Here is a 71614-nt window from a genome sequence, read left to right as displayed (position 1 = left end):
ATACAAGTAAAGGTTTTTGAAAAGTCAATGTGACACTTCGGACTCGGATCCGGGTCGGATACGAGTTGGGGGTGTTATATTTAATGGTGTCAGAGCTACGGTTTAGCCGATTCTCGGTATAAACTAAAGTCCAAAGTGTCATAAAATGTGTACATGCCAACTCAGAGTGAAAATTTCTGATATGATAGGGTAAGGAGTATGTTGTCTTGCCAATAGAACAAGATTTGTATAATATAGTAAAAATTGATTATAGAAATTATCGAAGTGAATCGATAAGTGACAAATCTGATGGTGATAGCAATTTACTTGCCCTGGCCAGGCATGATTAAGAGCAGAAACCTCAGAAAGTGTCTTATAAGATTAAAGGTTGATTTCAGAAATTGAAATCATATTTGAATAGTGATAAAAGGTTTTCACTGTTTCGAATCGAAAAAGTGATATGGAGAAATTTTGTTATAAAGTGAATAAGATAGAATATGGTGAGCAAATGTCACCATAAGGATGTTAGAAGATCTAAAGATGTGATTAGAATTTGTGGAGAATTCGAGAATAAGTGCATTAGTGACAAGCGTATAAGATATATATAGCTAGAGTTGATTGGTTTGAAATAAAGGAATAGTACCGTGTATAAGCAAGAATGTGGATAGAATAAGGGTTTGTATTTTGGATGGATAGAGTTAGCGTTGGCTAACCAGATTATGTGATGAAAAAAGTATAGAATTTAATATTTTGAGATGTTGTCAGGATAAGTCAATCAAATATAAAATGGATCTGGATACAGTTGTATATTTGAACCATAGTAAGGTGATATAGTAAAGGAAATAAGGATTTGTATATTTGAGTAAAACTGGGGATTAATAAGAAGAGTTTGAGAATGTATATATCAATGATCAGTTTATAAGACAAAGGAAGTTATGATGTTGAGTTTAAATAACGGAAATTTCAGGATGTATGAGAATGGAGGTGAAATTGACAAGTTATGTAAACGAATTTTGAGATAATTTCGATTGGAAGGGATGTATGTGATTGGTTGACTACGGTTTGTGCCCTTGATTGGATAGATGTTATTGATTAATTATCAGAGTAAAGGTTATAAGACTAGAAGAAAAGGTAAAGTTGAGTTAATCAATTATGATATGAAATGAATGTAGTTGTGTATTCTGCTCAGATAGCTATTATGCAGTAAAGAAGATAAGTATTTGCATGGAACCTTAAGGAAGGAAAATACAAGTATAAGAATGATAAAGAATGAAGTTTTGTATAAGTAAATCAGTTATCAAAGTTATGAGGATGTCATAAAGATTGGTACATAGAGATGAGTATAACTGATAAGACAAGAGTATGTGAACATGAAAGGAAATATATGATTTGGGGTATAAGGAATAAATAAAGGAGTAATGGAGTAAAGAAATGAAAGGAATTTAGTTAAAGGATCAGATACGATAAGGGTTATATGGAAGTGTAGATGACAATTTTGATATAAAAGTAAGAAAAGTGTGCAAGGTGATGTAAAAAGATTCTTTAAAGTGTATGTTGAATCATATTTAAAGAAGATTTAAGGTCGCGCTTTTGGTTAAATGATGATGGAAAACGAATTTGGTTATTATTGTAAGGCAGTTAGAGATGAATTTATGATGTTGGGTAGTGAAAATGGATGTTATTGTCTACATGATTAGTGATATTATATGAAGTCGCAGAAATGGTCAAAGGAAAATGCATAATGGAATGAGAGAAAAGACAGAAAGGGATTAAAGTTACTTGTTAATGTTTATATGATCAGTGACAGCAGATAAATGTATAAAGGAAAAAGGTAGTTGAAGAAAAAAAGGAAGAAAAGATTAAGAAATGAGGTAATATAAGAACAATAGAAGATGTGTTCTTATTGATTTGCTCAGTGAAAATTCGAGGACACATTTTCTGTAAAGGAGGGGAGATTTGTAACATCTTCAATACCGGGTTAGTGACCAAATTGTAAAATTTCAGGAATTGGTGATTAAAGTGGGATAATTGAATAGTTCAATGATTTATTGAAAATATGATGAAGGTTATTTAGTAATTATTGAATGAAGTAAAGGGTAAAATAGTCATTTGACATAAAAGATTTTTATTTTCCTTTATTAGATAAGGAAGCCAGGTGGAAGAGAAAAGAAGGCAAAATAAACTTCCAGAGTTCTCTTCTTCTTCTTCAGCCGTGAGTCACCATGTCAAAGGTGAGTTTTATGGTTAGTTGATTATTTGTTAAAATAAAAGTTGGTTTATGATTATTATATGATAACTAAGCTTAAGGAAAGCTTAAGTTATCTTAAAATCAAAGTATGATGGAGTTAGGAGGGATTAAAGATTTGAGGTTTTTGGGTGAAATCTTGAAATAGAGTTCATAACTAGAGTTGGAAGTTAAATTTGACTTGTCAATGGTCTAATTAAGAAGTTAGAAGCCATAGAATTGGAATTAAAACATATTGCAAAGTTGGTTTAATTCTTGAGTTACATATGAGGAAAAGAATTTTGAAGCTAAAGATAGTTTATATGGATATAAATTGGTTTAAGCATGTGTATATGAGTTGAGAACATGAAAGGGGTTGAAAGATGTAGCATTTGAGTTGTTTTGAGTAGATTTTCGGGCTTAAAAATGAATTATGGGCTATGTGCATCGATGCACATTCGAGGTGCACCGATGCATCAAGGGTAAATTTCCAGAAATTGTTCAGAGTGTATCGATGCACAGGAAGTGCATCGATGCACCCATTAAAAATGGAAACATCGAATGCAATTAATGCATCGATTTATAAGGAGTGCATCGATGCACATGTTATGGGATACATCGATACACTGTAGAATGCATCGATACACTTCAAGGGAAATAGAATTATACCTTTCTTTTGGTTTAAGAAATGATAGATTAGTGTATATCAATTGGATACTAATATGTATCAATGTATGATTATATAGATATCGAGCATGAATAAGTCCCGGAGAGATTATCAAGTTATTATTCGATCGCAAGAGAGGAAATTATAAAAATGGATTGGAACTTAGTGAGGCCAAGGTGAGTGCGTATTATTTTATATATGATTTTTAATAGGAAATAAGACTTGTGACAAGTCTAATTTCTATAGTATTGTGCATGAAGCATGAACATGTGTTTGTTATAAGTGTCTGAGTTATATGTTATGGTATGTGTTGACATGTTATTGTATATGTATTTCATGGTTGATGTGAATATATGCTATGTTATGATGATATGATAAGAAATTATATGAATATAAAAGAGAAGTTATGTGATAAGATCTTTGAGATATATAGAAATGGAATATAAGATTACGCGAATACATGATATGTGATAAATTAGGTAATAATATGGGAATATGGTAAAAAGCGAGTTTAGAAGAAATGATGGGAATGAAGTACTCAAGTGTAAAGGTTATATAAACAATAAGAATGTGAGTTGAGTAAGTGAATAGTGGTATGAATATTTATGTGAAATAGTAAAATAGAATTATATCATTGAATGAGAATTGAAACAAGATAGATAATATTGGCCTATATGATGATATGAGACTTGAACATAAGTGATAATAGGAACATATAAGATGAGTTAGATGGGAAAGATACATATGCTTTAATAAAATTATGATATATGGGTTGTATGATGGAAATCTACGTAATCATATTAGAAAGTTATAGGTACTATATGAATTGAATTAGGTAAATGATTAGATTAGTATATAAATGAAATAATAGAAGTGACATATGTTTATGAGTGTGACAGATGTGATATGATCTAGGTGAATATCATAGAATGAGCTATAAGCTATATGATATGAGATAAGTTATTTTATACATATATGATATAAGCTATTAATAAGGACATATGAGATTATGAGAAGGAGAATATAAATGATGTGAATACAAGTATAGGAAAAATGATATATATATATATATATATGAAGATGAATTATATGAATACACATTTAGATGATGAAATGATGGATTTTATGAACATGTGAATATCTATATATATATAGGATAAGACATAAAAATAAGATATAAAAATGTGACAAGAAATGTGAAATAGTATGAAAAATGAATATGAGCTACGTGATATGTAAAAGTGATTTACATGTTTATATGTATATGTGATTCAACTTATGTGACATAATCTACGTGCTATTTGAAAGTGAACTACGTGTTTATGTGAAAGGACATAAATGATGATGCCCATGTTATGTGTCATGAGAGCTAGGTATAGTTGGCATGCCAAGAGTCGAGGATCTACGCGGTCCTTCGGGACATATATGTATTCTTTGGAACATGTGTGAGGTCTTTTGAGACACATACTTGATCCTTGGCATATGTATATGATTCTTAAGGAATGATATGTGGTCCTTAGGGACAACCTTATATGGCACTTCAGTGCATTTCTACGCGGCACTACGGTGCAATTCTACGTGACACTTCGGTGCAATTCTACGTGGTACTTCGGTGCAATTCTATATGGCACTTCGGTGCATTTATATGAGCTGTGGTGACAACATTAGTGCATAACCTCTATAGACTCATATATATATAGTTCTCACATGTGTACATGGGCTAATAAGAAAAACAACAAATATATTACATGTGATTTGTATGCTTTTGTGATATGAATGGTATTATATGATTTATATGATGATATGTGGATTGTATGATTAAATGAGGCAAATGTTGGTTAAAATGCTAGGTATAAGAGGATATGTATTAAGTGATATAAATGATAATAATATTGATAATGAAATAAGGCTAATGATGGAAATGATGAGTGATGAATATATGTGTGTATATGTTTTTATATTTAATGATATATATTGCATATGTGTTATAGGGAGTTGTTACATGAATAAGGGTATGAGTGATAGTAGTAATTGTTCATGCATGATTACAAGCTATAGTATATTTTATGTTTATTGCCTCACTAAGTCATCGACTTAGCGTGTGATTATTTCATATGTAGGTTACTGAAGTGAGAAGAGTAAAGAGCAATGTGGAGCAAGACAAGTCAGTTCTTCTTACCAAATGTCAGATCAGAAGAAAGGTGAATAATATGTATTTTAATACATAAAGTTCTAGTTGACATGTATTTAAAATAATATATTGTATAAGTTCTAAATAGTTCGATAAAAGTTTTGAATAAGTTATATGTAATAATAAATTTTAATTACTCACTATTTTATACAAGTAAAGGTTTTTGAAAAGTCAATGTGACACTTCGGACTCAGATCCAGATCGAATACAGATTGAGGGCGTTACACTAGTGGTTGGTGAAACTGGCTATTGACTAACATCTGATCATTATTACTATAACGAGACAATAATGTAGTGATATAATAATTTATTAAATTTGTCGATGTGATTTTCCCATAATGGACAACGTTGGATTTAATTTATTATAATACCTTATGAGATTTAATTGCATAAAAGTCCAGATTTTAAATTGATTTCTGGATATTCCTGTAAAGATTTGTATCTTATCGATTAAAGCGTCTTGTCTTTTAACAGTTAGTTTTCACATTTAATGTACACTTTCACATGACTTAAAAAAACTAACATGTTTAAAATATGATCAGAAATTTTAAATATACTTCAAGGGTTAATTTGATTAGTGATGATAATAGGTTGTGTTAGATTTTGACCTATTCTTTAGTATAAACACTTTTTTAACTTTCATCCGATTTAATTTAAGTTTAGGAAAATCCTGATTTAAAACTCAGATCGAATTTCAGGTAAAATCTACACTAGACGCACACATATATATTATACCATTTTTATTAGATAAAATAGGGACCTAAATAAAATATATATATAAAGAGATTGATATTAAATCAATTATCCTTAAATATATAAATGCCATTTATACTATTATTAATTTCATGGTTGGGTCGATTATTTTTACTCTAAACTTGACCTAATGTGACCTTACTTCAAAAACACGACTTGAATTGACTCATACTAGAATTTTCAAAACAAAAAAAAGTATTCAATAGGATCGGGTCAAAATTCGTAAATAATAAATTGATGGACACTCGTAATCATCAGTTAAGGTAAAACAATTGAATTGTGATATAATCAATTTGTCAATGTTTCATCATCATTATATATATTTTATATTAGTATTAGTATTATTTATCATTCATCGTCGATAATGATATTTATTTGCGTCTATTATTCATCGTCGATAGTGATATTTACGTGCATATATATCATTATTTAAAGAAATATGAGGGTTGTTTCTATGGCAAAGCCAAAAAACAATATTTTTGACTAGAAGTAAATAATAAATTGTAAAGGGCTAAAATGTAATGTTACCGTTGCATTAACTTATCAATTTTAAAAAGATTGAATTAAAAATTCATCATTTATAAGAGGATCAAAATGCAATTTAACTTTTATATCAGTTTAAAATTTAAAATTTTAAAAGAATAAAATAAATTTTTATTATTTTAAAAAGTATTAATATATCTTTATCGTTATTTTGTAAAGCGGTCACGCTCCTCTCTCCCTAGCAACGAGCTTGTTTCAGTTTCATCTTTGGAGGCTAAAAACTCCTCTATCATTTGCACATTATGAATCTCTTAGGTTGAAACTATCGTGGGCTTGAGAATTCTCTACACAGTTTGCTTGTTGCACGTATAGGACCTGATATCCTATTTCTATGTGAAGTACATCTTCAACGACCTCACATTTCAGAGTTGAAGAATGGCCTCCGCATGGATGACTGTTTGTTTATGGATATAACTCCTCACTCTTCTGATCTACTTATTCAATGGAAATTACTGGCTTTGGTGACTTTATTGTCGTATTCCAACATGCATTTGCCACTATTGTTCAATCTGATTTCCCTTGGTTAATTGGTGATGACTTTAATGAGATTTTCATGGAGCCGGAGAAGGTAGGAGGTCGACGCCGCTGGTAGGTCGATATGGCTGATTTTCGAATGACTTTTGATCGTAATGATCTTTGGGATATTCAGCCATCTTCCGGTTGGTTCACCTAGCATAAGGGTTCTGCAATATCGGCTAGTATTTGCGAGAGATTAGACACGTTTGTGCCTCATCCGCATAGTTGTCTCAGAATTCTCGATGCCGTCTTAGTGCCTACGCTTCTCACTGGGATCACTGCTACATATTTATGGAAAACTCTTCAACTCCTGTTGCTCCTTCACCCGGCTAGTATCCGTTATGCAACTATTGAGTACAGGCATTTAAGTGATTGTGTGCTTTGTCAGTTTGGTTCCACGTAATCTTTATCAGGATCAAGCATTAATTAAAAAAGTTCACACAACGTTTATAGATAAATGAAATAAATGTTTATTAGGAGAGGAAGCACATATGAGTGATTTGTGATTTGAGAGACACAATTCTCTATCACTAATTTTTTGAGTCATGATATGATAGTTTTGAGTAATTACATGAGATGATTCATGTCACACAAGAAATCATATCTATTGTCTGATGAGGAACGCACGAGTCTATTTATCATTGTAGGAACAAATGTCCACTGACTTAACATCATCGTCTCTCGACTAATTAGAGAAGAGAAAACTCTTCAAACTCATCCTCTATAGCATATTCGGAATAATATAAAATACGTTGTCAATGACACCTATGCAACATTCACCATATTATGTTTTATCAGTGTCGAGTCCACCACAAGATTATTATACACTCGTAATATCATATCTAATATTTATTCCATATGAATTGTATTTTAAGGATGCTACTCCTCCATCACAGTCTATCCCGACAGTGTGACTAATGACATCATTTTTTTCTTTGATTTTTTGCAATTCTCATTGAGTGATAAGATTGTTGATCACACACCTTGAAGTTCATTATTCTACATAGACCATTCATCATCATTGGGGAAGTTCTGCTGTGCGGCGCCTAAAAAGGGCTAAAAAATAGCGTGACCGGTTAAACAAGTAATCGGTTAAAATTTAGACCGGTTATATTATATCATTTAACCGGAAATATTATCAAGCACAATAACATATTAGGTATCGCTTATATAATGTAATAGGTAGCGCTTATATAATAAAATAGGCATTTAACCGGAAATATTATCAAGTACAATAACAAATTAGGTAGCGCTTATACAATGTAATAGATAGCGCTTATATTGACCTATTTTCTCATAAAACCGGTAAATTTAAACCGGTTACATTATAAATTGACCTATTACATTATGTATATCGGTTTCGATGTTTTCGGGATCGATACAATTTTAAATGTATCGACACTTTATGCGTGCAACTCGTTTGTGCTTTATTTTGGAAAAAAGTATCGACACATATTTAAAGAGTGTCGATACATAATGTAGACCTATTTGCTAATTAACCGGTATATTTTAACCGGTTACATTGTAAATTTACCTGTTACATAATAATTATCGATTTCGATGTTTCGAGGATTGATACTTTTTACAAATGTATCGACACTTTATGCGTACACCTCGTTTACCATTCATTTTGGAAAAATGTATCGACACAAATTAAAAAAGTGTCGATACTTTATGTTGACCTATTCTCTCATGAACCCGGTATATTTCTATCGGTTATATTAGAAATTTACCTATTACATTATAATTATCAGTCTCTTTGATTTTGGGATCGTTACTTATTATAAATGTATAGACACAAAATCTAATAGTGTCGATACTTTATGTTAACCTGTTTTATAATTAAACGATGTATGTATACTGGTTACATTGTCAATTTACCTATTACATTATAATTATTTGTCATTAAAATAGTCTAATTTTACCACCTACATTGTAATTTTACCTATTACTTTAAAGTTATTGAATTCTGTAGTTATTGTACATACCTGAATATGTCCTGCAAATTTAATGTTGTACACACCCTTCAACTACCACCACTACCAATACCACATCCTATTGAAAGCACCACTGAAACATGTTGTTCAATGAACCTTTACTTACATACGTCTCCATCAACTCTTGTTGGGACCACTGAAATTGCACAACAAAATTTTTGCCATGGATCATACTGATGCAGACAATGTTAAGCCAACCGAGGAATGCCATAAAGTACATAATGTTGATGAATCTGACATATTGGTTGGTAAGCTCTTCTCTTCACGTGATCAAGCTTGATACTTTTACAAGGAATTCGCACGGGAACATGGGTTTAGTGCACGTCGGGGAACAACACGGCTTGACATGGAAGGGAATATGAAGACACAAGAATTTTGTTGTTCCAAAGAAGGGTTTCGAGTATCAAAAGTCAATACCGTTGATCGTTAACGTGCTCATACGCCAATCACAAGAACATGATGCAAGGCTAGAATCGTAGTTACAGCAACAAATACAAACGATCAGTGGGTTATAAGTAAGTCTTATCAGAAACATAATCATGCATTGTGCACACCTGCTATGACACCATTTATGCGTTCTAATAAAGCTGTAAGTAAGGCTGGTATCGATGAGGCAACAACATTGAAAGAGGTCGATGCTGGTACTTCACAAGTAATGAACTATTTAACGCAGCAGGTAGGGGGCTATCATAATGTTGGATTTACACATAAAGACCTCTACAATGCACTTCAAAGAGGCAAAGCAAAGGAAATCGTCGATGGAGATGTGAATGCGCTTATTGCTTACTTTGATTATAAGAAACATGATGATCCCGAGTTTTTTGTGACATACTCGGTAGACGAATCAGGGGCGTTGCATAATCTTATTTGGTCGGATTCTACATCGAGATCAGATTACATATGCTTCGGTGATGTAATTGCGTTCGACACAACGTACAAAGATAATTTGTATGGTCGATCAATTATGCCTATTGTCGGTGCCAATCATCACCATAACACAATTGTGTTTGCTACTGCCATAATCGCTGACGAGACGTCCCAATCTTTCGAGTGGGTGCTACATAATTTTTTAGAAGCCATGATGAACAAATCGCCTATTTCAGTTGTCACCGATGGGGATAGGGCAATGCAGAGGGCTATTAAATCTGTTATCCCTAATGCTAAGCACATATTATGTTCTTGGCATATTTCTCGCAATGCACAAGCTAACATTGGTGACCCAAAATTTACAGCAGCATTCTCAAAATGCATGGTTTCCTGGTGGACAACCGACGAACTTGATATTCAATGGCGTTCAGTTGTTTCAGAGTTCAGCGTCGGAAAGCATTCATGGGTGATTGAGAAGGGAAATACTCGGCACTTATGGGCACAAGCATATTTAACCGGTCATTTCTTTGCTAATATTCGCTCAACACAAAGGTGCGAGTCTATGAATGTTTCACTCACAATTGCACTGAAACACAAGAAGACATATTTAGATGTTGTTCGTGCAATTGAAGATGGAATTAATAGAATTCGTCTGAACGAGTTGAAAGCGGATTACTTAAGTTCCCAGACGAAACCCTTCCTGATCACAAAACTGATTGAATTTGAAAGTCATCCTTCTGAGATTTATACGCGCGAATCTTTTCGTGCGTTCCAAGAAGAACTTCAACGGGAGACATTGTACCAGATTCAGGAAGAGATTCAGTCATTATCAGATGAATTGTTTTATAATAAAATATCGACACTTTTTAGGCGCTATAACTTCTTCTCTTTTAAATATAAAAAGTGTCGATAATTATATTAATTTATCGACACTTTCAATATATCTGGTAGCTTTTACCGGTTTTATCATTTTGAGACATGTTTTGTCATATTATTACCTGTTATATTGCTATGGATCGATACATTTGTATAAAATATCGACACTTTTTAGGCGCTATAACTTCTTCTCTTTTAAATTACAAAAGTGTTGATACTTATATTAATTTATCGACACTTTTAATATATCCGGTATCTTTTTACCGATTTTATCATTTTGAGACCTGTTTTGTCATATTATTACCTGTTATATTGATATGGATCGATACATTTGTATAAAGTATAGACACTTTTTAGGCGCTGTAACTTCTTCTCTTTTAAATATCAAAAGTGTCGATACTTATATTAAGGGTCTGTTTGTTTGACTGTAATTGGTTTTCCGGAAAATGAATTACTGGAATTGGAAAATGAATTACTGGAATTTAAATTCTGGAAAATGAATTACATTTCTTAAAAACGTTTTACGAAAAATATTTTCCGTAAAATGAATTACATTTTTCTGAAAAACATCTGAAAAACGTTTTATGATGTTTGGAAGATGTTATTTAAACATTTTTTCCACTAGTTGAAGAGTTTTTTTTTTAAAATTATTTATTACAAATATTAAATATAATAAATAATATTATTTATCATAAAACTTAATATTATTATTTTAAAATATTAAAATAATTTATTTATTAGTAAATATTATTTTTATAATTTTATTAATAATTTTTTTGTATATTTTAGTGAAATAAAATATTATAAATTATATTAATTATTTATTAAAGTAATAGTGTTATATTATATTTTAAAAATATTAATTAGTATATTTTAAATATCTTTATTAAAATATTATTTAAATATATAAATAATATTATTCATTATTAAATATATAAAGATTTTTATTATATATTATTAAAATAAAAATATAATATCTTATATTATTATAATATAATTGATTATTTTATAGAATATTAAAAATATAATATTATATTATTATAAATATTAATAAATAAATAAATAATATTTTGATGAAAATGATATTAAAATATTTTATTAATATTAAATTCATAAAATAAAATTATTTTGAGTATTTATTCTTTGAAGTGAAAAGTTCGGAAAATGACTTACGGAAAATGAATCCGTAAGTCATTTTACAGAAAACACAAAGGAAATTATGTTACTAGGAAAATAAATTACATTCCGGAAAACCAATAACGAGAAACAAACACTGGAAAACATTTTCTGGAAAATGAATTACATGAAACAAACAAGGAAAAACATTTTCCGGAAAATGAATTACGTGAAACAAACAATGGAATTCGGGGAAAATCAATTCTGTAATTCCAATTACGGCAAACAAACACACCCTAATTTATCGACACTTTCAATATATCCGGTAGCTTTTTACCGGTTTTATCATTTCGAGACATGTTTTGTCATATTATTACCTCTTATATTGCTATGGATCGATACATTTGTATAAAATATCGACACTTTTTAGGCGCTATAACTTATTCTCTTTTAAATTACAAAAGTGTCGATACTTATATTAATTTATCGACACTTTCAATATATCCGGTAGCGGTTTACCGGTTTTATTATAATGACACCGATTTTGTCATATTATTACCTGTTATATTGCTATGGATCGATACATTTGTATAAAGTATCGACACTTTATATACGCTATAACTTATTCTCTTTTAAATTACAAAAGTGTCGATACTTATATTAATTTATCGACATTTTCAATATATCCGGTAGCGATTTACCGGTTTTATCATAATGACACCGGTTTTATCATATTTTTACCTGTTATATTGCTATGGATCGATACATTTTTCATTTGTATCGACACAAACCGACAAGCTAAGTTTGCCGGTTACCAAATTTTTTAATATTTTCTTCATGATTTCCACCTATAACATTGTTATTACTCGATATTTCAGGTAACACTAAACCGAATTTATTTAATATATTATAATGTATCCGGTAACGCCGTATATTAGCCCGCATTTCCTGAGACAATCCCTCATCATTGACCTGATAACATACATTGATACCGTCAACATTAGACATAATCAAAATAATAAAAATAGTGACTATGATAATCCTGTTGATAAGTAATTAACACAAAAAAAATATGGCACAATATATACGATCACCCTCTATGAAATTCATTCACGAAGAACTCATAATTAGAAAAATATTTATTTTTATTTTTATTATTTGTTAAAATTGTTTTTTACTTATTATAACACCATAGTTTTTAGTTATTGTAAATATTTTATTAATATTATAAATATTTTGATTTTATTTTTTAATGATTTTTAATATATATTAAAAATACTTTTTTAAACTCATTCACGAAGAACGTTTTTTTGTATATGTGATAAAATGGTGCTAATTTGAAAATTAATTAAAAGAAAGGTGAGTCTAAATATATCAAAGTTTTTACTAAAAATACCAATTTTTTTGTTTTTTAATAAAGGTATAGGGTGTATGAGCGGCAAAGAAATAAAAAATGGGTAAATAAATTATACTAACTTGCGCCGAGTTGGGGGAGCTTTTTTAATGTGTGCAGTATGGCAGAAATGGGATTTTTTTTCATGAAACACCTTCCGGTTGAAAAGTACGATTATTAAATCAAAAGTCTCATATTTGCTATAAATTTGTTCGATTAAAAATATTTGTGATAACTGAAAATTCAAAGGAAAAAAATTAATATGTAGCAAAAAATTAAATTAAATTAAAATTGAAATAATTTAAACAAATCGAAAAATAAAATGGGTTGCCTTCCATAAAACACTTTGTTTAACGTCAATTTTATTTTCCGATTTTTTTAAATTATTTCAATTTAATTTAATTTTTTTACATATTAATTTAATTTTTCTTTGAATTTTCAGTTATCACAAATATTTTTAATCAAATAAATTTATAACAGTTTTAAGACTTTTGATCGAATAACTGTAATTTCTAATAATTGAAATGGTGATTCATGAAAAAAAAATCAATCCCATAATTCATTTGTTCATTTTTATTTCTTTACCACTCATATACCTCACACTTTTATTAAAAAAAAAAAATTTGAAATGTTTAGTAAAAGTTAGTATCTTTAGTAGTGCCCTTAAAAGAAAGGGTTAGAATAAGTTATAATTGGTTGAGGTTGATCTTCGAGTAAAAAGGGCAATTCTAGGATGGTAGCCATAAAAAAATAGTCTCTTACTGATTAGCTATTGAACGTAAGTCCTCTTAGTTGATCATAACTTGTAAACACTTCACTTCGTTATCATAGCCCTTGGCTTTCCGCCATTATCAACAATGCAAGCTCTTCAATCCCCAACCCTTAAAGCTTCCCCTCTAAACCATCTCCGAAAACCCAACTCAAAACCCCATTTTCCCAATGTATCAAGCATACCACATCGGCCGACCAAGAGTTTCTCTTCCATAACTGCTTCATCCCCTACCGTTTCCGCTCCCAAGCGCGAAAAGGATCCAAAGAAACGGGTCGTTATTACGGGTATGGGACTGTTATCCGTTTTCGGGAACGATGTCGATGTTTACTATGATAAATTGTTGTCTGGGGAAAGCGGGATTGGACTCATCGACCGGTTCGATGCTTCAAAGTTCCCCACACGGTTCGCCGGTCAGATTCGGGGTTTCACTTCTGAAGGGTACATTGATGGAAAGAACGATAGGCGACTCGATGATTGCTTGAGGTACTGCATTGTTGCGGGCAAGAAGGCGCTTGAAAATGCTGATCTTGGAGCTGATAAATTATCTAAGGTAATTTCTCCTCTGATGGCTTTTGGTTGGTGGGTTTTGTTTAGTGTATTGTTTTCTTGTGATATTCATGTTTTGTTGCTGAATTATCGATCATAGGTGATTCTTTTCAGTATCTGCGATATTTATATGAAAGAGATGTTCTTTTATATGCTCCAAATCTTACCTACAGGTGCACCTTAATCCTACAAATGACGACATTTGCTTTGATTGCTGCATAAGTCCCAACTGCAATTAAATTTTGTTATGAAAATTTTTGTTGGAATGAAAAATTGTAGCTCTTATATATTGAGTCATTATGCAACTGAAAAAAGTAGTTTTTTTAATCTTCAGTGGGATGATTTCAACAATATATATGTGAACTGCTATCAGGGGAAAAATGTTAATATTGAAATTAATTAATTTATCAGATTTTGTTTTGGTTTACAACTGAATTTTAGCCTGATTCGAATTTTGGACCATTTAGATGCTTCCTCTTAAGAATGGCTGTATGAACCATTCCATTTGAGCTAAGCTCTGGTTTCATTGGATTACTAATTTTATGTTCAATTTCTAATGCATCTACCAGAAATATGCCCTTACAATGGTAGTTAGAAAGATAAAATTATACGAATTAAATTTATGATTCGAATTCCGGACTGGCTGGATGGCACCTTTTAAGAATTGCTAAATGAACCAATTGAGCTAAGCTCTAGGTTCATTAGATTACTAGTTATACATTCAAAGTGTGATGCGTTCACCAGAAATATGCCTTCAAAAAGATGTTTATGGGATGGATGATTTCTCTTACCCTAGAGAATCGACAGATTCAAGAAAAAAGCAATATGTTTAAAGTGATATCAGTTCTTAGAATTGTTTGAGTTCCTACGAGGTTGGATTGATTGTTCTCATTCTTTCTCTCATCAAGTGATATAGCTTATCTACTCCATCTTTAATTTACTTTAGTTCTTTTGCTTTGCTTTAAAATTTCAGCTCTTGTATTTGTTGTAGATCAATAAGGAGCGAACTGGAGTGCTTGTTGGAACTGGTATGGGTGGTCTTACAGTGTTATGGATGATTTCTCTTACCCTAGAGAATCGACAGATTCAAGAAAAAAGCAATATGTTTAAAGTGATATCAGTTCTTAGAATTGTTTGAGTTCCTACGAGGTTGGATTGATTGTTCTCATTCTTTCTCTCATCAAGTGATATAGCTTATCTACTCCATCTTTAATTTACTTTAGTTCTTTTGCTTTGCTTTAAAATTTCAGCTCTTGTATTTGTTGTAGATCAATAAGGAGCGAACTGGAGTGCTTGTTGGAACTGGTATGGGTGGTCTTACAGTGTTCTCTGATGGCGTTCAAAATCTAATAGAGAAGGGTTATAGAAAAATAACACCATTCTTCATTCCTTATGCTATAACAAACATGGGTTCAGCCTTGCTTGCGATTGAGCTTGGTTTCATGGGTCCCAATTATTAAATTTCAACCGCTTGTGCAACGTCCAATTATTGCTTCTATGCTGCTGCCAACCACATCCGTCAAGGTGAGGCTGATTTGATGATTGCAGGCGGAACTGAAGCAGCAGTTATTCCTATTGGGCTGGGGGGTTTTGTCGCTTGTAGGGCATTGTCTCAAATAAATGATGATCCCCAAACTGCTACAAGGCCATGGGACAAAGATCGAGATGGCTTTGTAATGGGAGAAGGTGCTGGAGTATTGGTAAGGTTCCATTTGAAACAATATACTCCTATATATATACATCCTTTAACTTCTTGTTTGTTGTTATGTTTTCTATTTCGGGTTAGTGTCTTGTTCTGCTTCCATGGGCGACTTGCTCCTTTCTAATTTTGAAATCTCTGCACTCGAAGTATGTTGTTTGATGCATATGGAGCCTAACTATTAATCTGATGTAGAGTGGGAATGTAAGTATAGATAATCATCCATTTGGAAACTGAGAAAAAAAATTCCACTTGCACTTGTATACTTGGCTCTCTTTTATCACATTGAACTACTTGGTTAATGCGACTTAAGCTTTGAGTTAATAGATTGGTTCTTTTGCATAAAGGTTCTTGTTTCGATTGATACTTAGCTATTTATGGTTATATTCAACTGACTGATCTTATTAAGGGGGAAAAGTTCAATAGCCGTTTTAATGGATTATTTCTTTTGCTCTCCAGGTAATGGAAAGCTTGGAACATGCAACGGAAAGAGGTGCGCCGATTATAGCTGAGTACTTAGGTGGAGCTGTTAATTGCTCATCATATGACTGATCCAAGAGCCGATGGTCTTGGGGTGTCTTCATGCATTGAGAGAAGCCTTGAAGACGCAGGTGTATCCCCTGAGGAGGTGATTCTTCTTCTTTCACTCAGTTCTCTTTGTGCATATAGTAGGAGTAATTCAGTTTTGTCTGGTTTCTATTTATTTCTCATTTCCCGTGCTATGTTGTCTCTTCAATTCTTTATATCCGTATTTGCTGAAAACTGTGGAAACTTTATTTTTCGAAAAATAAATTCAATAGCACTAATGTATTCTCTGTTTTACGGGGGAACTTAATATTAGTGTTTGAGTTGAATCTCTTCGAAATTTGCATACCTCAAAACTTTTATTATCTAAGTAAATTTATGTCCTTAGGTGTTGGGTTGTTTTTTCTTTTGTTGGAGGTGTAACTTAGGAATAGGGTGATTGTCTCTGGGGCTTTGTGGTTGAGGAGGTGAGAGTTTTCAGTGATTCTGGTTTTTTGTAATGGTGTCTATCCCCGTATGAGGGTATTCCGTGTTTTCATATGTACTGGGTGTTTTATTTAATGAAATATGAGGTACTATTTTCTTTCTTCCAATGTTCGTTAACATACTTGTTAGTATGTGGACGAAAACGAAGGGAGTTTTTAATGAGACCTCCAACTTTTATAAAAAAAAAGTAAATTTATGTAGATCTTCAGAGGTTACAAATGAGCAAACTAAGAAAGTCCTATTTCTTTTCAGGTTAATTACATCAATGCACATGCAACTTCTACTCTAGCTGGTGACCTAGCTGAGATAAATGCTATTAAGAAGGTATTCAAGAATACATCAGACATCAAAATCAATTCAACAAAAGTAACATATCTTTTTCTCTCCTACATTTCGTGAAATTCGAGATGACTATATGTAATGTTTCTCGTCTGCTATAGGCTAATTGCGTTGCTTCTTCTTTCAGTCTATGATCGGTCATTGTCTAGGTGCAGCTGGTGGTTTGGAAACCATTGCCACTGTGAAAGCCATTACCACAGGATGGGTGCATCCCACCATTAACCAATTTGTATGTTCTAGTTGCCTGTTTAATATAAGATGGTGTATGATCTTTCTTCATGGACCAAATTGGCAGTGTGCATGGCCATGCCATGGCTAGTGAATTTTCGATACTCCTTTCTGAATCTCGGTTCAGACTTTGCTCAGGGCCAACCCTTAACCCATATCACTATTCAAAATATTTAACAATATATATATATAAAATTTTAATGGCCACCTAAGTCTCAAATATGTGATTTAGTGCCCACCATAACTCCTTTTTTTTCTTTCGAAATATTTTAGTTTTATTTATACACTCATTTTGGTTAACAAAAACCTTTTCATGATTCCTCCTTTTGAGATTTCCCATCCAAAATAGAACATCTTAGGTATTTGGGAATTTAGTTTGTGCTTTCATCTTTCATCTTCAGAAACCTCACAATCCCCAATGATGATTGTTTGGATAACATCTCATTTACTCGACTGGATTAAACAATGTTGTTATATGGACTCTATAAAAGCTTAAGGTGTCTCATTTTCAATGCAGAATCCAGAGCCTTCAGTCGAATTCGACACCGTTGCCAATGAAAAAATGCAGCATGAAGTTAATGTTGGTAAGTCTCTCAATCTATGTTAATTGGATTTAGGTGTATGTTGTTCAACATGGATATATCTATTTTTATTATAAGATTTATTGTATTGGGAGGATCATACTATGTGGGTATGTGTAAGATGACAAGTTCCTATTGTCGTCGTTTGCTTAAATATCAGTTGATTTTGACCCGAACCCATAGCTCTAACCAATCTGTTTATGATTCAGCAATATCGAATTCTTTTGGATTTGGAGGACACAACTCCGTGGTGGCATTTTCTGCATTCAAGCCATGAGTCTCATCAATTCTTGTGCATTTGTTTTGGGAAAAGATAGAATCCTTTTTTGATTTTTTTCATTAGCGTTGTATGAAGTTTCTGTTTAAACTATTTGATTGATGAGACTAATCAGAGCAAGTTTCAAGTACCCTTGGGCCGGGAGTTTTTTTAATAGTTTAAGGTGATTACGAAGTAGTATATGTTCGAAAAACTCTCAATCATTTAATATTAAACGTTCAAATATCTCTGTAGGTGTCGTGCTCAATAAAATTTGTAAATGGATGATGGGTTTAATTTGGTATTTAAGACTTGTGTTATGGATGGGGGTAGAAGATTAGAGATGGTTGTCTTGAAATATTGACCCTCATAATTGCTCATACTCATGTTGCCTATCCAGCTCAGTTGGTAGAACACAAGGTTCTTAATTTTGAGGTCGTGGGATCGAGTCCTACGGTGGGCAAATTCATAATTTGGAGGTCTCTCACGGAAGCTGCTCTCAACCTGACGTTGGGAACAGTCTACTATCCTACCTCTCCCTTACCCTATTACATATGAGAATAAGGCCATCTAATTTATAATTGTTCATACCCATGGAGACCTCTCATGCGACTATGGAACAAATTTCCAAACTGTCTGTGTTGGAAAACCCGTGGAAGATGCATAGCGGAATCTAATAATTTTTTTTGGCTGTAGGAGAATATTGGCCTTCGAATTTGTATTAAATAATTAAGGGTAAATTACACATTACCATTTAACTATAGGTAAGTTTTAATTTAATCATCGATATTTTTAGTTTTTTCAATCACATCACTTAATTATTTAAGTGATAATCCCCACGATTAATACGAAAACAATAAGAAACTGAAGTGATACAAATCAGAAAGAAGCAAAATTGGTAGTCCCCTGCGCATAATAAAGGAAGAGATGCGGAGATAAAGGCCCCTTTAACACAATCCTCTCTACGGTTTAAAGAATTCTGGAAGTTTCCGATTAATACAGAAACAATAAGAAATCCAAGTGATACAATTCAAAATAAGGTGAACAGAGTTATCTGCAGACCCTATTTTCCCCATCACACTTTTATAAAGAATTTCCATTCCATATCAAGTTTAAGAGCCATCATTTTGTTCGAACCATTTTTGAACTTTTGATATTCGTCTACCTGGTACAAATGCACATTGATTTTCAATATGCAGAAGGGCATAATATGTTTGACACGATTAACAATAGTTTCAGACACAATCTTGTAAATAATCGTACAAAGACTAATCGATCTAAAAATATTTATTTAGCTCGAGCATTCAATTTTAGGTATTAACAAAATGAGTGTTTGGTTCACATAATAAAAAAAAAACAAGCATCATAAGAAGGATCAAACAAAAAGAAATAACATCATTACCAACCAAATTCTAAAAGGTCTGAAATAAACACTTACTTTGAACGAAAAATACTTTGGATACCTAAAATTAATTAAGAATGTAGTTTAAACACTTATTTTTTTTCTTTATTAAACTAAAAAATATTTAATTCAAATATTAATTTGAGAATAAAAATTCTTTGTATACAATCTTAAAAAATACCTAATTAAATATTAAATATATATTCAAATCATAAATTTTAATACAAATTTAATTCTAAAAAAATTAAGGTTAGAAACGCTTCACTCTACTTTTTTATAATCATTTATACTGATTTATTAACTGGATAATTTAGATCAAATACTACATAAATAAAAACGATCCTCCTAATTTAAATTACTCTACTCGTACATGTCAAGATTAAAACCAACTTATTAGTGGTTGCTCCACTTTATTACATTTAGTTGTATTTTACGCGAAATATAAAGGGCAAAGTAGTGAAATTCTAACAAAGATAAAGCCCTAGCAAACCCTAAATCGTTATTCTAAATTCATATTTGTAACGCGGCTGCTATTTCTGCAACTCCAACACTGTTGCTCTCAACCTCATTCAATTTGCAATGGTAGCTCTCTCTCTCTCTCTCAATCTAATATCTTAATCCGAACTTAATTTCTCATACTTCAATTCATTTTTGTAAATATGAAAGGCATCAGAGAAGAAGCTTTCAAACCCAATGAGGGAGATTAAAGTTCAGAAACTTGTCCTCAACATCTCCGTCGGTGAGAGTGGCGATCGTCTTACGCGCGCCGCCAAGGTTATTTGCAGACAAAAAGAAGAATACCCAATGATTTTCTCCTCTCAAATCCTTAACTTGACTAATTTTTAATCCTTTTTTGCACTTCATTTAGGTCTTGGAACAACTCAGTGGTCAAACCCCAGTATTCTCCAAGGGTGAAATCTTGTAACCGATGCTGGTTTTATTCTTTCTGTGGGATTTGTTCGTAATGAAAATGATAATTTTGGGGGGTTTGATTTGAACAGCTAGATACACTGTGAGATCTTTTGGAATAAGGCGTAATGAAAAGATTGCTTGCTATGTGACTGTGAGGGGGGAGAAAGCTATGCAGCTTCTTGAGAGCGGTTTAAAGGTTAAGGAATATGAGCTTTTGAGGAGGAACTTCAGTGATACTGGCTGCTTTGGATTCGGTATCCAAGAACACATTGATCTTGGTATCAAGTAAGTAGCTTTTTCTTTTTGATGTAATTGATTTTTTCATGGTGATATTAATGAAGATAATAGATCAAGTTTGGTTCTTTGATGGATTTAGGTAATTGGTTTCATTAAAACTTAATGATTAAACACTGTAATTACTTGAATGGTAATGCACCTATTTACACTATGCAATGGATTTAATTCAGCCATAATGATAAAAAAGAATGTTGTTCACCTGGGTTACAGCAGTTGCGTCTAGAGGGAGTGTGTGTGTTGAACAGATACTACCTTGTAATAACTCTAGGGATGGGTTCTGTATTAGGATTTAAGAATGGAGATGTTTCCCCAATTAATCTTCTTTTAGGATGAAATTATGAGATAGTAAGGCAATGTTTAATTGGGCCAAGTTATTAAAGGTTTTCCTTTTGTGCTTAGTGATCGGCTTGGAAACGATACCACTGGTTGTGTTCTATGTTTACGATTCAGGAAGAAATATTGAATGTGTCTTTTTCATGCATTTAGTGGGACTTTGGAGATTCATGTCTTTATAACCATAGGACTAAATTGGGGTCAAGCATGGATGCTTTAAATCGAATGAAGAACCCAAATGTCGGTTGAGGGAACCAGTATGCGAACTAGTGTTGTCGGTATCTGTTTTAAGCAGAATGAAGAGCCCGAGCAACATCAGTTGAGGGAACCAATACTTGTACTATTGTGGATATCTGTTTTTTGGCATCTTCATTCAACTAGTCATGCATAGAGGCATAAATAACAACTCATGTTTGCATTTTAGGTATGATCCTTCAACTGGTATCTATGGTATGGACTTCTATGTTGTTCTCGAACGAGCTGGATACCGTGTGGGTCGTCGTCGTAGGTGCAAGTCGCGTGTCGGTATTCAGCACAGAGTTACCAAGGAGGATGCTATGAAGTGGTTCCAGGTCAAATACGAAGGTGTGATCCTTAACAAGTCTCAAAATATCAGTTAAAGGAGCTTAGTTGTTTCGAGTTTTTGGTGCTTGATTTTGGTTTAAGTTTGTGTGTCGGATATAGTTCGCCTGAAGAGATTTATAATATTTCTGTTGTTTTAAATACTGAAACATTAGATGATACTTTGTTGAATCGTTTTTCAATTTAAATGGTGAATTTTTAATCTATGAGATTAATTGTTGTTGAACCCATTGGCTTGTAGACAATAGTTTTATCAATTGATTCAAATTTCAGGTCTAAAAACCGAGCCTTACACTCATTTAATCTAATTACTGTTGGACTCTAGTTTGATTCATTCCAAACTCAACTTAGAAAACCCTCATCATCTTTCTTCCCTCGTTGCCGGCAACTTCCGTCTGCCACTCTAACTTCACTTGGATCAAAGGGACTGCTCTTGGTTTCAAAACCGGCAACAGATATAATTTTCAAATTAGGTCAAATTGCTCGGATGGAGTTTTTTTTTTTTGGATAATGAACAAAGACGAGAAGGTGAAATTGAACGTCGTTAAGGAAAGGAGGAAGGGACTGCTCGTCATTGATGCCCAGATATTTGAGGTTACACCATCTTTTAACATGGTGGAGATGAAGAAAACGCCTGGAGATGCGTTGGAATATAAGAAATTTTGTTAACAATAACTCAAGCCTTCGTTGAAGGACATAGTTTGGACTTGACAAGGATCTAAGCAGAACAAAACATATAAACTACTCGAACTCGAGATCTCTAAAGAAAACAATATTCTTTTTTACCACTAAAACTACTCGATAAATTCCAGCTACAATAATAATCGCTAGGATTATGCTTTATATTTATAAGGCATAATGATTGATTTATTAAACTTAAATTTTTAAAACCAATAATTTTACTAAATTATCAGTCAAAACCAAACAAATTTGGTTAAATCAATTAAATTTCATCGTAAATTCGATTTGATCGATTATTTGCTCACCCTAATTTCAAAAAAGAAAAAGAAGAAAAAAGCCTTTAAGACCTAGCCATAGTAAAGAATTAACAGTAAAGAATAATGTAATGATATAATAAGCCTGTCTTTTACAAAGTGCTAATCAAGTTCAACAATTTTTTAAAAAATTCAGAAGAACACAGTTCTCTGTTCCGCATTTTCAACTCATTATTTATTCAACACTAGAGGGGATGCTAACCAAAAGGGTTATTTCTGAGAATGTCGGATCTCGTTCGTGTTCGTGTTTGTGAACGAACATCATAAAATTTGGCTTTTCTTCTCTGGTCTGTTAAGTGAAGAAGACCAGAATGAATAGAATGATGAACAAAACTAGCAAAAATATTATTATCATTATTTGGCCCTTAGCGCCAGCCTTCTTCATAACCATAGCCATTTTTTTCTGCATTCGGAAGAACCAAAGAATAGATGAGCATCGCATTCAGGTCAAGTTTCGGAAAAATAAAAACAAGAGACAGAATATTTTATATTTCTGATTGCAGATTGTGGATAAGAATTACCTGAATAAAATCCAGTCGGTTTTTCGTACTGTCCATTTCGGTACCCAACTCATCTAATATCTTCTCCTGAAGCACCAAGGCATTCAAATTAGCATGTCAAATGGACAACAACGAAGCTATGCGAACGTCTGAAGGTATATATTGACTACAATTGCATTTCATTCACAAATATGTTAACAGGAGAGATTACTGGTAAGTACTCACCTGTGCAAGAAGTTCTTCATGTATCGTAAGTCCGACACCTCCAATTCTCTGGACACTTGCGCTAAGCTCATCCAACTCCTCATCCTGCTGCCTACAACCATGAGTTGATGACAATAGGAAAACTAGCAAAATCGGAGAAGAGAGCACATCAAGTACTAATAATTAGAAACAAATAAGAGGATACCAAGAAAACCCTACTTTATAAGAAGTATTTGTCTATCTGATTCCGATGCTATAAAGTCATCGTTATCTTTTGCACTATAGTGGTCGGATATATCTGGTTGCTGAGAATCCGGCAGTCTCATCAGTTCTCGACGGATAACACTTGCACTATTATCATTCTCTTTTCCAGCTCCAACAGCTTTTTTCAAATCAGCAACCTTATCAAAATAAAATAATTCATAAAGGGCAGGGCATCCATTAATGGGAAAATAAATTAAGACCAATATTTACCACATGTTAAACAATCCAAATTTTGCACAAATCAGAAATTCGTCATCTATAATAACACATTAACAGGACAATCCCGACAATACAGACGATTATTAAGCACAAAGCTGTCCTATTAATAAAGCTTGAAAATCGTTGCTTGCTAGTAGAACGCATCTGTTTTTCTTCTGGCTTAAAATTGCTACTACAAGCACTTCTACCGTTTTTTCTGGAAAGACAATGAGGATGATACCCTAACACCACGGTTGAATGACTCCATTGATGAACATAACCTCATACTTCAATAAAATGTAATGACCATAAAACAATACCTGAATACGAGCATTGGCGGTCCATCTCCTCCGGCTTTCAAGCTCAGCTTCATCGATACCATACCAAGAAGGATCTCTAGCTGCCACTGAAATTGCTTTGTCCAATTCATCCACCTTCCTATCAAGAAAGAAGCATTTTCAGCAATCGAAATCAAATTAAAATATCAAAAACTTGTTCAATTAACCCATAAACACAATGCAAAACAAATCATCCAATATTTTAACCCATTTCAAGGATCCAATCAAATTTAAGAAACAACACTTAATTTGAATACCTGCCATTTGATGCTGTCACAATTAGCAAGCAGATCTTTTGTGAGATGAACTTGCTCACCAGTTCCAGGAGGAATCCTTTCCCATTGGTGAAAACTTACTTGCAATTTACCAATCTAAATGAAATGAAAAAAAGAACCCCAAAATGTCATCTAAAAGTAGAAACTCCCCAAAAAAGAAGAAACAGCCATCAACGAGATCAAGCAATCAATTTCTCTAGCAGGAAAAGACCCAACCCAACTTACAGAGTCTTGAATCTCTTCTTTGACGATATAAAATGGATCTTGAGCTTTAGACATCTTGTAAGGAGTGGAATCAACTTAAATCCTGGAATTGAATGAAAAAAATATATGGATAAGGTATAAATTTGTGCATAGTATCTTACCTTTGCCACCGATCTGAGACAAACCCAGCAGCGGAGATCGGTGCTTCCACTTTTTAAAAAAGGTTAAATCTAAAGAAGAAATGAATTGAATCGAGGGAGCCAACACACAAGGTAAATTTGGATAAACCAACCATAAAAATATATACTCTCTTAGACCCACTTGAAAATGACGGTTTTAGAATGAAATTGAAAATGTGATTAAAATTATAATATTTTAGGTGGAGTGTAATCTTATATATTATTTTTTTTAAATGTAATATTTTTAGTTATTTTCTTCCTAACATGTTCAACCGAAAATGTTATTAAAAATATTATTTTAAATTACGTTCTACTTAAAATGTTATGATTTTTATCATAATTTTTATTGCATCCTAAAGTTATCATATTTTAACCTTAAATTAAGCTATCGCAAAGTAAAATTATTGCTTAAATAGTCTCTTTTTAATTATTTTGATTATTTTTTAATTTTAATTTATTATTATTTAAAATTTATTATTATTAAAAATATAAAAAATATATATTTTAAAACATTCAATTAAATAATTTTTAAAAATATATTTTATACGATTTAATTTTTAAAATATTTAAAATAATCATGATAAAAAAATTTAAAATTTTAACTTTTAAAAAAATAATAAAAGATAAGTTTAATTTGACGGAGTCAGTATTTTAAAAGGATTAATGTTAAGATTATCACATGTACTTTATTATTAATTGTCAATGTGATATTTGTAGGAGTTAATTGCATCATATATCTTTAAATTATGATCTTCATTTTAAATTGATTCTTAAATTTTTAAATATTTTAATTTTATCTCAAAACTATAATACTCATTTTAAATCAGTCATTAAACTTTTGAATAATCTAATTTCATCCTCAAAATACATCTCTCATTCTAAATTGGTCCCCAAACTTTTAAATCTTTCAATTTCATCCCAAATTCATCCAAATATGTAATTAATCTTAATCATAGTTTAACCTAAATTTTATTTTATTTTTTTCAAACAAATAACAATATAGCTTAACCTAACGATTTTATTAACATATAATGTGATTAGTATATACATATAATTTGAGAAGAAATTAAAATATTAAAAAAATTTAGGGACTAATTTAGAATAGAGGATATAGTTTGGGGATGAAAATAAAATATTAAAAAATTAAGAACTAATTTAGAAGAATAATTTGTTTGAATTAAATTTATTTTCAAATGGCTATATCCATTAAGTCTGCCAACTTCAAGTAGTTATTATGATCTTAGTCTTTGGGCTTTGCATTAACAACAAGAGTCATTATAAAATCTCTCAACTAAAATTGAAAAATAGAACTTCAATATCATCTTCATCAACTTTACTTTTTATAAAATCTTAAAAATTAGCTGATAATGATCGTTTGTAACACTATTATGAACCACCGATTATAATTCTTCATCCACATAAGATATAATAACTTATCTTATAATCATTATCAACAATAAATATAATATATATTATATATATAAATTTATTTTAATTTTATACATATAAATATATTTATATATAAATATAAATTCGAAACACCTAAAATGATGGCAATAAAAATGACAATGATTTGAATTTCCCCATCTTAGCCACCTAATAACAATTCCGACCGCTCATTAAAGTGAAAGCGTTACAGGGAATATTTGAAGGCAAAGAAAATGTGAGCGTTTATATTTAGTGCAAACGCGGTGTAGGGGTGTTCAAAATTTAGTTTTAATCGAATTAATCGACCGAATCGAATTAGTTTAATTAATTCGGTCGGTTACCAAATTAATTCGGTCGGGGAACGGTTAATTTTTTTTTGAATTTGGTTAACGGTTAATTCGGTTCGAAATCGATTAATTAACCGAATTAACCTTTAAATATAATTATATTAAGAGACTCAATCCATTTAAAATCCATTTAAAACTCAAATCAATATTAATTAATTAAAATAATATTAAAACTAAATGCAAAATGTTTGAATCAAATTAATTAGATATTATTTATAATTAGATATTATTTAAATTAATTGTAAATTGTATTTTTAATTAAAAAAATATTAAATTCTAAAATTCTAAAAAATTTCGGTTAATTCGAAAATTAACCGAATTAATCGAAATTTATTCGGTTCGGTTAATATTTTTGAAAAAAAATTTGATTCAATTAACGGTTAAAGAAAAAAAAAAGTTCGATTAATTCAAAAATAATAGTTCAGTCGATTCAACCACCAAATTAACCGAATGAACACCCCTAACACGGTGGTAGTAACCACCGCCCTTCTTTTCCACACGCGTTGAAGCTAAATATTGACGCAAAGATGGCTTCGTTAGGCAAATGATCCAAAGAAAAAAAATTAGAGAAATATAGGCGTTAGAAGTTTAATTTAAGATTTAAGCCATTTATTACATTACACATGGAATTTATCATATCTTCGTTATGAGTTTTATAAAATATATTAAAAATATAATTCATCATGTGAACTTGATGAAAATTATATGGAACTCATCATGAGAATATAACGAGTTCTGATTACTCATTATATTTTATAGAACTAGTCACGAGGCATAACGAGTTTCAAAAATACTATAACAAAGGGTCTATATCTCAAATTAATTTTCTAATATCTATATTTCCTTATTTTTTAAAAAATTAGGGTAAATCACACATTTAGTATCTAAACTATTAGTTCTGATCCGTTTTAGTACATAAACTTTCAATTTTTTTAAAATTATAACTAACGTTTATTTTTTGTTTCATTTTAGAACCTCGCCGTTAAAAACTTAACGGCACCATATTTTTATGGTTAAATTACATGATTCATCACTCAACTATCTTCTCACTCTTATTTTGGTACTAAAGCTTAAAAATTTTCAATTTAACTACTCGCTTTTCAAATAGCACCTATTTTAATCACTCTAATTTATTTTACTAATAACTTAGTGACATGAATTTTTTATTATTATTTTATTAATATATAATTAAAAATAAAAAAAATAAATTTGAAAGTTAGAGTGATTAAATTAAGAGTATTTTGAAAATTAAATAATTAAATTAAAAAAATAAACTTTAGGACCAAAACATGAGTGAGAAGATAGTTGAGTGATGAATGATTCAATTTACTCATAAAAAGGTGCCACATACAAATCACCCATTAAGTTTTTAACGGCGAAATACTAAAACGAAACAAAAACTAAACGTTAGGTATGATTTTGAAAAAAAATTAAAAATTTATGTACTAAAACATATTAAAGCTGATAATTTACCCAAAAAATTAACATCTAGTATGATAATGGACTTTGATAAAATATCTAATATGATACTTGAACTATTATTTCATATTTTATTATGATATAATTGAAATTAACATAGTTAATAAATATCAAATCAGACTAAAATTTTGATAATAGAACTTTTTCGAGTAAATCATATTTTAATATTATATTAAAATATAGTAAAAACAAAATTAGTTTCCCCCAAATTAGACATCTTATTAAAATACAAACCTATATTATATGTTTTGTTGAAGTACGAGTATCATATTGAACATTTTTTTAAATTATTACATTCTATTATATATTTTATCAAAATAGAAATACATCAAATCACAATCTATTCATTTTTTTTTCTAATAATTTATGATTGATTAATAGATAATATATGTTGAGAATCTTTTTTAACAGTGACAATACATACACCTTGCACCTATATACTCTAGAAAAACAAGGGTAAAGTACACAAATGATCATCGACTATAATAAAATGCTTTGTTAAGTCTCCGATTATTAAAATTTATAAAATGATCATTCAAATATAGGATAATGCTTTGTTGAGTGTTCCGATTATTAAAAGTTACAAAATGATCACTCGACTATTTATATGTTCCAAACTCATCCTTTAATTTTAAAAAATTGGTAATCGTCTGAGCTGGACGTTAACATATTGGTTGAGATGTGATAAAATCTTATCCTAGAATCATTTGAGTTGTATTTTGTTGATCGACTCTCCGTTTACATTATATCGTCGAGTTAGCGCTTAAAAGTAATGACAGTTCCACTGGACAATATTGAGATATGATTTTATTATATCTCAATCAGTATGTTAACGTCCAACTCATACGACCATTAATTTTTTTATTGGAAAAGGATGAGTTTGGAACGTATAAATAATCATATGACTATTTTGTGACTTTTAATAGTCGAGGAGCTCAATAAAACAACACTTTATAGTTGAGGGGCTATTTTTTAACTTTTAATAGTTGAGGGACTTAACAAAACAACGCCCTAAAATCGAGAATCATTTTATAACTTTTAATAGTTGAGGGGGCCATTTGTGTACTTTGCCCCCAAAAACAAATGGGTTATATTATCCCTTTCAAATTAGAGAAAAGATGCTCATTTTTGTTGGAATTACCGTGTTAGATATTCTTAAAGTGTTCACTGCTCACACCCAACCCCGAAACGTAGTGGAATCAGTAACAGAAACACGGAGGCCGCTGGTCCCCGGGACCAATGCTGTACGTTAATTACCACCACAGGCTTTGCTATTTGTATATATAATCTGCAGCAACTCATCACTTTCAATCCAGGTGTTTCGAAGATCATTAACAAAGCTATGACAGAAACAAGCTCTGCAATAACACTTGAAAGAACTCCAACATGGGCTGTCGCTGCTGTTTTTTTTTTGTCTTGATTTCCATCTCCATTTTTATGGAACACTTACTTCATCTTCTAGCTAAGGTCAGTAGTCAGTACAGCTTTAACCATGCAGAAAACAACCCATTTTTTCTTTCTTCCATGCACTAGTTTCATATATTCTGATTTTCAATTTTTTCCCTCTCTTTTGATAGTATTTCAATAAGAGAAGAAGGAGATCTCTTATTCAGGTTCTTGACAAGATCAAATCCGGTGAGAATATATTAATTCCAAACTAGATGGAAACATTTTCTTCTTTCTTTTAGCGTTTGCAAATTATGAACTATGAACTCTTTTTATAATTGTAGAATTATTGCAGCTTGGGTTCATATCATTGCTGTTAACTGTGAGTGAAAAGCCGATTGCAAATGTATGCATCCCCAAGAGTGTAGGTGAAACTTTTCTCCCTTGTAGGCATCCTTCAAATGATAGTCCTGAAGAAGCAAAATGTGAAGCTCAGGTATGTGTTCGATGAAATGCCAGACTTATGTTTTTGGAGTTGAGTTTGCAAGAAATTACTCTTTTGGGAATGATTTTTGCTGCCATTTTCGAGCAGGGGAAGGTCTCATTGTTGTCTAGAGGTGTGAATGAACTTCAGTACTTGATATTTGGGCTGGCTTTCTTCCATTCTTTATCATGCATCCTCACATTTAGACTTGGCATGGCAAAGGTGATTCTTTTTTTTAAGGAAAAATTCCTTTCTTTTTGACCTGTTGACACCCTTACGAGTATTATATTCGGCCATCAATGGGGTTTTGGTTGTCAGTGTTGACTTTCGTAAAGCAAAGGGAAATTGAGTATTATAGAAAAGGGAAATTTCCACATGGGAAAATGAAACTTGGGTTTCACATTTTAGGGCTTCTTTTTTTATTTGGCAGATGAGGAGATGGGAATCTTGGGAGGCTGAAACAAGAACATTAGAATATCAATTCTCAAATGGTAAGCTTTGGGCAAGTCTTTGGAGGCATCCTAACATTTTATGGCATCCTTTTGCTTGAGCTACGGTCATGGATGGATAAAAGTGGTGTTGGCGCGATCGTATGCCTGAAAATTTTAAATTTTCATGTACTTTATTTATATATATATATATATATATATATATATATATATTATTAATAATATAATTTCATAACCTCTAAAATTTTATAGTACAGTTAAAACTCTATAAATTAATAATATCAGGACCGGCGAAATTTATTAATTTAAAGAGTTATTAATTTATCGATAAATTAATAATTATTAATTTAAAGAGTTTTTAAGTAATTATACTATACATACCAAACAAAAAGGTAAATTAGTCTATGCCTCTTAGAATTACGTTGCAAGAGATGAGTTAAATTAATAATGAGCTCCAAATAAACTTGAACTTTAAAGGAAAACAGACAACTATTGAATCATATTTAAATAGAGTGTAATATATTTTTTTCAGTTTCTATGAATTATTAATTTATGATTTTCTTGGGACCGAAAATTATAAAGGGATCTCACGAAAAATTATTATCTTATTATTTTATCGAGTTTTTCAATTTTTTACATTGGCCCAAGTCGAGACCGGACAAATTTATTATTTTAGAGAGTTTATTAATTTACTGAGTATTAATTTAAAGAGTTTCTACTGTAGATTGCTTTACTAACCATCTTACTTTCCTCCACTAAGTAGATCCCAGGAGGTTCCTCCTCATCCATCAAACACCATTTGCTAGGCGACATCTCAGGTTTTGGAGTGAACACAAATTTCTTCGTTGGCCGGTGAGTTCAACTTTTTAAGCATGATCCTCTACCATGAAACTGATCATCTAATATGCTGTGTTTGACATGTTTTTTCAGGCGTGTTTCCTTCGACAATGCATCTATCTCTAAAGTTGACTACTTCACCCTTAGACATGGGTTCATCACGGTAAACAATACAAATCAGTTCAAAATAAATTTGTAAATACAGCTAAATGATATAATCTCAAAAGACTTGACTTTTTCAGGCACATTTTTCAGAGGGAAGCTACTTTGATTTCCAAAAGTACATAGAAAGAGCTTTGGAAAATGACTTTGAAGTAGTTGTAGGAACAAGGTTAGTGTATTTAACATGAAATCTTGATGCTTATATCACATTGAAATTTAATAATAACATTCCTTTGTGTGGTTTTTCTTTTTCTCAGCCTCTGGGTTTGGATTTTCTCAATGTTATTCATATTCTTGAATGCACATGGTAATTAACTCAAAGTTGTACTAAATTTTAACTTAGAGGGTTAATATAAAATAAGTGCCTAAACTATACATTTTTTCTGTCAATCTAGGTATATAACGTTTCGAACCTTACACTTTTAGGTGTAACTATCATGACCCTTAAATACCATCATTAAATGACACATGACACCTTTATAAAATTTTAAAAATTTCATTTAAAAAAATATTTTTTTTAATAACCCAATTTTTTTTTAAAATTATAAAAAACTCAAAAACTTTTAAAACCCTAATTTCAATCCCTTTGCCACCGTTGGCTGCTAACAACACTGTTAATCGCCCGAACATCCAACAACGTAAGACCGATCGAACACCCAATAGATGAAACCCCTACTTCAATCTCTAGTTGCAACGAAAAATGACGATCGTGAAATGTTTCATTTATACCGCCATTGGGTGTTTGGCCGGTTGTGAAAGTAAGGAGGTTTTGGTCATGGGGGTTGGTCAGTCACGTCGTTGGGTGTTCGACCGATTGAAGGCAATAGTGACGGCTGTCGGTGATAAAGGGATTGAAATTATGATTTTAAAAGTTCTTGGTTTTTTTTTGTAGTTTTATAAAATTTTGAGTTTTTTTTTCTTTCAAATATTATAATTTTAAGTTTTTTTTAATTTAAATAAAATCTTTAAAATCTTATAAAGGCGACACGTGTCATTTAACGACCATGACAGTTTAGGCATCTAAAAATGTAATGTTAAACATCTGAATTGACCATAAAATAATTTAAACATCTAAATGGAAAAAATGTATTACTTAGACACTTACTTTTATATTAAGACTAACTTAAAATATATGCAACTTTATAATTACATTGGCACTAATGCTGAAAATTTTCATTTATTAATGTAATCTGCAGGTTTTTATAGTTATCTATGGCTTCCTTTCATTCCACTATTGGTGAGTAAAAGAAAGAGTACTGATCAACCGTATGTAGATTAGCAATAATACATTGAAGGCGTAATGTAAAAAAAATCATCTAACCTTTTATTTTAGGGTAAAATATTTTTAATTAAATAAAAATTATTAATTTAGTTAATTGACGACCTATGCTTTATTGCTGATAATGACACATTTCATGTATTTTAAGTGATGATATGATATTATTATGTATTTAAACGACTACATGACATTATCATATGTCCAAAATGATGACGTGATATTGTCGATTGTCTAAAGTGATAACATTGAGCATGTCACATTATTATTTTAGATATATAAGACTTATCACATCAACAACAAAGGTTGATAGCTAGATAACTAATTATTTTCATCAATCTAGGATTATTTTACCTCAAAATAAACATTAGGATCAAAGTGCTTAAAAAATAAATACCAAAATAATTATTTTGTCAGATGAATTTTTACATTAAATCTACATTTAAACACATTTTGTTGAACAGATGTTACTGATGGTGGGAACTCAACTTCAAGGCATAATCACAAAGATGTGTTTGGAAAGCCATGAGAAATCTCAAGTTGTGAGAGGAACTTTCCTTGTTAAGCCTAGTGATCATTTCTTCTGGTTTGGTCGACCCAAATTGCTTCTCCACCTCATGCACTTCATATTGTTTCAGGTCAACCCTTAATATATTTACCACAACTTTACATATTCATTAGAATTTGATGATCAAGTTCTTAATCTAAATGACATTTTGGGCTTGTAGAATTCATTTCAACTGGCATTCTTCACATGGACTTGGGTAAGCATTGTTTTTTTTTATAGTCTGGCATTCTTCACATGGAACAATCGACAACACGCGCGCACACCTACAGACATAACTGCTCGAACCTATAATATCTAGGAAAAACAACATTCATTTTTATCACTGAGATCACTAGATAGGTTCGGGTAATCATTGTTATTTCAGTTCGTTCTTTTTTTTCTTTCATTCTAATTTTGCTTAAAAATTGCAATACAGATTCGGGTTAAGATCATGTTTCCATAAAAAGACTGAAGACATTGTGATAAGACCAGCAGTGGGAGTTTTGGTTCAAATCCTTTGCGGATACGTTACTCTGCCATTATATGCTTTGGTCATTCAGGTAACAATATTGCATGTTTTTCATGTACACATTATCAGTTAATTCATACAACTACACGTAAATAGTAAGATTCAATAAATTTAAGATTCGAACCTCCGTCATCAATGATCGCTTACCGAATTTCTAACAGATGGGAACATCAATGAAGAAAGCTATCTTTGCAGAAAAAGTGGTGGAAGGCTTGAAGAGATGGCGAGCCAATGATAGGAAAAACATTGCACAAAAACATAATTATACCTCGGCAAGGCCTTCAGTTGATACCTCTCCTTCACTTGGAACTTCTTCTTTCAGACTTGACACCGCTCATCACGAAAAATCTGATCGGCCATCGACCTCAGAGTACCTTGCCATCGGGTAATTGGTGTAAGAGGAGAAATAGAAGATTGTCAAAAGAGAGGTTCTTTTGATGGTTTTGATGTGAGAAAGGTATATTTAAAAATAAAAATAAAAAACTTGATTGAATTTGTAATTTTTTAGATCACGGAAATAAAAAGGATAAACTACATTGATAGTCTCGAAGATATAATATACTTTTGCTGTGTTCCTCGATTATGAAAAATTACGAAATAATCACCCAAGTTAGTCCTTTGAAATAAACATTCTCCACCAAAACAAACATGTCCCATGAATATAATCATTCTCTTGCCTTTTCAAGATTTCATGGAAGCCTCAATCACCCAAATCAAAAATTGAAATATTGAGTACTCAAATGTTAAATTGTTCATTGAAATATGATAAAATCTTATTTCAAAATTGTTTGAATTATATAGTCATTTAAGATTTTAAGATCATATTCTATCATATCTCAGTCAACAAATTAACATATAACTCAGACGTCTGTTAATATTTTAACGAAAAATGACGAGTTTAAAACATATGAATAGCCAGATGATAATTTTATAACTTTTAATAGTAATGATTCAATAAAATAACAAACTATTAATAGTCAAATTAGTCAATAAAAAGCATAACAAATTTAGACCACAAGGTTACTAAGTAAAGCACATAAAAAGGAGAAAATGCAGTAATACAAATGAAACTCAAGAAAAAGAAAACCCGACAATTGCTCCGCGCCGCCTCTTGTCTAGAGGTGTTTAAGCCTCCCTCTCGATTCAATCGTAAATTTTTGAAGCTTTCTCATCAGATTAAGACATTTTTTTTCAATTCAAAGAAAATGGTCAATTTTTTAAGGGTAAAGTATAGTAATGGTCACTGAACATTTCTGAAACTTGCATTTAGGTCCCCCAACATTTGAAACTTGCAATACAGTCCCCCAATATTTATTCCGTTTGCAATATGGTCCCCCAACTTAAACCACAGTTAGAAAATTAGGATAAATTATATAAACGGTCATTGAACTTTTCAGTCACTTGAATTTCGGTCCCCCAACTTTTAAAACTTGCAAAACAGTCATCAATTTCATTCTAAACCCCAATTTCCAAAGTAATTCAATTTTATTCTAAACCCTAAATTCTAAAATACTTCAATTAAATTCTAAAATACTTCAATTTAAGGTAATATAGGCTTGAAGAAAGAGTTCAAGGCACAGACACAACGAATAAAAATATATTTATATAAATGTATATTTATATTTAGATGTATAAATAAAAAATATATTCATATATTAATGTATGAATCATTTATATTTTTGAATATTTTATTTTTAATAAGAAATTAAAATTAATTATATTAGAAATACTCAACTTAAGATTATATATAATCATGAATTATAAATATGAAAAATATAATTATTAAATTTAGTTTAAAAATATATAAATCTTAAATTTATTCTTTTAAAATATTGTATCAACTAATATTTAAAAAATATATTAAATCTATCAAACAATTTATCAAATATAATATTTTTTTATTGTAAAAAATATAATATTTTCCCATCATTTATTGCTTTCAAATTTTTTGCCGAAGTTCAAATCTAATTATTTTCATTTTACATTATATTCTTTTTTTTCTGGCATTGGTCATACTATTAGTATATGTATTATTGTATATCTCTTAACACAAACGATGGTGTTAGCTTAGTGGCTCCACCCTATATCTTTTATTTGCGTGACTCAGGTTTGAGTTTGCCCAAGACCCAAATTTTACTTCTTTGTAACTTAATTTTCTTCTAATTAGGAGGTGACATGTGTCACCAATAACACATATCATGATCATATGTTAACACATGTCAGATCCTGATTAAATGATTAATTTATTAAATTTTATTTAATTTAGGACCAAATTGATAGCATATATAAATAATTATGTGGTAACACGTGTCACCAATGACACGTGTCATGATCATGTGCTAACACATGTCAGATCCTAATTAAATGATTAATTTATTAAATTTTATTTAATTTAGGACCAAATTGATTATATAAATAATAAAGACTGAATGTATAATAATGTCAATTCCTTTTAACTGCCACATCATCATTTTTATCAATTGGTAACGACTAGTGGCTTAGTTGAAACAGTTAAATAATTATGTGGTATGATTGATAAATTTAAAAGATCGATGACAAAAGTAAAAAGGGCTAGATAGTTAAGTTGTCAACCGAGTAGTTTACACTTTTATTTATACGTCAAAATAACATTTTATAAATTTAAAATTCGAATTATTTTCAACCTCTTTTATATCCTAACTACTTTTTTTAATTAAAAAATTTCTTCAACAGATAAGAATTATACTATTATATTTATATAAAAAATACGTATCACATGAAATAAGATGAAATTAAATAATAATAACTTTGACATAATTGAATTTAATTTAAGTATTTTGGAATTTAGGGTTTATAATAAAATTGAATTACTTTGGAAATTGGGGTTTAGATTGAAATTGATGATTGTTTTGCAAGTTTTAAAAGTTGGGGGACCTAAATTCAAGTGACTGAAAAGTTCAATGACCATTTATATAATTTATCCTAATTTTCTAACTGTGGTTTAAGTTGGGGGACCATATTGCAAACGGAATAAATGTTGGGGGACTATATTGCAAGTTTTAAATGTTGGGGGACCTAAATGCAAGCTTCTGAAATGTTCAGTGACCATTACTATACTTTACCCATTTTTTAATCATAAAATCAAGCATCACCCAGTTTTAATTATCAGAATCTTCTCAATAAACAAATAATCTACCTTCAAGAGCTTATTGCGATGAACAGAGCCTAAAAGCTTTTCAAAAAGACAGAAAAACCCAGAAACATGTGTAGATTTTGAAGAAAAACGAACAATTCTCTGTAGATATTGATATAGTTTTCTTTGTTTTAAAGGTTATATTATTTTTGGTTTTTGAATTGTACAATTTTAATAAAATAGTCAAAGAGCTCAACCTTTGGGTCTTCCAATGGATTCCGATTTCTGGACGTCTCGTCTCGCCGCTGCCAAACGCCAATATAATTTGCAGCACCGCCATCAGACCTCTCAGTTAGGTATGCTTGATTTCAATATTTTATCTGGGTTTTTTCTTCATTTTTTGTTCTTTCTTTCACCTCGAATTTTTTTTGAAACATGAACAAAATAATCCGATAAAGATCGTTTGAGCATCGATGATTTTGAGGTAGACGACGAATTTCCATGTCCGTACTGTTACGAGGATTTCGATATTGCGTCTCTGTGTTCGCATCTCGAAGATGATCATCCCTGCGAATCAAAAGTTACGGTAAGCAAATTTGATTAATCATAAATTTTTTCTCAGTTAAGATTATGTTTGAATTCTACTAGTTTATTGTTGTTTGTATGATGTTCGATTAACTAAGAACATACACTTTATAGATAGATCTTGACACTTAGGAACGGAAATAGGATCAAACATTTGGAGGGCGAGAATTTATTAAATATTTAAATCTAAAATTAGGAGGCACAAAGATCTTATTTAACTAATATTTAAACTAACAAGAACCTAGAATGTTATTCTACCAGAACAAATTCTGAGGCGATATCCTCTTCCGCCCAACAAATGCCTCAGTCCCCATTGTTGCCTCGAGTAAACTAATCATTGGTCATTCAACCTTTGCATAAACTTATGTCGGAGTCCGATAGAGTTTATATGCAAAGAGAAGTATTACCGCTCGATTTGGAGGATCTCGGATGTCGAACTGGGTTGGTGATGTTATTTTCGTGCCCGGGAAAGAATGTGATATTCAACGGATAAAAGATGGAAAGTGTGCGTAAATGGAAAGGGATGTGTGACTGGTAGAAAATGTTTAGGATTGAGAATGAGCATAGAGTATGTGCCATTGCTAAGGGTATAGAGGAATGAGCATTTGGTACACATCAAGGATGATGGAGGTAGATTTCAATGGCCTTTCCTTTTTGATCTGTAGGAGATTACCATCCGATTTCGTTAAAAGCCCTTCCCTCTCACCCTATCTGTAGTGAAGACTCAATTCGAGTGCAGGTCCATGGTTCGTCCGCCGGAATAATCTGATCTTTAGCTTTTCTTTTTGGCTCTGATTGTCTTCTGTAACTTTGTGTCTGAGATTGATGAAATTCGAAATAGTTATATTCAGAAGAACAATTACAACTCATTAAGTTTTGTTTAATACTCCAACTTTATTATACTTCACCTTCGGATTTATGATGGAAAGAAGGTCCCCGTCGATGTTTTTCATGGTGAATCGTCTAATGCTGGCATCGATCTTTCTGTTACAGATTTGTCCGGTCTGCTACGTCAAAGTCGCCAGAGACATGCTAAGTCATTTCACGCTGCAACATGGAAATTTATTCAAGATATCCTCCGATAACGAAACTTCTCGTTTACTTGTTTTTCTTCATCTGATTTGGAAATTATGCTCTAGCTAGTTGAACTGTATATGAACTTAGTTTCCCTTAACAAAAGGATTACTTGCAGAGACGTCGCAGGCTATGTAGAGTTGCGATTCCAAGCAGTCAGGCACTGTCACTCCTTGGCCGGGATCTCCGTGAAGCACATTTACAAGTACTTCTAGGTGGTGGTGCGTATAGGCCAAGCAGTGTTAATGCGTCAAGTGCCGCCACTGATTCGTTCCTTTCTTCACTCATCATGAATTTCCCTGCATCTGAAGCCGAAGAAATTACGAAATCCGTTGTAACCAGTTTTGAAGACACAAAGACAAAGAATGCGGCACCAGCACACATGTGGAAATCAAGGTAATGGCCTAAAATTTGAACTTCCTGTTTGCGGATACAATTCATATATCCAAGATATAATGCTTCTTGTTTTTTGCTTCGTGTTGTCTCGAACAGTTTCGATCCATCGTTGAGTAACGAAGAACTTGAAAAATGGATTCGGCAAGCCACGGGGAGAGCCGGAATCGTGCAAGATCTGGTGTTGACAACTCTTTTGAAAGAGTAAGTGAAATGAGAAACTAATGTAGTTGTTGAAATGTTGTTGAGAGGCATTTCTGGGTAAGGATTGAAACAAGTTGATATGGTTTGAATCGAAACCCCATACATTAGTATTGACAATGTTGAAGCTTCATAGGACTAGATTGTCATCTATGGGTGCGATTTTTCTAACACAATTTATTTCATTCAGAACGTCGTATTCGAATCGTAATGTGTTCTGGAAATAATTTATGGCTTAACTTCAATTGATTAATTATTATTTTGGTAAAAGCTTAACCTAAACTTATGACTACTTTTATCACATTGAAAGATTATAGGTTACACTATGCGTTTAATACATAGCTTTTACTTTTGTTCCGTTTTGGTTACTCTATTATCTTTTTTTTTTTCAAAATCATATTTAATATTTAGTTTTGATTTAATTTTGGTCATTGACCGTTAAAAAATTAACATAATTGTTGACGTCGTATTTGTTTTATTTTTTCAATGATGATGTGATATTATCTTATGATGACATATTAGCATCACTGTTAATTTTTTAACGACGGATGACAAAATGAAATCAAAACTAAATATTAAGTATTATTTTGAAAAGAATATAGTTACATGATCAAAACTAAACAAAATTAATAGTTGTATATTTAACTAATAGTAGATTTAGCTGGTGATGATCATATAATTAAGTGAAAGAAATGACGGAATTATCTCTGTGTGACGCATGAGATATCTTAGAAAAAAATTTAGAAGTCGAGTTACAATAAATTTAAATTTAAATATAAATTAATTAAATGTTTCAAAAACTAATTGATAAATTTTATTTTCAAAATATTTTAAAGCCAAAAAGTGTGTTAATTAATAAAATTTGTTTCCCAAAATACCTTAATTATTGAAGTAAGATTCTGCGTATTTAATAAATAATGTTTACTAGAGAGAGTTATCGAAATTATATACAAGAGAGTTATCCACTCCGTGGTTCCCTCAAATCTAATGCGAGCTTCAAATGACAACTTCAATTCCTAATAGCTTCCTAGCTCTCACGCAGCCTCCTAATCTTTCAATTGACCGGCTGCACCTCTCTTCCACTCGAATATTCACCGGCGGCAACCGTAGCTTCCTCTCCGGCAGCGCTGGAATATGCAGAGCAAAGGGTCGAGAGATTGTCCTCGGAAACCCCGCCGTGACCGTAGAAAAAGGCAAGTACAGCTACGACGTCGAGACTCTAATCAACAAGCTAAGCAGCCTCCCACCGCGTGGCAGCATCGCCATCCTAATCTTTCAATTGACCGGCTGCACCTCTCTTCCACTCGAATATTCACCGGCGGCAACCGTAGCTTCCTCTCCGGCAGCGCTGGAATATGCAGAGCAAAGGGTCGAGAGATTGTCCTCGGAAACCCCGCCGTGACCGTAGAAAAAGGCAAGTACAGCTACGACGTCGAGACTCTAATCAACAAGCTAAGCAGCCTCCCACCGCGTGGCAGCATCGCCAGATGTCTCGATGTCTTCCGCAACAAACTTTCGCTGAAAGACTTCTCTTTAGTGTTCAAAGAGTTCGCTCATCGCGGCGATTGGCAACGCTCCCTCCGGCTCTTCAAATACATGCAGCGTCAGGTTTGGTGTAAGCCCAACGAACACATTTACACCATCATGATCAGTCTCTTGGGACGCGAAGGCTTGCTTGATAAATGTCGCGAAGTGTTCGACGAAATGCCTAGCCAAGGCGTGCCTCGCAGTGTCTTCTCCTACACTGCCTTGATCAATGCCTACGGACGGAACGGTGAGTATGATGTTTCTCTTGAGTTGCTAGCCAAAATGAAGAAAGACAAAGTCTTGCCCAATATCTTAACTTATAACACTGTGATTAATGCGTGCGCAAGGGGTGGGTTGGATTGGGAGGGTTTGTTAGGATTGTTTGCTGAAATGAGACATGAAGGTATACAGCCTGATATTGTGACTTATAATACTTTGCTTAGTGCTTGTGCTGATAGGGGTTCTGGCAATGAGGCCGAAATGGTTTTTAGGAATATGAATGAAGCTGGGATATTGCCTGATTTAACTACTTATAGTTATCTTGTTGAGACATTTATGAAGCTAGGAAAGCTGGAGAAGGTTTCTGAGTTGCTTAAGGAAATGGAGTTGGGAGGGAATTTGCCGGATATTATGTCGTATAATGTGTTGTTAGAGGCTTATGCAAAGTCAGGGTCGATTAAGGAAGCGATGGGTGTGTTTAGGCAGATGCAAGCCGCAGGATGCGTGCCGAATGCAGCTACTTATAGTATTTTGTTGAATTTGTACGGGAGGAATGGGCAGTATGATAACGTCCGCGAGCTTTTTCTTGAGATGAAAGCTAGTAATACAGAGCCAGATGCAGCTACTTATAATATTTTGATACAGGTTTTCGGAGAGGGTGGGTATTTTAAGGAGGTAGTTACTTTGTTTCATGATATGGTAGAGGAGAATGTTGAGCCTAACATGAAGACTTATGATGGTTTGATATTTGCTTGTGGGAAGGGAGGGCTTCATGAGGATGCCAAGAAAATTCTACTTCACATGCATGAAAGAGGGATAGTACCTAGTTCCTGGGCTTATACTGGTGTTATCGAGGCTTATGGACATGCAGCATTATACGAGGAAGCTCTAGTTGCTTTTAACACGATGAATGAGGTAGGGAGCAAACCGACCATTGAAACTTACAATTCCTTGCTTCAGACTTTTGCTAGAGGTGGATTGTACAAGGAAGCTGAAGCGATTTTGACTAGAATGAATGAGGCTGGTGTTGCAAAGAGCAGGGATTCCTTCAATGCTTTGATTGAAGCGTTTAGGCAAGGAGGCCAGTTCGAGAATGCTATCAAGGCTTTTATAGAGATGGAAAAGGCAAGATGTGATCCTGATGAACGGACCCTTGAAGCGGTTTTAAGTGTGTATTGCTTTGCAGGCCTTTGTGATGAGAGCAATGAGCAATTCAAGGAAATCAAAGCTTTAGGAATTTTGCCCAGTGTCATGTGCTATTGCATTATGCTGGCTGTTTATGCAAAGTGTGACAGGTGGGATGATGCCTATAAGTTACTCGATGAGATGCTTGCGAACAAAGTGTCGAATGTTCATCAAGTAATTGGACAGACGATAAGAGGAGATTTCGATGGTGATTCAAACTGGCAGATGGTAGAATACATCTTTGACAAACTCAACTCCGAAGGATGTGGCTTCGGAATAAGGTTCTATAATGCTCTTTTAGAAGCACTTTGGTGGTTGGGTCAGAAAGAACGAGCTGCAAGGGTTCTCAAGGAAGCAACAAAGAGAGGCCTCTTCCCCGAACTCTTCCGTCAAAACAAACTTGTATTTTCTGTGGACGTGCACAGGATGTGGGAAGGTGGCACTTATGCAGCTATGTCGATTTGAGCGGTCTCAGCTCAAGCTAATGTTTCCTGCCTCAGATTCATCTTCAGAGGTTAATATAATAGCTTTAAGTAACTCATCTATTCCTTCTATGGCATTGAAATGATTTTCTAGTAATGTAGAGTGTAGCATATATGACAATGTGATCTCTGAAACAAGAATGTGAACAAGAGGAGCTTTTAGCCAAATACAAGCACAAAATTTATGCATTAAAAAAATTTATAAGTAGGGACATAGTAGTCATGATTGAACTATGAGAGGACAAATGATTTAACTTTAACACAAATAGGGCCTTAAAAATAATTAAACCATAAAAATTAAGAGATTTATAGTTTAATTTCACTAATTTTAAAATTCAAAGGTCTTAAAAAATAATTAAATCAAAAAAATTTGACGTCAAAGCTTCACTCGATTAATTTTAAAAGTGACATTGTCTTAAGAAAATAAGTATACCAAAATTTTTTGGGAGAGATAAGGACTTAATTGTAATGATTTTAAAACTATCAGTGACTTAAAATATTATTAGATCATTAAAGTTTGGAGATCCCACTGCCTCGACCACCTATGACGTGGATTCGTGCCTATGTACAAGAATTTTGTTATAATATATGTGATTTATCTTAAAATTAAGATTAGTATTATAAATAACATTCATCAATTCGATATTTTCAATCAAATAATATCTAAAGATGATATTTAAGAAAATAAATAAATATTAATAATATTAAAAAGTTAAAAGTTATAAAAATGAATTATTAGAGTATTGATTCATTAAAAAAGAAATATTAATTAATAACGATGAAAAAATTAAAATATTTTTTAATCGGTGATAATATTTTATTTTAAAAATTTGGAATGACGTAGTATAATTTAATTTACTGACAGTATCTTGTCAATATAATAAATATTAATCTATGTAATATTATGTTATTCTAGTTTTTTAAATTATTATATAATATTGTTTTTTAAATATGTTTTTAACAATAAAATTAATGAATATAAAAGAAAATATAAGTTTACGATATATTTACCTTTTAAGTATAGTGATTAATATATGATTATATTATTATACAATTACTCAAATAATTTAATTTTTTATTCGTACAACATATATATATATATATAATAGTTTTTTAAAGTTTTAATGATCAATTATTAATACATCTCAAATTATATATTTTAATATTATATGATTTTAAAATTATTATTTTTTAAATATACAGTTAAATTATGACAAATTTACTTACCAAATAAGGTTTAAAAAAGGATTTGTTCATAAAAGGGGCTTAGAAATTAAATCTTCATATAGAATCATTGTTATAATACACTATCGAAGATATCCAGATTATCTGGTAACTTATGGTGCGATTATTCAGATTAGATAGTTGGGTTGTTCTTGTTGAATGATGGTGTCGTGGAGTTTGTATTTTATTGTCTGGTGCGAATTCTTGCTTGTGGTATTATGAGGTTGTTGGTTTCTTTCATATCTAGAAGCTCCGAGTGCGTGTTTATTGGTCGTCGGGATAATCCTGATTTTTATGGTTTGATGTTGTAGATTGTTTTGTTCATATGTCGGTGCTTAGTGTGTTTTTGGTCTTCGTGCTGGCCTTGTGTATTATCGGTTGTTGTTGATTCCTCCATATTGAAAGTTTATATCTTTATTCTGTTTATGTATGTTCCTTGTAATTGTTTTTTCTATTACACTTCAAGGTGCACTCTTTTTCTTCAATTAGGATTAGAGAAATTTTTTAACGAGACCTTTAAGGTGATGTACTATGTATATTTTCAGTTATACACAAAGTGTCCCTTTCAAAAAAAAAAAACTTATGGGATATATCGGGATTAAAATGACGTCTTTAAAAACTAGAAGATATCGTTCAAATTACAACGTTATTAATTTACGGGTATACATGTATCTTGAAAGAAGACATTAATTCTTCCGTACGTCTTCATAAAGATGATAGGTAGTCGAAATGACTTTTCTACGACAGTAGAGTGACTCTCAGGACGGTGATGGGGTTCTCCGACTGTTATAATAACGATTTTCTCCAATTTCCTCAACTCATTCTCCTCAGTTTTCCCTCACACTCCACTGTGTTTCTTCATCCGAAAACATAGGAGTCCATGGATCCCATTGTTGCCATTGTTGAGGATCCATAGTTTTTCCTCCGAAACGCATCTTCATGTGTGTATAACATAGTTTCATAGTCCTTACAATGCATCCCCAATAGACTTCGGCTCTTAACCTCGCCAACTTTATGGATCGAAGCAGAAATAAAGAAGGTGGAAGCTTGATTTATCGACATGTTGTAGTATGAACGCCATGTGTTTGACATGTGGTGCCTTTGAGAAAAGGTTTGGACTTCGTTGGCTCCATCTTGTTTTGCAACCTTACATTCATATAAATACAACATGAACCGGGACCTACATATGATTTTATGTTATCCGATAAATTTATAAAATTTTATATAACGAAAATAGGTTATCAACAAAAATTTACAAAGAAAATACTTAAATGATGAGAATTTGAGTTTTTTTAAAGAGACGACCGCTCTCATCAATTCCTTTCGGTCCATCCCTGATCGGTGGTGACCATAACATGGCTTTGGGTTGGGCCACCACATCCGGGAACAATGCTTGAACCATCTTCCATTGCTTACTTACAACTGTCCCAAGCCTGTTATACAGCTCCCTCTCGAACAATTATAACGCTTAAAGGGGAATTCAACGTTACTCATGAAAGAAAAAACAAGATTTATTGGGAGCTGCATGTTGGATAGGTATGTATTTAATGTGTGTTTATCTGTATATGTATTTTATACTTAAGTTTCAATATATTAGAAGCATCATATTCTCGTGAACATGTCTGAATACAGGGATGGAACTATAATAGGATGTTAGGAGTCAAATAACTTAGGGACATGTGTAGCATTTATTAAAGGTTTTCTTTTTGGAAGAACACATTCTTTTCTTATTTGCATTAATGACTGAACCAAAATTTTTAATGCAAAGATTCATTGAAGTTGTCTTTAAACTTTTCCTTAATTGAAATGATTGGAATTCAAGGAAACATTAAGTAATCATGCTCAAATATTTTGTGATCAGCTGATGATCATAAAATCTTTCATGATGAGATATTGAGTTCAGTTCTTACTGAAGAAATTGTTGTGATAGAACAACTGCAAACCATGGCTAAGTTCTGTAAATTTTGTTATCAAATTAAAGAATCAGACACCATCTGTTACATATCAGCATAGATTGTAATTTTACCATGATTGATACTCTGCATGTTCCTAGGATAGCACAAATATTATGTTAGGATTTCGGACAATTATGACAGCTTCAATGCAAAAGCATTAAGTAGAATCTAAGCTTCCACAAATAAAGATTTACCAGCCGCTTTCTAGGTCCTGCAGCTATCAACCATAAGTTTTTTTAAGTATAGAAAGGTGCCTAATGTGGCTTTATGAAGTTTCACAATACCTTTCAACCTTCCTTTATACTTTTATGAAATCTCGGTTTCGGAATCTATTACTGTTTCTGCTTTGATTTCTTTATTAGTAATGCTGCCTATCAATTTTAGTTTATTGTACCAAAAGCTGAAGTCTTTGAATCGCTTTATCTTGCAGACAAGTTGATATTTATAAACGCCAAGGCCTGCAATTGGAAATGGGCTTAGTTTGGCTTCAATAGGACATGTTTGTCAGTATATATTTCGAGCCGATATTTCTTTTGTAATTTTATCCCTAAAAATGTACAAATAAGGAAATCGATATGAACGATGAAGCGATTCTGCTATCGTGGCGTGAAATCAATGGCACTCATACAACGTGTTCGGCGTTACGTTCTAGATGTTGACAGCTATAGGTATCTTCGGCAAGTGTTGCATACCTATGCTTCATTTGTTGCATGAAGTTCTGATTCTTGGTCTATATAGTTCACGGTTGTGCCTAGAAATCACCTCGCAGCCCATTGATCTCAATCCTCTCTTGAGAAAAGAATTCCTTATATGTTACCATTTCTGAATTTGCTTCTCTTGCTTTCAGAATCCAAAAATCACCCGAAGTTATTAGTTGTAGAATCTTATAGGTGATGGATAGAGGTCTTTTGTTGATGATTCCTTGATCTGTAAGTAATCAAAAGGCTTTCTTATTTTAGCTGATGTATTTAGTTGATTTCCTACTTTTCTTTGTCATGACACCTAAAGTTTATCCATATTTCAGGTTCATCTTAGGATTGTGCTATTGAAATGAAGATTTCTTGATTACATGTTTTCTGGTAAGAACAAGATTTAGCGTTGCTTGGATGCATACTTGTTCCTGATTCCTAATAAGATGTTGATACAATCTGTCTCTAGCATCTGCATGTTACAATGGACTGAAAGTCTGAAATCGACATTAACAATCATTAATCGGCTTAGCAATGCTTTCATGCACAAATAAAGGTTCTTGCACTTATGCTAATATCATTTTTCTTGGTAAAGAAGCAGGATTTGACTGTTTGTTCCTTTATTGCATTAATCTAGCCGGGATCCAGAGGATTGTTAACTATAATTAAGCTGCAGGGAGCATCTGCATGTATTGTTTGGCAGCGCCTTTTCTCTATTGATATAAACATAAACACATGATAATTCGTTTTGATACCCTCATGTTGAACTGCTTTTCTTGATCCTTGACATTTTTATACTTGAAACATACTGCATTTTCCAATTCCCAACTTGATTTTTCCTACTTCAAAGGCATATGGTTCCTGTTTTGTTTTAGATGATCATCTCATGCATTGATCACCAAAATTTTCAGTTCGATTCTTTTTTTCATTAATTAGATTTGATTGTTGGTTTTGATCGTTCTAAACAACCCTCATGGAAGCCTATATTCCTACTTAGATTTCAGCCACACTTTGATCCAAACCATTCAACCATCATTTTTACTCACAAATAGAGGCATTATTTACAAAAAAAAAAACTAGAAAAACGCTGCTTATCTCCCTAGGGTTTTAAGGTTTTAGCAATTGGCTACTGCAAGGTTTCACCTTTTTTTCCCCTTATGAAGTTTAAATGCAGAAGGTTGTAAGTTATGCAAGGATCGATGCTTGGTGTTTTGTGCAGAATGAGGTCAATAGATGAGGCACATTTAAACCAAAGGTGGCGCCAACACTCTCTCAAGCCCACTCACTGGTCAGATGAGTATCCCAAAACCACTTTTCGCCGGCCACTTGTCAGCCACTCCACCACCCCATTGGCAACCTCTTTTCTATTTGCTTCTCTCACTCTCTATATGCAATTCCATGGCCTTTTTCTCTCTCCACAACAGATCCCTCTGCACCTCTTGACGCGTTTCTCATGCCTTTTTCACACCTGGACTCACCCTAATGGCAGCATCTTACATCCCCACGACCTTATTGAACCACACTTTGTTCTCACTCAAAACAGAAAAGAACACACACAAAGTAGTTCACTCTCACCAACGTTCTTCCCTGATCATCACCATCACTGCAATTCCTTACACTCATCATCATCGCATTGCACCTTTGTCCTCATGGAGAACTCTTACATACCCTTTTCCCCCACCGCCACCACCACCACTAGCACCACACCCACCAATTCCACCTCAAACATGGGTTGCTCTTCGAATTCAAACTTCTCCACCATTGAACCAATGAGCTCTCAATTTCAACATCCGTCACAACTTTTGCCACCTTACCAGAGCCTGCAACTCCCATACAGATATCTCATGGAGCAGGCTCCTCCTATGTATCCTTGCTTTGATTTTGGGGTATGGAAGGACCAAGAGAGAAGAATAATGGATCCTAACAGAACAAAGATGGCAAGGATTAACAGAAAGCTGGCACGGCAAAGAAGCCTCAGCTTGCAAAGAAATGCTACTCCGGTGGCTTCAACGCAGGTGGATGCAAGGAGACTGATCCCCTCTGGTATTAACACTTACATGAGACAAAATAATGATACCAATAAGGATCACTGTAATTTTATAACACCAGACAACAAGGTGCATTTTGTAAACTTGTTGAACTTTGGTTTTCAAATTTCATTATCTTGAGTTCTTGACTAATCACTGAAATTGTTTAACTTGGAATAATGCAGAAACTAAGAGTGTTGCTAAAGAAGGAGTTGAAGAACAGTGATGTCGGGTCTCTTGGGAGAATTGTTCTTCCAAAGGTGAGGTTCATTTACTTTATTGGATCCAAAAGGGCATTCTCAAGGCCTGTTCTTCCACTTTAAAATATGAATTTTGAAAGAAGAGAAGAAATAAGTCTTAAAAAAGCAAAGAGCCAACCAATAACTATTTCCTCATTTCCTCTCATTGATTACTGCAACATGGTTGTCATCTTACACTGTGCAGTAACTAATATTACTCCTTTCTTGACTTCTCGATTCTCGCACATTAAAAAATCATTGTGAAGGTGTTAATTATTTTTTAATGCTTCTATTGGCATGCAAATTATGATTATCTTGCATGCTGATTTATATTCCACCGATCTTCTAAAAATGTCATAATCAAGTCTTAAGCTTTATCTATGGTTTCTATCTGCAACTCAAACCAGAGAGAGACAGAAGCAAACCTTCCAACACTATACGATAAAGAAGGCATCCAAGTAACATTGAAGGATGTGTACTCTAACAATGAGTGGACCCTCAAGTACAAGTAAGTAATACTTATAATTTGATTTGGAGATTTGCCATAAGCAAAACTAGTTTTGGACACCATTTTAAGGGCTAAACTCTTTTGTTCATTGATGTCTCAGGTTCTGGATCAATAATAAAAGTAGAATGTATGTTCTGGAAAACACTGGTACCTTCTCCTTACTTGAATTCTTTCATGTGATATCTTGAATTTCACTATATTTCTCATCCCATTATTCAATTCCCCAGGAGACTTCGTGAAGCAAAATGGAATGAGAATTGGAGATTCTCTTACACTTTATGAAGATGAAAGCATGAATCTCGTGAGTTTTACTTTTTTCCCTTACTTAATCCTAGTAATTAAGATTAAAGTAAAATATTTGGTTATAGCTTCGCTGGAGGACAGTGATGCCCTTGCCTTTTCTCTGTATTTACTGGTAGTATCCATGCTCCTATATAAACAAGAGAGGGTTAGAATAGACATAAAGGTGTAGCTTTAAATGACACGTAACTGATGATGTGTTGGCAGTGTAGACTTGCCTTTTCACAAGACAGCTAGGACTTGGCATCTCACTATACATATATATAACACGTTATTTGATTATTTTTTATTTATTAAATAAATATTATTATTAATATAAAGACAAAAAGAGTTAAAACTACATACATATCTGTATTGTTTTGGTATATAACTGAACGTTCCCTGTGACTTCAGATACTCAAATGTAGACAAAATCTGTTGAATTTTGATCTCTTTTTTCCAGACAAAAAGTGTAGAGAGTGAAGAAAATGGGGAAATAGTTCCTTTTATTTTCTTTTCTAACGTAAAGGTTGCAGAACACCTATATCTCCACAGACGGACGTAAAATTTTATATTAGAGAGTATAAACTTAAAAACTTAAATTAAAAATTTTAAAAAATACAAAATTAGATTATTAATAGAAAATACTTGAATTATATAAAAATTTGATATTTTTAAGAGTACGACCACACCCCACAACATCCCTCCCGATCCATCCTTGCATATCTTTATAATGCCAAGTATTCATATTGATTTGTTTTCTTTTTGGATTGCAGTATTTCTCTATATCCAAGGTGGCAACGGTTGCTGTGGAGTCTTCAAGCAATCAAAACCAGTACTACAACAACAACAATGTCAACAACAACAACAACAGTAGCCATATTTATCTGGCATCTAAAGATGATGACGAGGCATCATTAGAATTACTCATAGAACAACTCAAGCACAAGGAACCACAAGAACCTAACGACTTGATGATGACTTTGCCTATGGATACTGCTAATAATTCGCAGAGGATACTTCCTGAGGAAACCAGACACTTGTTTTCTCACGACAGTCAAATGCAAACCTCGACGACATTGCCGGGAGGTATGTCAGGGACGATCAACTTCGACGACTGCTATGGTGGTCTTGATATGCTACCTGATGTTAATCACTACAATTTTTCACTTTGACATGGAAGACATATCAGCAGCAGGATTCATGGGCTCACAACAGTTTATAATCAAACTATAGTAATTTGGTTCTTGTGTGTTTTTCTGTTATATAGATAACATAGTTTTATAGGGTGGGAAAGGTATAGTTTTTTTTTCTCTTTTTTTTTTTTGGAAATATTTGTTTAGTCTTGGGAGTATGCCTACTTGAATGCTTAATTTGCATCTTCAATGTAAGTGTTCTCCCAATTTGAGATGAAAAGGAGAAATTATATAAGAAATTCTCCCACATTTATTTAATGATTTTTTTCCTTTTTTTAGTCGATCACTTATCCTAAACAGAGATGGATGTACTAAATCTCTTAGAAGAACAAGTGCATCCTCATTATTTAAAAAATATATAAAAATTAGTTTAATATGTTAAATAGAGGAGAAAAAATAAAATAAAAATTATATATCAATTTTTTTCTAAATGTATATTAAAAATTTGGACTTTCATTTATTTAATTTCTGAATTCACCATTGATGTTAAACTCGTCCAAGCTCTTGCTCTCGTCCATTTGCATTGAAATTTTAATTTTTTTTATTTTGATACGAAACCAAATTATTGTAACAATCAAGTTTTTTTTCCTTTCAAAAGTTAAATAATTTTATAATAATCATATTATTAAATTAAATTTTGGAACTAAAAATTTCGTTGCCTTTTCCTCTTAGAACTTGAAATGTTTTGAAATTTTACAATTAATAAGTATTTTCATTATTTGAGATAAAATGATTATAATGCTTACTTTTTTTTAGCTGATTTCCATTTTCTACATGTAACTATGTACATAAATTATGAATATCTCACCTTCTTGAATGATCGAGAGAAAGTTAATTATTTTATTACTAAACTATCCGGTATTCAAATCCTATTAATTCTAGTCAAATAATTATTTATTATTTTTTTAGATATCAAATTGATACTTAATTGAATTGGCTAATTATTATTATTATATGAAAAATATTCTAGAATGAATATTGTAATCGAAACATACTATTAATGTGACACATCGATAGGGATGTAAACGAACAGAGCGTTTGGTGAACTGTTTGTACAACGTTCGTTTATGTTTGTTTGTTAAGCTAAATAAACGAGTATGAACAATTTTTTTATGTTCGTTTGATAAATGAACGAACAAGAACAAATGTGTGTTTGGTTCGTTTATGTTCACTAACAAACGAGCTCGTTTATAAGCTTGTTTATCGAATCATTCGTTTATGTTCATGAACTAACTTGTTTAATGGCTCATTTAGAAGTTCATTTACTTTTTATTTTTTTATATTTTAAATATTGGTGAATGAAGGGATTAAATTGAATATTTTATGAAATTTAGAGTTTAAACTATGAAGCTTAAGGAGTTTAAGCACTAGTGGCATAATTTTACCATTTTTTAGTTTTCAAATAAGTATGCTCATAAACACAAATGTTCATGAACATATAAATACAGACTAAACGAATATGTTCGTGAATATATTCGCAAACGCTAAACAAACGAACACGAGTATCTCTTCGAAAATAAATAAACATGCACTAACACAATGTTGGAATTACATGCTCTTACGCCATTTAGCATTACCAACAGTATGAAACCCTTTGTTTCTTCAAATGGATACACTGTTAGGTACTCCTCTGCATGTAACTCCAGGTCCTGATGAAGGCAAAAGCAGCTCATATGGTGAAATCCCACCCCCACATCTATTCCTAAGATTTGGGTCACCGTTCCTTCTCTCTATCTCTTTCCCTGTCTTCTTCATTTCCATGGAAAATTTGTAGAATGCCTCCAAAATTTCAGGCTCTCCATTCCAAGTTGAAAGCTCTTTTCTATCTCCCAAATACTCTTCATCACCTGAATGTGAAGAAAGTATGTGAAGAACAGATATATAGTGTAACATTTCACTTAAACATGGCGGTGATGCTAGGAAATATCCCTCTGGATCCGCTAGGAACGTTGCGTAGTGCGGTTCGTCTTTGTTCGGCACTAGTCGCCTCATATACGGTGGACGTACTGGAACATACCCCCCGTAAGGGTACATCCCGAAGTTCACCGCCGCATGGTGCCCTGATGCAATCCAGGTAATGGTGGTGAGGACGGAGATAAGATCGTTAGGAGTCGAGAGTTTAGGCCACCAGCTCGCATCGCTAATGTCTGTCTGCATGGCCTACGTTGATACATTCATGGTACCAGGCATTGATAGGTTGTCACAAGTTGCTCGATTGCAGACCATATTAGCAAGCCATCGGTTGCGTACGGATAGTCTTCGATGAGTAGTTTAAGTCCATGTGGCTTGGCTGCATCAGGTACGGCCATTCCTCTGAGTAGAAATAAGATTTGAGTTAAATGAGATCCGACATGAATGAGGAGGGTTAAGGTTGTACCTTCGAATCAAGTCTGCGGGAAGGCTTTCCATGTCGAAGCGCCACCAATTCCGGTACACAGAAGCAGAAACCTTCATTGAACACTCCGCAGTGAAAAAGTGGGAATCGATTTTTCCTCCAGCATTAAGAAGTTGTCGACCCTGTGCTTTTATGTCCAATGTGTACCGCATGTGAGGATGGAGGAGTTTGTAAACAGGATGCATCGCACTTAATTGCCGGTACGCAGCAATAATAAACGGTTCAAGGCACGCATGAGTCCTCAACCTGTGGTCCTGTGCAGCCGTCAATTCCTTGATTATAATTCATCATTCAGTATGTAGAGCTAAGTAAGGTTGCAAATACCAATGATGAATTAGTTGATGAGCACCGGCATCATTGGAGCAGACATGAGCTTTGCTAAGTTGCCACAACCAGCAGGTAGCGGCATCGACGGGAGGTGTGACAACACGTTTCGATTGCACATTCCGGTTCTTCTCTGGGAGGCTGAGCTCAACGGCAACTGACTTTAACGATCCCATATCCGTCAAGACAAAGATCGTTCGAGTTGCATACGCTCGTTTGGTCGGATCAGCGTTTATGCGGTCAAGAAATGGAATGTAAACATCATGGTAATCTAATATAAACAATTTATTCTCTTCTATTGCCTGTATACACAAGTTCAAGCAAGATGAATTTCCATTAAAATAACATAATCAATCTACTAAAAGAACATATTCTCTTCCATTAATATGTTTCATACTTGTGTTAGCGAAAAACACTGTAAAACAATATCGTTAGCATTAACTAATAAGTAATAATAGAGTAATAAAAGATATAGGGTGTTTTATTATGTCGTGATACAAATCATGGTCTTAACGTAATCACTATAATGATCATTGTCTCCCAAAATTAACACAGCCTTTTAAATTTCATGCACCCAAAGTGGAGAAGTGAAACCTATTTGTGTTATTCTCTTCGACGAAAAAATTTTCGAGAAGAAAGAAACATATTCATCAACTATGTGTATCAGTTTAGGAAGAATGGTTATCCCCTTTATAAGAGAAATAGGGGAATAAAATTGTCAAATGAAACTATCCACTCCAACCACTCTTTAATTATAGGTAATCCAGTTTCCAAATTCACTCACTATTTGCGTTACTTACAACCCTCACTAATATAAATAGGTAGATAATTTTGATTGCAATAAAAGAACAATAACGAAATTAGTTGCTTAAGTATTAGTGAATGCATATGAAACTAATATATAATGAAATGATCAAATCTTCTCGTAACAAATGAACGAATCTAAAACTTGTTAAAGTATGAGTAAACTCACAGCACAACTAGTTTTTTCATCAAATGAATTGAGCAATATATCAATAAATTTAGTCAATATATATCGGAATATGGTAATTACTCTAGAAAAAAAGCCCAAATCATATTATATATTTTGTGATTAAGGTGACATATGATATGTTCTTGTTTTGCCATACCTGCTGTACAGTCATCCCATTAAGGTGACAAATGATATGTTCTTCTTTTAAGGCTGAATCCTGAGAGCCATAGATAGAAGGATCCAGCTTGCTTACTGGTGGAAAGATCTAAAGAAAAAAGAACACGTTTTTAGCATAAGTTGATCCAAATTTCCCAGTTTTATTTACTGTAATTGACCATTTTGCTCACCTTTAGCCTTTCTATGCTTAAGGGATTCATGCCAGCAAGGGTTAAACGTCCCAACTCATCATCTCTTAAGCAACATGATGGAACATCCCCTACAACAACAAATTTAATGCATTCGTATTTGTGTCGGATCATCTTGGGATTGGTCACATGATCAAGCATTTGAGTAGGAAGAAATTTGAGTAGAAGAGCTTACTGGAAATGAGCTTTGGAGGGTCAAACTTGAAAACATGTTGAATGCTTTGTTTGATCATGTGATGGAGCAAATTCCCCCAAGATGCATCATGCCTTGAATTGATTTCAAAAGGTGGAGTCTGCTTATAAAGTGAAGTAATTTGGGAGAAATTGTTGATGACTTGAGTGTTGGATGATGCCTGTTTCAGCATAGGGAATGCACTACTGAGCATTGCTTTCCACTTCCCGTCTCTCAGTGCCGCTTTCTTCGGATCCTCAAATGCTTCATCTCTTGGAACATACTTTGGCATGTATTTACTTGTGGGAGATTCCGTCTTCACATCTGTGCCGACAAAATCACTAAGTAGAGAAGTGAAAAAGAAATTACATAGGTAAAGATTATCGGGTCACCCATTGTAGAGAAGACGTTTCATAAATACACATAAAAAACTCGACGTCTTTCCTAAACAAACACACGAGAAGACGTTGTGTCTTCTTTCAAAGACATCAGATAATTCAGATGTTTTCCTTAAACATTATAATATTCACCTCATTTGAACAAATAAAACCTACATCATCCCTTATAAAAAGAAACAAGATTATCGGGTCACCCATTGTAGAGAAGACGTTTCATAAATACACATAAAAAACTCGACGTCTTTCCTAAACAAACACACGAGAAGACGTTGTGTCTTCTTTCAAAGACATCAGATAATTCAGATGTTTTCCTTAAACATTATAATATTCACCTCATTTGAACAAATAAAACCTACATCATCCCTTATAAAAAATTCATCTTTTTCGACGAACTATCCAAACAAATTTGCTCATATGTGCCATTTAACAAAGTAAATATCTTTCTTTACCAAACCCAAAAAATGATAGATTAAGAGTGTGATCGCATTCTTGAAAAAAAATAAGTTTTTATATAATTTTAGTATTTTTTTTGTAATTTTTATTGATCATCGATCTAATTTTATAACTATAAATTACTAATATAAAAGTTTGCACCATCTGACATAAAAGTTTATCCTTCTACCACGTTATTATCCATTATGAATTATCACATAGTATTATAGACTAACACATCGATACCGTAAATATAGAAAAAGAATAGAAAAGAAACCTGAACTGGTTGGAGGACGATTAGATCGGCAACACCTGGGATAGGGGTGATGTTGACCTCCAAGAATTGGCCTCACAAACTCATCTCCTTTATCTGGATTCCCCAAGTCCTTATAAACATCATACTCATAAATTCTAGTCCCAAACCTTCTAATCTCATCCCCACCCCCTTCTCCTCTTAATTCCTTCAGTTCTTTTTCTCTCAACTGAAATATCGAACTGAAATGTAAGTTTATTATTGATTGAACATTGAACATGATTGATTGTATTTTCATAGTGTTAAGTGTGTAATTGAGAACTCATTGAGTGATCTTAATGATAAAAGAAAATATTATATATTTTCTCTAAAGATCTGGATTCAAGAAGTTGAGTTTATAGAGAGTGTACATTACCAATAGACTAATAAAATTCTAAACAAATATTACCTAGTAATAACATCAGACTATTTAAAAAAGAGTGTGATTGAATAATAATAATAATTTTGATATATCGTCGATATCTAATTCATTAGCCGATTAATCCAGATGAGTACTACAAAGGTCCATTATGAAATGATTCTTCCAACCTAGTTTTCTCCCATAGCAATGTTAGGATTCAAACTCCCAACCTTACTTATAAAATGTTGGTATTTTATCGATATAATGTATTAGTCGATTAATCTAGATCGGATACTATAAGTGTTTATTATGTGCCCAGTTTTTTTGTTTAAGGACCTAACACATAGATGAGATAAAAGAGAAGAAAAGAATTGAACCTTGTAGGAGAAGAAGACCCTTTTGTGAGCTGAGAAAGTATGTGGTTGGACCCTTCTCGTTTTTCTGGACCAGTGGATCCTTGTTTCCTTGCTCAGCTTTGGCTTCTCCCGATCTTCTAACCCACCACAATCCAACTCAAAATTAATTACTGTTTACTCAATGGTTAAACTCATGATCACAATCAACTTCATAACCAAAAATCTTATTAATCCCAGTAAAAAAAAAAACAGGTGTATTTCGAGTATTTGATAAGTTTCGATTTTATTTAGTATTATTTTGTAGTTATTTAATTGATTAGATATTGTATTTTTAAGAGTTCGATATTTAATTGTAAATAATTATTAATTTTTTCGTATAGTTAATATATTACTGTTAAAAGATAAAAATTCTTTAGATTGAATGCGAATCACATTTTAGCCCATTAATCACATATGGTTAAACCTAATTTTATTATTAATTAAATTTATTTAATATTGTATTAATTAATATATTTATTCTAAATTAACAGGACGAAGACTGTGTTCTCGATCCAATTATTCACATTTTGAAAAGATATCTCTTTAATCACATTTCCGGTTATTAAATCAAGCCATATTTGAGTACATTTTTCCAGTGTTTGAATATTGTAAATTGCAATCAATATGATGTTTAACTCCAGTTATGACTACCTCACAATCGATGAACGTGTCGTGACTAATATAACTATTGATAATTGTGTTGCTCTATGCTACAACTCTCTTGGGAAGGTCTTACACGAGTTAAATGGTGGTTGAATCGACTACGATAGAACTTTAACAAATTGAACGAAGACTGTTATGAGTGGACGCACATACATTCATATGTATTTATGTTTTATAAATCATGAAGATTCTTATTCTTGATAAATTTCACAACCAAATTCATGCAATGGGATTACATTGTCTTGTAGGTTTCAGACAAGTAGGCGCGTTGAGTTAGAGATCAACAATTTTGTTGTTTCTTTTTATAGAAATGTGTAGGCGGTTGATCCGAGAGTAGAGTTGGAGGACAAGTCGACAACAATTTATGGAGAAAGAAAACAAAAGACGGAGGATTACATGACCTACACGATCGTACCTGAATCCTTAAATATTGTTGTCGGAAGGCACATTAATTGTTGTAATAAGACACCAACTGGTCTTGCTGGCCCACCTCTTTCAATTCCATTTATTTCTCGTCAGTTTGCCAACCCAATTCTCTTTGACATTTCTACTCAACAAACCCTGAGTTTAGCCACACCAAATTTGTGTGACCTCAAAAAAAAATAAACTTCATTCAATTTTTTTTCTCGATAATTTGAGATGATAAGGTATCATTGGTTTACAATTTTCTTAATCAATTGATAACGTATATATTCTATAGATACAATTATTCGAATTTAAAATTTAAAAAAAAATTATTTTAATTATTAAAACCACTTGATGATAAAGATATCACATATCAATTTTAATAATTCATGTGTACGGTCTAGTGGGGTTGCTTTCCGTAACCCCTACTACTTAGCTCTTCGCTTCTTCTATGGCTGCTGATATTACAATTATTATTCCAGTATTTTCACTATCAATATTAATTATTATATATTTTTAAATATAACTACAAAAAATATTAAATTTTAATTATTAGGACATTGTGTCAATCCATATGGGTGGTTAATGCATCAGTACAAGTTGATATTCAAAAAACAAAGACCGAAATGCATCAAGATTTGATCAAAATAAAATTTGAACTACTCGTATCGGTTTAAGATCAAAATAAAATGTACAAATTAATATCAATAATTAGTTGGTTTCGTAGGATGGCATTCCCTTAAGTAAGGTTAGAAATTTGAATCATGATGTTTGTAAATGGAGCAAATTGAGTTGAAATGACTGTCATCGTATTTACAGTACTCAATCTAAATTAATCGATTAATAAATTAGATAATAATGATTATACTAAAAAATTACAAACTAGTAACACAGACGGCAGCTAGTATAAGTTTACCACTTAATTTAATAACTTAAATCTTTTCGAGATAAATATCAAACTTACATATAACTATCAGTTTAATTTGTGATCGATACATGAAATTTAATTTATAATTATTATACATAAAATTTAATTTGTGATTCAAATATACATATAAATATTTTATGCATATTTAAATAAATAAATATATTTTCACATATGATAAGTATAATTATTTATGTGTATAATATGTAAACATCAAATAGTGTTCTTCAATAATAGTGTTAGTAGTTTATAAAAATTGAATTAAATTAAAATTTTAAATATAGAATTACAATAGACATTATATTATATGTAGTGTTGATATTCCTTAAATGTATATTCTTTTTCCACATTTAAGTATACTTTTATTTTTGGATTTGTGTCTTATTAAATTTTTAATGATAAATTTATTTTCAGAATTTATTTAACAACTGAGAGCTTTTAACCACTTATTTTATAAATTGTTGACGAGTTTGTTTATTTTTTATATCTAAAATTATTGTCCTTTTATTACAACATATGTTTATTGTGAATTTGGAATTTTTTTTTTAATGAATGGAGAAAGAAAAGAGGAGCTTACTTGGTTCAAGTTGAGCGCTAACAAGCTGAAGAACAACGCCTGTGTGTGCAGTATGGGCGTTTGAATCCAACCAACCCAACATCATATCCTTCACATACTCCTTGGAATCACACTTCACCCTCACCACAGCTTTCACCTTCAACTGCTCCCCCGTCGTCGCTTTTATCGGAGTCGGCCCCGCCTTCCTCCGCTGCGCCACCACCATCATCAACTGCAGAGGGTTATGATATAAAACTTGGTTAAGGCGATGGTGGGCGGTGAAATGGCTATCAACACAATATTTTGTTGGGAATTCGGTGGCCATTGCAAGTGATGATTCAAGTATATTTTGTTTCACTCTTGTTTTATACTCTCAACAAATCCATCAAGTTGAGGACATATACCACGTGTGTTTTCAATCTTTAATGGCAGACATAAATTCTGAACATAAATTTATTAGATGTTTTTTTAAAGATTATTTGTACAAAAATATATTCGAATAGTTTTTAATAATAAAATTATCATCATTTAACAAGTTTAGATAATGTTAAATTTATTAGATGTGTTTTTAATCATGTTTTACATAAAAATTCATTTTCTCTATCTCCTGAGTTAATTCATAATTTTTATCTCCTGAGAAATTTTTTTATCTCACTTCTGGGTTTTTTACTCTTCCATATTTCATGATTTTAATGATATAATATTTTAGGGGCGTTTGGTTCACAGAATGTAAGATTACCTTTGAGAATAAGATTACTGGAGTGTAATATTACTCTGAGAATGTTATATTACCTTGTTTGGTTTGTTTAGCATGAATGTAAAATTACGATGTTCGATTAAAAAAATAGAAGAGTACATGGATGCATATTTTACCAAATTATCCATGTAATATATATATATTTCAACAAGTTAAACATTAATATTACATTATAAATATTTGAATGAAAATTCATAAAAATATTTTAATTATTACATTATCTAACTTTTGAGAAATTAATATAAATAGTATATGAAACTTATATTTTTTAAAATAATTTTCATAAGTATCATATTTATTTATATAAAATATAATATAATATGAAAAAAATAATATTATGGTCTTGAGTGGATAAAGATATTATTTTTCAATGTATAATATCTATTTTTTAAAAACTAGGAGTTAGATATTATTTTAAATAATTATATGTTTTATAACAAAATCAATTTTCACCTCATAAAATTATAAAGGTTTAATATATTAAATATTAAAATTATAAAATAATTTTAACTACTCAAATTTATTAATATTTTACTGAATCTTTGTATATTATTATTATTATTATGCTTACAATTTTGAGTAAAACACGAATAATAGAATTGAGAATGATACATATGAAAAGAATTCATTATTCTAGGGATATTCTTATTCAAAATGACGGGAATTTTGTAATACGTAAGAATTTGGAAGTAATGACATTCTCACCATCTTAATCAAAAACTATTACTATTGGTAATAAGTGTATCTTGAGAATTTTCACCTATAAGGGATTTTTTAGTCGTTTTCATTCATAATAGGTATTTTACTCCTTTTCGCACTTAAGGCAGTCCGACCATAATACACAAAAGAAATTTAGTCATTGTAATATATATAGGAATCTTGGCCTATAAGGGTATTCTAGACTTTTCTCTCACTCAAAGGCAGTCCCACGTTCGACTATCGAAGCTTCTAAAACAAAATATTCATATTAAAATGATTATACAAAAATTTAGAGATGATTTATTGTCTCAACTATGCCACTCTTGGTTGTACATGTCAGACTGGTGCTCTCTATCCTTTCTTTGATTTTCTGATCTTGACTATACATCTCAATAACCTTATTTTGATTATAAGATAATATTTATCTATGATCTTACTTAATCATTGAAAACGTATATCCAAATAAGAGTAGAAAGTATGAAAAAAAAATTAAGGATATCCTCAAAAGGTATCAAACAGAAAACTGTAGTAAAAAGCATATAAAATTAGCAAATGATTCTCGTCATTAAGCATTAGGCTATACAAGCATGTACAAATGTGGTAAATACAACTTTTAAGGGCTCCTATATCAACTTCAGCACCAGCCCCACAATAACTTGGGCATGGAAACCATTGCAGTAGCTGACCTAAACTACGTTTTCCGAATCGAGCGATTCGAACTTTATGTAATCGACATAAATCAAACACTAAATACTTCGACAGGATATAAGATATTATATATTAGAATGTATTTAATCACCTTAGGTGGGAATCATAAGTATCTAAAATGGTATCGGGGACGATTAGTGGCAATTTATCTATATACATGAAAAGCCTTCTGAGATTCTCCCTTGTCACTGTGGCCACATCGATTATATCCCGACTGTCAGTATATACCCAGAGATCCCCCGAGTCGACTCTCTTTAGACTATCACGACAGAAGGGGCACGACTGTGATCTTGCCCGCCTGCAATTCATGATTAAATGATTAATCATGATAATAAAGACTACCTGCAAATAGATCATCCATTGACAAACCTCTAAACACCAGATAGACCAACAACAGTTTTAAGGATTGTAAAAGAAAAGGAAGAGACTGCATTGCAAAGTTACTAGAGATAAAGATTACTGGATAGTATATGTCAAACACTAGTACTTCTCAGCTCTACTTTCAGTTGTTCCGAGTTTTAATCATACTAGAAGGATCAGGAAACTATGCAAAAAAAAAAGGGGAATCAACCTAGAATATTTACTCGGTTGTTTCTCAAGAACACTATCCAAGATAGATTCAGCAGTGCCCTTAGGTTTAAAGGTAACAAAAAACAATCTTCAATACATGGACCAATCGGTAATCCGTCTCCACTTATGTGGTAAGTGATGACAATAACAGTTTTTAAAAACAGAAAGAGATTGAAAACCCGACACTGAGTGATGACAAATATATATATTGTGATTAGAGAGAGAGAGTTAGAAAACAATAATTTTGAAGTCAGGACACGGTAGAAAACCCAAAAACAATCAGAAGCAACTCTGACTATACTGGATGACAAGTATGGTTCCTTCTTACAAAGATGGAAGGAAAACATCAAATTGTCTGTTCTACATGATAATGCGTGGTTGATGTTGAAAAAAAAACAACTGCTTTAAGCGGAGCAAAGATATGAAAGAAGCAGAAAGAGAGAGGAATAAGGGAAAGAAAGGCGGGGAGAGGAAGAATACCAATCACGGTAACATTTCAAACACATGGCATGAGTGCAGTTCGGCAGCACGATTTTACTGTTCAACTCCATGCATATTCCACATTCTTCTTCCCTTTCCACATCAACATCAGTAAGTTGCCTATACTCTTCATCTTCATTTCTTCGGTATCTTTCCATGCACACTGCTTTCTGTTTTTTATCTTCAGTATCAGTGACACCCCTCTGAAGTTGCAGTAATGAGGGATAGATAACAGCTGGATACAAAGAACTCAGAAGCCTTACAACAACTCGGAATAAGTGCACTCGAAGAGAAACAAAACACTCGGATTGAGAAAAGATACCATAGAACTCTCTTGTGCTTGCTTTCCTTTCATGCGTAGACATCGTGGTAGTTCCATCCACATAAACCTACAGGATATGATACAACGATGAAAACAACTATTTTTCAAGATTACAAACACTAGCTGAACATGAAGTAACAAAACATAACCTTGTAAATTAGGATTCTTAACAGTCCAAGAGCACCTGCAAGGTGACAATCAGTCCACTGCACCAAGAATAAGAACAGGTGTGCAGCTGGACTGTATGACATTCTCATTTGAAGGCATGCCCCATCATATTCCCTTGGAAAATCTGAAGCCCTGCAACTTGCATTTCATGATAGACAATTACACAGAACGAGAAGAACATAGTGATAATATTAGCCAATACACGCGAAAATATATCTGTTAACAACCATGACTGCAAAGCAGAATTACGCAGGATGAGCAACAGCCATGGTTTCACCTAGAAGTTCACTTATATTCTATCACTAAAATTCAGAGGAACCATATTAGCTACTCGTGGAAATCCGGTTCAGCATCGACAAAGAAATCAATATTTTATCTAATAGCTGTTTAAGATACCGGCATTTGTTTCGAAGGTCTTCATTAACAATGTAAAATAGAGATCCAGGAACTTAACTAACTAATCATTGTCATAACAACGGTACTTACTAAATTATTCTATTTACAAGCAATTTACATCAAATCCACGGATCAGTTTAACAAAGAAAACCCCGAAAAGCAAAAATAGTTTTAATGTATAAGAATCAAATCACTAAATTCATGCATTAATAAGCTGGGACCAGTAGTTGATAACTGGATATTCATGCTAGCAATATAGTGATGAAAGAAGAAAAACATATGGAAAGCAGTACAATCAAGTGGAACCCATTGGCCACGTGAAGTTGGATAGAGAAATAAAAACAAAGATTTATCAATATATCGAAAGGTATCCTCACAAACATGTAATATATCCTGGGATGGACCGAGGGGCGGGGGCAGTGTTATCATGTATTTTAGATATTTTCTTTGAGTTTTCTATTGATAATCTATTTTCGTCCCTGGAATTTTATAACTTTGCCCCTCTAGCATAAAATCTTGTGTTCTTCCATGAATATATCAATCTCTGAAAATAAACATTGCACTCTTAGGCTACTCTTAACGATACCAAAATAAGTTTTTACATTCAAAAAATGGCACACATAAATCATAATTAAGAAACAAAGTGTCCATTTGGGGAAAATTTGTCAGAAGAAGAAACTGAACTCAACCTGAAAATAAACATTGCACTCTTAGGCTACTCTTAACGATACCAAAATAAGTTTTTACATTCAAAAAATGGCACACATAAATCATAATTAAGAAACAAAGTGTCCATTTGGGGGAAAATTTGTCAGAAGAAGAAACTGAACTCAACCTTCTATAATAAGCTGAAAGATATAACTTCAGCAAAAACTAAAAAAGAAATCTAAGCCCCCTCGCCTCTCAAGAAAATCAAGTATTCTTAATCTTCAGGAACTAAAAAATGGTTTAATACCCAATATTTTCCCTGGGGAAAAAGGTGCAGAGAATCAAATACTGAAGGGTGAAAATCAAATTGTCTTAAGCTAAAAGCAACTGAAGAAAGAACATTGATTTTTTTCTATATATAACAAATGGAAGTTAGAAAACGGAAGAAGTTGTTACATGTAACGCATGTTGAATATCAGCTTCAAGCACTTTAAGAGAGTCCTTAAAAGACTTTCGCATGGAACCTATATACATCTCTCCCCACCCCTCAAAATCTAACCCCAAAAAGAAACCCTAATTCCCTTTCTCCAAGCTTAAGTTTTTCTCACGCACGCAGGAAGAAGTCTCTCTGGATTTTGGTGGGTGATTGTAGGTGCCGGTGACAGTGGCTTCGTATTTGAAAATGAAGGGAAGATGTTAAAAGCTGACACGTGGATCATCGTCTATCGTGGAGCGTCCATATCTATATACTCTACTCCTATAGATTTTACTTTTTTAAAGGCAATAGGATATATAGAATTAGGGTAAATTATAAAAATAATTATTTTATTTTATTTTTCTTCCTATTTTATTCATTGTACTTTTAATTTTTTTCAATTTAATCATTAAATTTTATATATTAATTTTTTTAATCACACTTCCGTTAATTTATTAACGCAGTGATAACGTGACATTTTAATTCAAAATTTTCTTTCTTTTTCGATTTTTCGACATAAGATCCTTCAACCAAAATACCCACCACTCCAAAGCCCAAACATCACCAAAACAATGCTAGTCACCAAAATCACTACTGCAATCCTCACCTTATATTGTCTTATAAAAGTAGCAGTAAATAGCGGAATCAACACATCGACGACAAAAGCCAGAGCTGATGCCACCGCAGCTTGTATGGGTCGATGCCACCGCAGCTTGTACGGGTCGATGCCACCGCAGCTTGTACAGGTTTCGATAATTTCTCATCATTTCAACTCTCAAATATCTCTTTTCGCTTCTCTTTTCTTATTTCCACAGTAACTTTTTAATCGGAAATGCATGAGAAATTTTTATCTAACTCTGAATTCTAAAGAGGTATTGACTTGAATAAGAGTCTATTAGGAGAAGACCCGATAAAATAACTATCAGGACCATCAACAATTTAATGTGTAATGTTGGATTCATGTGGCCTCAGGTGAAGCACAAATATTCAATTAAATGTTTATCATATAATAAAATGGAAACAATGATGAGAGTTAACAAATTCCGCTAAGATAAACTAAGTTCATTGTTGAAAGTCACTAACAAAGTCAATGTGTTTTGTAGAATACGCGTACAAAGTCGAGGACAATCGCCCTCTCCCTCCATCCATCCCTACCAGCGGGGCTTTGTTTTATTCCAGTACATCAAACCATACAGTAACAGTGTTTCATATTCATACAGTATTTCAAGATTCATACAACCGCCACCAATATATCAGACATTGTTCGCCGATGACCGGCACCATCACATATGGCTCTTGAGGAAGTCCAGAATCAGCTCGTTAACCAGTTCGGGTGACTGCTCTTGAACAAAGTGGGTTCCTTCAGGCAAATATATTATATCCAAATTAGGTACCAGTTCTTTTGCCTTCCCAAACTTTATGTATTCTTCCATCCCAGGAAATTTAAAAACATAATCTTTGCACCCCATTATCAGTAATGCTGGAACTTTAACTATTGGATCTGCTATGCCAAAGTCTTCATCAATTGACCTACAAAAACATAAATTCAACTAAAACCTAAGCAATTTAAAGACATATTCATACAGTATATACAGATGTTATGAGTAGCTTGCTGCTATAGCATATGCATGAAGACAAAAGGAGTAAAGGACCATGAGGTGTTCAGAATCGGAACATATATGCGAACAGTTCTGAAAACAACACCATACCTATATGGAACTTGCAATGCAGTCTTGAATCCAGATTTCTCGTATAAAGCTCCATATGTTGTGAGATCTTCCTCGGTGAACCAAGGTGGAAGAGGAACAGAAGCATCCACCAAATCCATGACCTCCTGGTTTTCAGCTGCGATTGGTATTTCACTTTTGGAGAACAGTATGTAGATGTTCCTTACAACAGTTTTAGCATCGAATCGTCCAAAGTCGGCTTCAGCTCGTCCAGGTTCCTACATGAAATCCGGAACAAAACATAACTTAATCAAGTAAACACAGTCATTTTTCAATTACTTCCAACATTTCAACAATTAGTCATCCAAAACATACCCTCCATCTTGACATGTAGAAGCCTTCTGGGAGAGACTCTCCGTACTTCCGAGGTCCCAAAGGAACATGTGGGACTCCCATCGTTATAACACCCGAGACTCTCTTCGGGTGAAGGAGAGTTAACAGATAAGCAAGCCTGGCACCAAAATCCTTAGCAACAACAAAAACCTACCCTCGGGGACAGAAACAGACTTTTATATTAGGTGGACAAACTTCTAAAATTTCTCACAATCAGATTATAGATAGATAATACAAATAAAATATACGAGAACTTAAAATTTTAACGCGAACTACCCCCACCCAACCACCTTCGGTCCATCCCTGCCTACGCTCATAAACAAGTAGCAAAGCAACAAAGGTAAAGAATCAATAGCGTAGTTCTTCACTCGAGCAAAGTGACAGTAACATGGTGCGCATAAATCTGAACGGGAAAACTACCAAACCAACAAGCCCTAACTCATTCAAACTTTATAGAAGTCGGAAAATTTGACCCTAGTAATTCCGAGATTATCTAAGACAGCAACAAGGTTGGCAACGATGTCAGCAAAGGTTGTCTTTTCAGGTTCGGGTGGTATGTCGGATAGTCCGTAGCCTCTATAATCGGGTGCAAGGGTCCGGAATCCAGCATCGGCGAGAGCTATCATCTGGTGCCGCCATGAATACCATATCTCCGGGAGCCCATGTAAGAAGAGCACCATGTTAGAACCTGAAGATTGAACACCATGTAAGAAACACAGTGAGGGTTTTCACTAAGATTTTCGGTAAGAATAAAATATCAATAAGATTACTGAAAATATTATATTTTGTGTTTAGTTAGTTTAGGAAAAATATAAAATTATCGTGTTTGATTAAAGGAAAAAAAATTATTAAAATATATATTTGAGTAAATTATCTTTATTATATATTTAGTTTTTTAATAAGTTAAAAAATATTTATATATTTCTTTTAAAAAATTAAATTTTTAAAATTTATATAAATTTTTTACAAAATTAAAAATATAAAAATATTTAATGAGTGGATAAAATTTTATTTTACTCTTGAATTTTATATAAAATTTTAATTATAGATTTTTTTGATAAATCTAAAATAATTTAAAGATAAATTTATAATTTAATCTTCGTAGATTTTTTATTATTTAATGACAGAATCTAACATTCCTACGCTTTACCCTTCCCCAAGCTCACCCCACTGCTAGTCTGCTACCAACGTACAAGCCCACCAGCACACTTTCATCTCGCAAGCCTAACTCTTATTTTCCATACCTTAAGCCCAGTAGCCTCATTCCATGACCCAAATTATGGGTTAGTTTTCGATCGACTTGAGTTGAGTTAAATAAAAAAATTTGAATTATTTAAGTTGAAAAGTTTTATTTTATAATTTAAATTTTATTTTATTTTTTAAATCGAATCGAGTTTATAAAATTTGAGTCAAGTCAAATCAAGTTGATTTGAGTTGTTCAATTTTATGTTTAAATTTAATTGTAAATAATTTTAGTGTTACTATACACTTATTTTAATTTAAACAGTTTTCTATAACTACATACAATATACATATATATTCTTTCATATTTTTCATAGGATAAATTACACTATTCATTGTCCAACTATATTCTCTCTCCTATTTTAATAATTGAACTTTATTTTTTTTAATTTAATCATTAAACTTTTAATTTACACTTATTTTAATCACTCTTTGAAGATATTGAATATATTTTATTATTATTATTGTTGTTGTTGTTGTGACATGACAAATATGTCAATGTTTAATGTCAAAAATTTAAATAAAAATAATTGATTTTTTTATTTTAAATCTCTAAAATCAAACATAATCCCTAAATCAACACCCAATTCAATCCCTAACCTACTCCACACCGATCCCCACCGAAAAGGATAGGATAGGTGATGATGATGAAGACCCATCTAATCCGCTATGGAAACACCATTCATGATGATGATAGAGGTGTGTAAAATTATTCGATTCGGTTGATCCGATCAGTTGACCCGCCGACACAGATCTAAAAAAATTGAGTAATTCTCTAAAAAAAAATTACCCGGCCGGGTCGGGTACCCGGCCCGACATTTCTAGGGTCGGGCCTGGGTCACAAAATCTTTTTTTTTGGGTATCCGGTTATTCAAGTACCCGGTTAATTTTTATTTTTTATTTATTTTTTTATATATAATTATATAAAATATAATGAATTATTTATATTATGGATTATTATATTTTGTATTTTGAACTTTTAAATTTTATGTTTGGTTATTAGAGTATGTAATTCGAAGTTTCGAACATTTTAAATTTGTATATATATATATTTTTTTAAATTAATAATTTGAAAATAAAAAATTAAAAACAGGGTATCGGGTACCCGATTACCGGATACCCGCAAAATTCGGGTACCCACTTACCGAATACCCGTAACATCCGGGTCGGGACACGGGCCGAGAAATCGTCGACCCGGAAGTTCCGGATACCCGGATTTACACACCCCTAGATGATGAGATATCAAAGTTCACCCTCACGGCCTTCTCCGTAAAAAGAACCTCAATCCCTAAACCCAAATACTTTGGACGATTAAGGTCGTACTTGTTTTATGTTGCGATGTTCGGTGGAAAGATGGTGGCCACCGACGACGCCAACAGCTACGTTGGTGGTGGAATTTTTTTGACAGTTTTGCGCATGGAAATGCAACCGCCACCAATGATGATGGCCTCACGGGGAAGGAGCATTTGGATGATTCAACTCAAGGAAGTATCGCTAAAGCTCATTGCTCGACTTCAAAGTTGTTTGATCGACGACATTAGATTGTTGGATAGCAGAGGTTTTGCCACTGTAGGAGTGAATATGAGTTTGGGGTTTGTATGTTGGGATTAAGGATTTATATTATTTTATTTTTTTCACTAAAATCCAACATGGTATTAAATAATAATAAAATATATCATATCACAGTAATAATAATAATAAAATATTTCATGTCATCAAAGAGTAACCAAAATTGGAGTAATTCAAAAGTTTAATGATTAAATTAAAAAAATTGAAGTTTAGTGACCAAAATAGGATAGAGAAGATAGTTGAGTGATGAATGGTATAATTCACTCTTTTTATATGTGATATACATCAACTCAAACTTTAAAATCAATCTATTAATTACTAAAAAATTTGAGTTATTCGAGTTATATTTTATAACTCAACTCAAATTTAAAATCTTTTTGAGTCGAGATTATAAAATTACAATTCGAGTCAAATTGAGTTGAGTAAAAAAATTTGAATTTTAAGCCAAAAAACTCAATTTTTTTAGTTGAGTCAATTTTTACTCACGCCTAACGCAAACCCACTTTATTGAAAAGCAGAATCAAATCATAATGTTATGTATGATTTTGAAAGAAAAAAAATTGATGATCAAAATGGAACTGCAAGAATAGATTAGTGACTAAATACGTAGTTTATCCTTATATTTATTACAGCTGACAATTAACTATTGGTCATGAGCTTTTGATAAGTGTTTTAGAATCTGTATTGTTGGTTTTAACTTGTAAGCGGTTAAAATCAATGTAACTTACAATATATATTTAAAAGCTTTAAATTTTAATGTATAATTATGATATTTATTCCAAAATTAAAAGCTTTAAATCAATGTAACTTACAATATATATTTAAAAGCTTTAAATTTTAATGTATAATTATGATATTTATTCCAAAATTAAATTTATGCTATCTAATATTTTTTAATAGTCTAAAATAATTATAAGGTAATATCTATTTATAATTTTCTTAACTTATTAACGCACACACACTCTGTAAAAGTAACTGTTCGAACTCAGAATCATTAAAAAAAATAACTTTTTCTTTTGACTACAGAAGTCGGATGGATTCAAATATTCTTATAGTAAGTATATTTTAATTTGACTCGTATGTGCGTGTGTGTATATAGATAAGATCCAGTTACACAAATTTAGGACCGGTTGATGAGTGAAAATATATAACTAAGATTAACAATGAGAAATGAGAAGATATTCAATGGGGAAAACAAGGAGATAATCTCAACCATCTATTTTCAATCATCTAATGATCATAAATCTGTGTAAAACTAAAAAAATTTACATTGTGCAACTGGGTTCTAACCCCCCTCTCTCTATATATGGTCATAAATCTGTGTAAAACTAAAGAGTTTTACATTGTGTAACTGGGTTATAACCCCCTCACTATCTCTCTCTATATATATTAAAAGCATATTACAAATTAATTATTATAAAATGTAAAAGTTGCTTGTGTTTTGCAAGTTTTGAAAATTTTGTTGAGATGGATAAAATCCATATGTATATTTTTCATTTTGAAAAAAAAATGTCAATGATAATTACTTAATATTATTTAAAATACCAACAATATAAATCCATATGTATAATTTATAAAAATAAATATATTGTAATATATTTTTATTAATGTTAATATACTATAATGATATTTTTTATAGAAACAAATAGTTTTATTAAAAACATAAAATATTCAAATTATAATAAATGTTTAAAAATTACAATTCAAGCGATCGAAAAAGTGTCATAAAAACAAGTTATTAAAAATAATGAAGACTGTTTTAATTATATTGATATAAAAACAATTGGTTTATAATGTTGCAATTTGAC

The 71614-nt window shown here is 32.3% G+C and overlaps 7 protein-coding genes and 3 pseudogenes across 9 annotated transcripts; 6 read left to right on the top strand and 4 right to left on the bottom strand.

The window, feature by feature from the left end:
- Nucleotides 1-13930: 13930 nt before the first annotated feature.
- LOC120158116 lies at nucleotides 13931-18686 on the top strand (annotated as a pseudogene).
- Nucleotides 18687-20441: 1755 nt separating this feature from the next.
- On the top strand, nucleotides 20442-22287 carry LOC120158106 (60S ribosomal protein L11-1). Its single transcript, XM_039169038.1, has 5 exons — nucleotides 20442-20538; nucleotides 20623-20730; nucleotides 20825-20867; nucleotides 20958-21153; nucleotides 21923-22287. Exons 1-5 carry the CDS (start codon nucleotides 20536-20538, stop codon nucleotides 22116-22118), a joined length of 546 nt encoding a protein of 181 aa, XP_039024969.1. The 5' UTR covers nucleotides 20442-20535; the 3' UTR covers nucleotides 22119-22287.
- Nucleotides 22288-23356: 1069 nt separating this feature from the next.
- LOC120158984 (syntaxin-61-like) lies at nucleotides 23357-25326 on the bottom strand. The gene is made up of 8 exons (XM_039169694.1): nucleotides 25220-25326; nucleotides 25080-25161; nucleotides 24837-24950; nucleotides 24562-24675; nucleotides 23999-24180; nucleotides 23801-23891; nucleotides 23597-23662; nucleotides 23357-23478 (listed from the first exon to the last, which is right to left on the bottom strand). Exons 2-8 carry the CDS (start codon nucleotides 25131-25133, stop codon nucleotides 23368-23370), a joined length of 732 nt encoding a protein of 243 aa, XP_039025625.1. The 5' UTR covers nucleotides 25134-25161; nucleotides 25220-25326; the 3' UTR covers nucleotides 23357-23367.
- Nucleotides 25327-29609: 4283 nt separating this feature from the next.
- Nucleotides 29610-34550, top strand: LOC120159507 (annotated as a pseudogene).
- A 719-nt stretch (nucleotides 34551-35269) lies between these two features.
- Nucleotides 35270-39666, top strand: LOC120158084 (protein DEHYDRATION-INDUCED 19 homolog 4-like). 3 transcript variants are annotated; one of them, XM_039169031.1, is made up of 6 exons: nucleotides 35270-35323; nucleotides 37515-37629; nucleotides 37732-37859; nucleotides 38852-38929; nucleotides 39045-39328; nucleotides 39425-39666. In XM_039169031.1, the coding sequence occupies exons 2-6, from the start codon at nucleotides 37545-37547 to the stop codon at nucleotides 39531-39533; spliced, it is 684 nt and encodes a 227-aa protein (XP_039024962.1). In that variant the 5' UTR covers nucleotides 35270-35323; nucleotides 37515-37544; the 3' UTR covers nucleotides 39534-39666. The 3 variants fall into 3 exon arrangements, with proteins under 3 accessions (XP_039024962.1, XP_039024949.1, XP_039024957.1); XM_039169018.1 differs by lacking the exon at nucleotides 35270-35323 and adding an exon at nucleotides 37348-37463 and having other exon boundaries at nucleotides 37504-37629; nucleotides 39425-39665; XM_039169026.1 differs by lacking the exon at nucleotides 35270-35323 and having other exon boundaries at nucleotides 37470-37629.
- Nucleotides 39667-40497: 831 nt separating this feature from the next.
- LOC120158975 (pentatricopeptide repeat-containing protein At1g74850, chloroplastic-like) lies at nucleotides 40498-42922 on the top strand. The gene is made up of 2 exons (XM_039169688.1): nucleotides 40498-40719; nucleotides 40941-42922. Exons 1-2 carry the CDS (start codon nucleotides 40527-40529, stop codon nucleotides 42920-42922), a joined length of 2175 nt encoding a protein of 724 aa, XP_039025619.1. The 5' UTR covers nucleotides 40498-40526.
- Nucleotides 42923-48027: 5105 nt separating this feature from the next.
- On the top strand, nucleotides 48028-51035 carry LOC120159496 (B3 domain-containing transcription factor LEC2). The gene is made up of 6 exons (XM_039170089.1): nucleotides 48028-48924; nucleotides 49020-49094; nucleotides 49481-49581; nucleotides 49682-49728; nucleotides 49809-49882; nucleotides 50637-51035. Exons 1-6 carry the CDS (start codon nucleotides 48028-48030, stop codon nucleotides 51033-51035), a joined length of 1593 nt encoding a protein of 530 aa, XP_039026020.1.
- Nucleotides 51036-52658: 1623 nt separating this feature from the next.
- LOC120159486 lies at nucleotides 52659-60037 on the bottom strand (annotated as a pseudogene).
- Nucleotides 60038-61730: 1693 nt separating this feature from the next.
- On the bottom strand, nucleotides 61731-65115 carry LOC120158966 (E3 ubiquitin-protein ligase AIRP2-like). Its single transcript, XM_039169682.1, has 6 exons — nucleotides 64924-65115; nucleotides 63899-63901; nucleotides 63398-63554; nucleotides 63249-63315; nucleotides 62927-63161; nucleotides 61731-62174 (listed from the first exon to the last, which is right to left on the bottom strand). Exons 1-6 carry the CDS (start codon nucleotides 64992-64994, stop codon nucleotides 61964-61966), a joined length of 744 nt encoding a protein of 247 aa, XP_039025613.1. The 5' UTR covers nucleotides 64995-65115; the 3' UTR covers nucleotides 61731-61963.
- A 1022-nt stretch (nucleotides 65116-66137) lies between these two features.
- On the bottom strand, nucleotides 66138-67714 carry LOC120158958 (epoxide hydrolase A-like). The gene is made up of 5 exons (XM_039169671.1): nucleotides 67469-67714; nucleotides 66978-67145; nucleotides 66645-66880; nucleotides 66205-66465; nucleotides 66138-66173 (listed from the first exon to the last, which is right to left on the bottom strand). The coding sequence occupies exons 1-4, from the start codon at nucleotides 67673-67675 to the stop codon at nucleotides 66219-66221; spliced, it is 858 nt and encodes a 285-aa protein (XP_039025602.1). The 5' UTR covers nucleotides 67676-67714; the 3' UTR covers nucleotides 66138-66173; nucleotides 66205-66218.
- Nucleotides 67715-71614: the final 3900 nt, after the last annotated feature.

This window comes from Hibiscus syriacus, unplaced genomic scaffold (assembly GCF_006381635.1).
Source record: "Hibiscus syriacus cultivar Baekdansim isolate YM2019G1 unplaced genomic scaffold, ASM638163v2 tig00002841_pilon, whole genome shotgun sequence".
Taxonomy (NCBI): Eukaryota; Viridiplantae; Streptophyta; class Magnoliopsida; order Malvales; family Malvaceae; genus Hibiscus; species Hibiscus syriacus.
Note: the sequence above shows the minus strand (reverse complement) of the source record. Positions and strands in the feature narration are given on the sequence as shown.

What these genes read in the sequence shown, in the direction of transcription:
- LOC120158984 (XM_039169694.1), bottom strand. Translation starts at nt 25,133, where the DNA reads ATGTCTAAAGCTCAAGATCCATTTTATATCGTCAAAGAAGAGATTCAA. An exon ending in CCGCCAATGCTCGTATTCAG is followed by an intron (nt 24,181 to 24,561) that starts GTATTGTTTTAT and finishes TATTTTGATAAG; the next exon opens with GTTGCTGATTTGAAAAAAGC. An exon ending in AGACAAATACTTCTTATAAA is followed by an intron (nt 23,892 to 23,998) that starts GTAGGGTTTTCT and finishes TCATGGTTGTAG; the next exon opens with GCAGCAGGATGAGGAGTTGG.
- LOC120158975 (XM_039169688.1), top strand. Translation starts at nt 40,527, where the DNA reads ATGACAACTTCAATTCCTAATAGCTTCCTAGCTCTCACGCAGCCTCCT. An exon ending in CGCCGTGACCGTAGAAAAAG is followed by an intron (nt 40,720 to 40,940) that starts GCAAGTACAGCT and finishes CCGTAGAAAAAG; the next exon opens with GCAAGTACAGCTACGACGTC.
- LOC120158084 (XM_039169031.1), top strand. Translation starts at nt 37,545, where the DNA reads ATGGATTCCGATTTCTGGACGTCTCGTCTCGCCGCTGCCAAACGCCAA. An exon ending in CCTGCGAATCAAAAGTTACG is followed by an intron (nt 37,860 to 38,851) that starts GTAAGCAAATTT and finishes TTTCTGTTACAG; the next exon opens with ATTTGTCCGGTCTGCTACGT. An exon ending in GCACACATGTGGAAATCAAG is followed by an intron (nt 39,329 to 39,424) that starts GTAATGGCCTAA and finishes TGTCTCGAACAG; the next exon opens with TTTCGATCCATCGTTGAGTA.
- LOC120158958 (XM_039169671.1), bottom strand. Translation starts at nt 67,675, where the DNA reads ATGGTGCTCTTCTTACATGGGCTCCCGGAGATATGGTATTCATGGCGG. An exon ending in ATAATCTCGGAATTACTAGG is followed by an intron (nt 67,146 to 67,468) that starts GTCAAATTTTCC and finishes CCCCGAGGGTAG; the next exon opens with GTTTTTGTTGTTGCTAAGGA. An exon ending in GCATTGCAAGTTCCATATAG is followed by an intron (nt 66,466 to 66,644) that starts GTATGGTGTTGT and finishes ATGTTTTTGTAG; the next exon opens with GTCAATTGATGAAGACTTTG.
- LOC120159496 (XM_039170089.1), top strand. Translation starts at nt 48,028, where the DNA reads ATGAGGTCAATAGATGAGGCACATTTAAACCAAAGGTGGCGCCAACAC. An exon ending in TTATAACACCAGACAACAAG is followed by an intron (nt 48,925 to 49,019) that starts GTGCATTTTGTA and finishes GGAATAATGCAG; the next exon opens with AAACTAAGAGTGTTGCTAAA. An exon ending in GGAGAATTGTTCTTCCAAAG is followed by an intron (nt 49,095 to 49,480) that starts GTGAGGTTCATT and finishes AACTCAAACCAG; the next exon opens with AGAGAGACAGAAGCAAACCT.
- LOC120158966 (XM_039169682.1), bottom strand. Translation starts at nt 64,994, where the DNA reads ATGTATATAGGTTCCATGCGAAAGTCTTTTAAGGACTCTCTTAAAGTG. An exon ending in TAAGAATCCTAATTTACAAG is followed by an intron (nt 63,316 to 63,397) that starts GTTATGTTTTGT and finishes CATATCCTGTAG; the next exon opens with GTTTATGTGGATGGAACTAC. An exon ending in AAGCACAAGAGAGTTCTATG is followed by an intron (nt 63,162 to 63,248) that starts GTATCTTTTCTC and finishes CTTTGTATCCAG; the next exon opens with CTGTTATCTATCCCTCATTA.
- LOC120158106 (XM_039169038.1), top strand. An exon ending in AACCCCAGTATTCTCCAAGG is followed by an intron (nt 20,868 to 20,957) that starts GTGAAATCTTGT and finishes TGATTTGAACAG; the next exon opens with CTAGATACACTGTGAGATCT. An exon ending in CACATTGATCTTGGTATCAA is followed by an intron (nt 21,154 to 21,922) that starts GTAAGTAGCTTT and finishes TTTGCATTTTAG; the next exon opens with GTATGATCCTTCAACTGGTA.